Source organism: Pseudopodoces humilis, chromosome 2 (genome assembly GCF_049639895.1).
Source record: "Pseudopodoces humilis isolate 2021_Gansu_Grassland_sample_001 chromosome 2, ASM4963989v1, whole genome shotgun sequence".
Lineage (NCBI taxonomy): Eukaryota > Metazoa > Chordata > Aves > Passeriformes > Paridae > Pseudopodoces > Pseudopodoces humilis.
In genome coordinates this window covers 28968104-29039224 of record NC_142201.1, presented here as the reverse complement: position 1 = coordinate 29039224, position 71121 = coordinate 28968104, and the positions used below count along the sequence as shown (strand labels likewise).

The 71121-nt window shown below is 39.6% G+C and overlaps 3 protein-coding genes across 5 annotated transcripts in view; all 3 read left to right on the top strand.

The window, feature by feature from the left end:
• IL18R1 (interleukin 18 receptor 1) overlaps positions 1 to 2158 on the top strand; it is a 19924-nt gene extending 17766 nt beyond the window's left edge. Inside the window, exon 12 of the mRNA XM_088052143.1 lies at positions 1390 to 2158. Coding sequence (XP_087908269.1) covers positions 1390 to 1790 — 401 coding nt within the window. The 3' untranslated portion in view covers positions 1791 to 2158. The remainder of the gene's footprint in view (positions 1 to 1389) is intronic.
• A 13389-nt stretch (positions 2159 to 15547) lies between these two features.
• On the top strand, positions 15548 to 28345 carry IL18RAP (interleukin 18 receptor accessory protein). Its single transcript, XM_014248466.2, has 10 exons — positions 15548 to 15671; positions 16707 to 16974; positions 17109 to 17283; positions 18509 to 18683; positions 20245 to 20313; positions 20462 to 20582; positions 22336 to 22490; positions 23367 to 23504; positions 27054 to 27224; positions 27868 to 28345. Exons 1-10 carry the CDS (start codon positions 15548 to 15550, stop codon positions 28236 to 28238), a joined length of 1767 nt encoding a protein of 588 aa, XP_014103941.2. The 3' UTR covers positions 28239 to 28345.
• Positions 28346 to 30145: 1800 nt separating this feature from the next.
• Positions 30146 to 62807, top strand: SLC9A4 (solute carrier family 9 member A4). 3 transcript variants are annotated; one of them, XM_088051891.1, is made up of 13 exons: positions 30146 to 30385; positions 30523 to 31039; positions 33172 to 33635; positions 39685 to 39725; positions 43060 to 43277; positions 45265 to 45467; positions 46606 to 46692; positions 47899 to 47969; positions 50243 to 50404; positions 56010 to 56106; positions 57904 to 58035; positions 58768 to 58855; positions 60560 to 62807. In XM_088051891.1, exons 2-13 carry the CDS (start codon positions 30778 to 30780, stop codon positions 60856 to 60858), a joined length of 2124 nt encoding a protein of 707 aa, XP_087908017.1. In that variant the 5' UTR covers positions 30146 to 30385; positions 30523 to 30777; the 3' UTR covers positions 60859 to 62807. The 3 variants fall into 3 exon arrangements, with proteins under 3 accessions (XP_087908017.1, XP_087908014.1, XP_087908015.1); XM_088051888.1 differs by having other exon boundaries at positions 39685 to 39944; XM_088051889.1 differs by having other exon boundaries at positions 30499 to 31039; positions 39685 to 39944.
• Positions 62808 to 71121: the final 8314 nt, after the last annotated feature.

Below are 71121 nucleotides of genomic sequence, written 5' to 3'. Positions count from 1 at the left end.
CAAAGAACTAAGAAGAAAAGATCAAAGAGCACTGAGAAGTTTAAGGTGAGGACACAGAAGATATCAGATATTTCTCAGTAAAAGTGCTTTTGCTCTGCTTTTGCTGAGGACCAGTGAATGAAGTCACATTTACTGCACAGAGAAGCTGGTGACTCTGGCACTAATTATTCTTAGGTAACTTGTGTGTTTTCTATATCTTCAGTGTGGTGGTTGAAACCACTTTCTGAATGAAATAGGTGCCATAACAAAATAGAAATAAAGAATTTTGTTTGGCCCAGGGTGTATCTGGCATCAGCCTTTTGCTTGGATTAAAGGTACTATGAGTTTTCATTTAGTCCAAAGATCCAGCTGAGGAATAGAATTTCATTGTTCAAACCACAGAACAATAAGATCAGTCAGCCTCCCTCACTAAGCAGGATCTTGTCTCTTTATATCTATTCCTGATAAATTTTTTCTAACCAGAGAGGAGCCACAGCTCTTCCAAGCCCTTTTTTCTTACCTATTTTCTTTCTTTAAGTATTAAAAAATTGTTTACTGAAGTGTGCTGTCTGATTCTTTCAATAGTTTAGCTTATTTCCTTTTCTCTGGTCTTATCCATTTTGAACACATAAAATAGAATATTTCCTTCTTTGTACAGGAGCCTTTGTTGTAATACCCTTGTCAGCCTCTTTTTATCCACAGTTTTCTCTTCGTTTGGTTAATTCTGCAGTTTTCTTTGCCTTTCTCTACAAGTAATGTTTTCTAGATCTCTGGTTTATGTAGACTTTGTCCCATGGTGTTAAAACAAGCACTGGAAGCTGTGCATGAAAATTCAATTTGATATTTAAAGGGTATCACCATTCACTTTCATTCATCAGTTTTCATGCCAGAAGTCGTCAACCTAAAACACAGTTGAAACTCCTTCTGTCAGCACATGCTGGTCTTCTCAACACTGGATTACTGGAAATAGATTTGGGTGTTTGGTGTCATAAAGGAAGGTGTAACGCCAGGGTTACAGAATACTTGGAGAGAGGTTACTGTTTGTGCCTTTCTGTGGAATCACTCCAGTGGTATCTGTTAGGAAAGAGCAAAGAGATGTCTGGTTGGGGAAAGTTATTTTTGCTGTCACCTTTTGTCCATATGACTACTGCCATACAGCAGTCTAGGGTAGATGGAGATTATCAGTAGGTTTATGTCTGCTCTAGAAAACAAGCTTTGACCATAATGGAGTTAATTTTCAGAGACTCTTAATCTCTAATACATATTAATCTCTTCATAAAGACAGGATGCTTACATACTGTCACTTTATAAGAGGGACATTTTAGATCCATATGTGAATTTAAAAGATAAGTTGATTCGGTGCCTATCCTTTCAGTTTAATATAACAAAAGATTTATCTTTAATTTGCAGCATTTGTTGATGATATCCATTCATTCATTGATAAAAGCAGAAGATTAATCATTATACTGAGCCAGAACTATGTTTCTGACAGAGCCATATATGAACTTGAGAGTGGACTGCATAAAGCTCTAGTTGAAAGGAAAACTAAGATCATATTAATTGAATATATGCCTATAAGTGACTACAATTTCTTGCCAGAATCACTGTCACTTTTACCATCAAGGAGGGTGGTGAAGTGGAAAAAAGAGAAATCTCTTCCTGTGAATTCCAGATTTTGGAAGAACCTTCGGTACCTGATGCCAGCAAAGCCTATCAAGATAAAGACCAAAGGGCACTATAATAATCTTGACCTAGGCTCAGAAGCTGCCCAACCCTGGATTGAGGGCTGTGACTTTAATGCAATTGTATAACAATTCTGGAGAAAGAAGGTGTAGCAGAAAATGATATGTTTTGTTAATTAATAAAATTAAATAAATGAATATTTTGGGTAATAATGTTGATTAAGAGGCCAGCTCTGAGATCTGAGGAGAATGCAGAAGTTACTGCAGTGGGCAGGATGATGTTAACCCCAATTGCTAAATCCTATCTCAGAGAAGGTTTCCTCAGCAATCTGCGCAAGGAACAGAAGTTTCATTCCGCTTAGGACCTACAACATGGCGTGAAGCACAATGAAAAACATTTTTATTTCACAGTTTTCAGTGATGTAGAATGATACTATTTTTACTTGCATATACTTTTTAGGCCCTTCAATAAATAAATCAGTACTTGCAATCTCTTATTATTATTTAGATGTTCTTTGTTTTGTGTTTTGGTATTTTCTAAGGATTCTGATTGTAAGTAGACCCAAACAGCTCCTGCCTTAAAGAGCTTGGCATGCAGCTTTGGCAACATCAAGTAGAAAAAATCCCAAACCAACAGAGAAAAAGGAGGTTAGAAAAAGTAGGGCAGTTTTGGATGGTTTAACAGTATTTACTACTGAATTGTACATGGTCTGCAATGGGGAATCATTTGAAGAAATGGTAAAGACTGTTTATATCCTGTTTCACTGGAAAGATTGCAAATGCTCATTTTAACAGGGAGAAGAGGGGGATGGGATAGAAATAATGGCATGTTTTTCATGGATGCTGATACCACACTGGAACCAATTGCCCAGAGAGGTCGTGGAGTCTCCTTCGCTGGAGGTATTCAAGAACTGACTCATAATTCTGTGCAATGTGCTCTGGGATGGCTCTGCTTGAACAGGACGTCAGACCAGATGTCCTACTGTGGTGCTTTCCAGCCTGACCCATTCTGTAATTCTGTGATTCTGTTATACCCTGAGCTGCCTTCAGCTGTTCCATGTAGGGGACTTAGGTGAAAATGACATCTTTGGTGTGTATATACACTCCTAACCCTTTGGGACTCTTGTCTGAATATTATTTTTTAAAAGAAAGTTAGTAATGATATTCAAAACTATGCTAATCCACCCTTATTATTAGTTGCCTGACAGAAGATACCAATCTGACATAAATTCCCAGGTAAAATGGAACCATATTTCCTGCTAGAATCAGTGGGGAGAAGTCAAGGGAGAATCATTTTGGAGCATCTTTTGTCAGGTTGCAGGGAGATTATCAAGACTCTGCTCTGCTTTTGAGGAGGTATCTCTTTTACACTGACAATTCACACAGGTGGAGGAGCTCCATTACCTTCTCAGCACACTTGAAAACACTGTTTGAATGTTGGGTGTCATGACTATGTCTCAAGTTTCATGGGAATGAAAGATTGTTTGTCAAATATCCTTCAATCATGCATAGTTTCTGGAAGATGTTTAGGTAAAAGAAAAGGCTAAGTATAGATTTCCAAAATGGAGACAACACTATTGCCAGGTTAACAGGTAACAAAAAAAAATAAGGCTTTATTAAAATTTAATTAAATTTAATTAAAATTTAAAAAAAACCATCAGCAGTGACCTTCAGATCAGCTCTAGCAGGTCTCCTTTTTGTCTAACTAAAGAGCTATGTAAATGTGGTTCATAGGTAAAAGCCATCCTCTGGTGTAAGTTTTTACTGAAGAGGATTCTCCTCTGCAGATGTGTGCCTCTACGTTTCTAAATCTCAAATCTTTCACAATGTTTAGTTATTCTCTATCAGTGTTTCCCGTATTTTCTAGTCACAGATAATTTTTAACATTCTCTGTCAGCAGAGAAATGCAGTCAGACATACTAGGCACATCCATTTTCCAGCCAAACATCTTACCTGGTATTTAATTGAGGTATTAAACTTTCTCCTCAGCCATGTAGTTTTTCATATACTGTCATCAATGTATTGCCTAAAAATTTAAAGGTCAAATGTGTTCTACTACACATGTGCACTATGGATAGTGCACCTGGTTTGTTAATAGCTCTGGACCAAGCCTACCCTCTATGAGAATCAGCTACTATAAACTGAAATTGAATTTGCCATGGATGCTCCCCTCACCTCAGTTTGGAGAGACAATGTGACTGCATGTACGTGCTACAGCTCATGAAGATGTACCCTAAAGCCTGTGACACCACACAGAATTTGACTGCCCTGAGATTTTACAGAATTACAGAGGATTATACATAAGGAAGGTTGAAAGCTAAATGGCATTAACTCCCAAGTTGTTTGAATGCCAGCAAAGCAGACGTGTGTTGAATGACTCAACATCAGTAAAAAAGGAAGTATTTTTGCACAGAAAGGTATCACAACACAGGCACTTTATAGATGATCCTCACTGCCTATGATGCAGTGGTAAAGGGGGACAAGGGGAATTAAGGATACACATACTCATACTAATGCTAGATGTTGTTCTTACTGCTCTTATATCCTGAATTACTCACATTAATCAGACCTTGGAAATATCTGCTTTTTTTAATTTTATCAGTCCATAGACAAAAGGAACTGCTAATACTACTTTTATAGATTGTAGTTGTGATAATTTGCCTGATCATGTATATGTCAATGTATAAGTGAATTCACAGGATAGCTGGTTTGAGATAATGGGTCATTTGGTTTGAGGTAATAGATCATTTCAGTGATTTACACTGTTCACTTTTGAACTTATTTGCACTTTATATTTGTTCACTTTTGCACTTCATAAAACTATATTTCTCCTTCTCCACATTCCATTTTTGCTGCAGCTAGACAGAAGTAGTATGATTGTTTTGGGGTTGCTTATAGAATCACTGACATATGTATTGGTAAAAGCAGATTTAATATAAAAGTGAAAAGGAGAAAAAGTTAATTGGCAAGCTTCACTCTACTACTTACTAGATAGCTAAAGCACACAGGCAAAAATCAGACTAAAACCTAAAATGAATCAATCTAACCCCAAAGTCAACCCAAAAATTATCTATGAGGAGGCTGGAGGGGAAGCAGGGGGAAGAAAAGAGCTAGGGTAGGAAAAGAAAAGGATGAAAAGGAATAAGGAAGACCCTCCCATTTAGACACATGGTTCAGAGCTAAACTGAACCAGTCTTGACCAACAGTTTAGGCCTAAAGGTTTAACAGCACTTAATCAATAGCTTAAGTTACATAATTTAACGAAGGATTAATGAAGAATTTACTACAGCACAACAGTAACTCATTTACAGGCCTACATTACAAATTTAAGTCTTTTAGGAGAGTAACATTCATAGTATATTTGCCTTTTAGGAGAGTAACACTTGTGGTACATTTGCTACAGCATATTCACACTTGCATGCACGCAGACCTAGAGAAGTAAGTATCAGGTACACCTGTGAAAAATGCCCCTCGAATTCAGTGCTCCCATCAGATGATTTTGCATCTTCTCAGTGGACAATGCTGGAGTTTGAGATGCAGAGTGTGTGCCCTTGTTTCTGATACTTAGTTCTAAGATCCAGAAGAACACTGAATTTCATATAACATGAAATTCATGAGCATGTTTTCATAGTGATATATGAAAACAACTGTTAAAGTTAGATAGAATAGCTAAAAGTGTGTGTAGATTAGAGAATTTCTTAAGTCGTTGGGTGAAAAAGTAATTTAGAGTTTAAGTTAGTTTAGAAAGCAGAAAGCAAGATGGAGGATTTAGAATGTTGTTTCTTTTCCTCCTTCTTTCTTCCTAATGTTCTTCTTCTAGATGTTTTTGGGTAGTAGTGAGTGATTGGGCAGAAAATGCCGCAGTGCAGCACACAGGTGATGGGTCATTGGGTCATTAAGAAAAATAATATACATGTCTATTGTTAATTGGGTAAGAATAAGTATCAAGACAAAAGAACTGCGTAGTTTGGGGCCATTTTGTGCTTTCAAACACAGGGTGAGCCACAAGGCTTTCTGTTGTACCGTCAGAAAGAAATGTACCAGATTGCAGTGATTTAAACTTGTGCAGCCAGTCTGGAGAGACATGCCAAGTTTTGTAATGACCTTCTAATAAACACGAGAAACAAGATTCTCTTCCAACCTAGAGAACTGAGATAAGCAGGACTCCCCATGAGGGAGGATCCCAAAGGAGCTCAGCTCAGAGGAGACTGAGAAATCCAGGAGGAGAAGGAAAAATACAGAAGAAGTGCAGCAGAATCAGAGAAAGAGAAAAAAGAAACGAAAAAGAATTTTATAGAGAAAAGTTATAGACAAAGGGTTGTGCCTCGAGCAGTGGGGCTGTGAGCCCAGGATCTGCTGCTGTCTAGTGATCCTCCAAGTATAGCAAAGTTGAGATTTCACTGGCTCTGAGAGGAAGGTTGCTGGTTGCAACCCACTGTGGTCGTGGAGAGTTGAAAGGGTCATACTTAGGACTGCTGTTTATAGAGTTGCAAGAGTGTGGGCTTTAGTCATAGTAATTTTCCATCCTAGCCACAATTCGGGTTGGAAACTTCCTTCAAGAGAGCTCAGTCCAGGTGCTGTTCAAGGTCAAGGCTACTGAACATTTCTCAGCTCATTGTGCGACCTGAGGGATGGGAGGAGAGATGCACCACCACAATAAGTGTAAAAAAAATCAAGCTCAGGGTATGAAGAAAAAATGCAAGAAAAGCATGTGTGGTTAGACCACAAGCAATGAATGTCTCATTTATAATTTAGGAAGATTAAAACAAAGCCAAATCCAGAAAGCTACTGAAATATGTAATTTCCCTGAGGAAGACACAGATGGGATCTGTAAAGAGACAGCTGTTGGAAGCCACTGCTCTTGAAATTTGTTGTCTCTCTTGCTATGTACTATAACATAGTAACTGGCTGTGAGAACATGGTCTGTGTCTGCATTTTTTTAGTGTTCCTGGTTGACCACTTTCTACCAGATACAATACAAGCTGGAAGCAAAAGAGTATCAAAATCCCTTCTTGTCTATTGATAATTGTAATATAAATGTAGGAACAATTAGGACTACTGTATATAGTATCATTGCTGTAGGGCAGTACTGTATAAGGGCTGGTAACTGCATAAGGTTTGTCAGTTAGAGGGGTTTTTTTCTACTTTAAGTACTTCTGTTGCTTCATGACCGTCTGCATTTTTTAGAGACGCTGGAGAGGTAGAACTTGTGAAACAGGAGTAAAGCAGCTCCTGCTCCCCCTCCTAAGCAGCTGTTTCACTCCAAATCTGAGCATAAGGGCAAATCCTATCAATTCCACCACTCTCCAGATTGTAATTAAAACAGGAGATTTGCAGAAGGGCTGGACAGAGGGAGCCTTAAGATTTGCTGGTTCTGTTGCAGAGCGACTGATGATGCCTGCAGAAGCAAGTTGTTACCAGTGTGTTTCCTGAACTGGAACCCAGCAGTTGCAGCCAGCAGTTACAAAACATGAGAGCACCAATAAGGACACTCCAACAGATTCTGGGAACACAACTCCTGTGTGTGTAGGGCAAGGTTAGTGTTCATTGGACATCTCAGACCTTAAGGGGAGTACATAGTTGATTTATGCAAAATGGTCCAGAATTTTATGTGTCACATCTAGAATTTGGTAGATTGATTCCTCGGGTAATTAAAAATGGTTAGAAAATAGAGATTAACATGAAGATAGATGTATGTGTCTGGCCTGGAAGGTTACTCTAGAACTGTGGTTATATATTGAAGTCCTTTTCTATCTTGATTTCTCAGAGAAAGTACACAAAAAAATTGCTTTCTTCTTAGACACATTTTAGACCTTTTTTTTGGTCTGGCTCGCAGACTTTAAGAATGTTTGAGATGTTGCCTTTCCTAATGAGATGCTTGTGATGTACTTGAAAAGCATTCAGTATTTTGAAAAAGAAAATGTGATTGCATTTTTGGGAAATAATTTTCTGAACTGGAATTAGATTGGGTGTCTGGGTGAAGCAGCAGTTACCAGGCTTTCTGCAGTATCCACAACTTACAGCTTCCTGTAGTGCAGCAATCCAAATTTTCTGAATTTCAGTGAAAACAGCTGCAAATAGGCCAAAATAGTAGTTTTTTCTGCTTGTTTTGTCAGCTAAATATATAAAAAAAGTCATCACAATGTTTATCTCTTATTGTTGGATCTCCCATCTGGCCTCTATGGGTGAGAAACAGTGTGTACATCAGCAAGACAGTCCAGTGTCATGTATTTGTTGTTTGTAACCTATGGAATACAAAAATAACAGAGTTCAGTACATTGATGCCTTAAGGTATTTCTGAAAGATAATCAAATAGATTTATGAGTTATTGCTTTATTGCTTTTGACCACTACCAGACCTAAGCCAATTTCAGTGGTGTGCTGGAGACCTCATTCTACTATATGGCTACAAAACTCTTTTCTATTCACTGCAGGAAAATTGTAGCTGTTTTAGGGGTTTTGGCTATGGTGAAGGAATGCTGTTCCATAAGAGGTTCCAAAACTACTTGTAATGCTGTACAAATCTGACTTTTTAGAAACAGTTGGGCAAATTCAGAAGTGACTGTGTCTAGTCCTGAAGAGCTGGCAATATATACTAGGAATTATCTGAATATCACTAGCAAAAAGATCTCTTGAGGACTTCATTACAAGACCTCATTTATGGATTCAGGCTTTTCTGGAGGCTTGAAAGTAAATATTTACCTCTCAGCTGTGATAGCCATGTCTCTATTTGTGCATATTGGCTTGATAAGCAGTACATTAAACGTATTTATTTATGTAATACACAAGGAAGATACTGCCTTTGTGGACTAGCAACAAAAATTCATCTACAAGGAAGGAACTCACACACTGGAAATGAAAACTTGTGACAATCTCAGGAGTGTCTCCAGCTTTCAGCATGATGAAGGAAAGACAAATACCAATGAATTGCTTCCAGTGAAATGAGACCTTGAGACCTGTGAGGCAGAGCCATGAGTATCAGCAGGGCAACCATGAAAAGGGATCCTGGAAGAGTTTAATTGCCTAGGTTGGTAAAATGACCAGGGAAAGGATTCAGGAAAAGAAAAGCACTAGAAAGAAGAGCTGTTCAAGCTAAGGAATTATATGCATACAAGGATGTGTCCTTGAATAAATGTATAATGGGCATTAAATTCATTATAAGAGTAATGTCTCCTGTGAGAGTAAAGGAGAAGCTACTCTGACCTACTTTTAAGCTGGAGTACAGTAAGTTTCTGAAAGAAAACCAAAAATTCAGCAGTGGTCATCCCTGTCAAGTTTATGTTTCTTGGCTTGCAGTAAGCAGGCTGGACTATCAAGGAAAACAAGAAGGAATTGTCATGGAATTTGAGGTGCTAGACAATATTTTCTAATTAACTGCTAAGAATTGTCAGGGCTAAAAGTTTTGAAAGGTTTGCATGGTGAGAATTTGCTTTGGTCTCTGCTGGCATGTGGCTATTCAGTTATTAGTATATTCAAAGTATTTCTGTGGCTCTAGGCTCTGATGCCCAAGGCAGAATTCACTGTAGTGCAGCAAATTGATGGTAAAGTAACACCATCTTCCTTTATTTCACAGAGAATCACAGTCTCCAGAAGCCATCCATGATTGTATATCATTTCACTGAGTGCATTAGCTAGTACAAAATGGACAGAGGTTCATGTTTTGATATTGTTCAGACACTCCTGCAACAGCAGAACCAGCACCGCTGACTCAGTGTAGAAGATAATCGGAGTGGAAAATTTCTTACCCACTGGGTGTTAACCATAGCTGGGCAGAGGATGAGGTGATGCATAAATGTGTTAAGCCAGAATAGTACCAGAACAGTAAAAAAACTTAATCCTCTCAGCATTGTAAGACTGCACTGCTTACACACTGGTACATTTTCCGCGCTAGAGAAGTGAGATGGACAAGGTAAGATAAAGCCCCCAAACTTGACTTTCCACAGGGGTGGGGAGGTACAATTTTCTGGAGATATAACATAAAATAAAAAAGCTACATTTTAGCTGAGTGGGAGGGTGAGTGAGTAAAGGGGAGGAGAGTGTGGGGAGAGAGAGGAAGCAGGGATGATATTCTGGGCTGGTCCTTTACCCTCTTCTTTATGCACTTTGCACTTTGCATGGCAGTCAAAGATAAATATGAACCTTGGAAGTGCAAGTGTATGGGGCTGCTTTTTTAGTGTCTATATTACTTTCACAGAAGACAAAGGGGCGAATTGGAGCAGAAGCTTAGCCAAATATTTGGTACTATACACAAGATTTTCATACAATGTGGTAGCCAGTATGACATACCACTCAGACTTCTGTTAGCATGGCTTTCAAAACTCTGTGTGACTGGTGCTTCTGTTGTATTTCTAAAATGTATTTCTGATATAATAGTTGGACTGTTATGCTTATTTTTTGATTGTGGTAAGTCTTATTACTTGGACACTGTGTCAATTTATACTTAAAATGAAATAAGTATATTTTATGTCTTTAAGATGCATCTTTGTGAAAGAACCATTTTTCTTTTTTTCTGATAATCTGAGTTTGAAAGAAGAAGGGCTTTGACTTCAGCTGTGCTCCACTCTGTAATTTCTTTAGGTGAAGAGGGAACAAAAGACAAAAGTGCTTTTTTTTCTCTAGGCAGACAGGGCACCTTCAAACGCTTAATTCTTTATACTGAAATTTCTAGAGATAAATTGGAGCCTTTTGTGGTTTATAAATCAAACATGTATTTTGCAATGGGGCAAAATATTGAATATAGTTTAGGAGTCAGTCACCAAGGTTGATCATCAATGGGATCAGCTCTGGAATAAGCAGAGAGCTAAAAATGTGGAAGCTGAGAATACAAATTATCTCAAATTGCTCAGAAACCAACAGAATTAAGCATTAATAATGATCATTACATGAAGGAATGTGTGCATAAACAGAGGCAACATTGAAATCCCCTGTTACACAACAAATAGCCTTTTTTACCTTCTTGTGGAAATAGAGTGATTGACACAATATGCAGTAAAGATACAGAACTTCACAAGAAAAGACAAACAAGTCCTACTGTTCTTGAAATAAGTCTGCTTCAACCTGATGGACAAATATTTACATATCCTCTGTTGGAACAAGGATCATTTGGATCTGAATTGATGGTGGCAAAGTGCTCCCAGATGCTTTTAAGTAGTTTGGGTCACTGTGCAGCCTGTATTTTATGGGTTTTGCATCCCAGCAGGAAGCCTGAAAGAGGGGCTGGACTGTGCGGCACTATGTATGCTGAAGTGCTCTGCCTTCCTAGCACGTCCAAGGGAGGCAAGTCACAGATGGCTCAGATTCATCAGGGCTTCTGTTCCCTCTCTGCTAAGGCTGTGTTTGGGAAACTAGTGAGGCTGAACTCAGAGGACACAGATAGGAAGTAACAGTTCCCACTTACAGCACCCACTTAGAGTGCGTGTGGAAGGTAGCTGGGAACATTAATGGTAAGGAGAACTCGATTCTTGAATGTTATTCTGTATTGGAATAATCTTGTCAATTTCAGATATTACAGATTTTGGTGAACCTTCTAAAAGCAGCATATGGAAAAAGAAAAGAAAAGGAAACATTACCCTTCTTAAATGAAGCAAACTTAAAAATCCAGCATATTTTTGCACACAGTGCAAATAGAAGATTTTAGAACCCAAGAGGCTTTGATCTCTTACTAGGAGGTGTTTCCCCTGTTCTTTTTACAAGAAAGCGACCCGGAAATTTTCAGCTTATTGTAACTAAACTGAGAAAGGAAGGGATGATGACAATGAGGTAGAATAAATTCCTGTAAAGGAAACAGACTCAGTGCACGGCTAGAACTAGCCACAATTCTTATGACGTTATGTAGGATGTGCAAGTAAGATTTTGAGATAATTTCTGTTTAATTATATGGTTTAGCTCCGAATTTTAGCTGTCCCTACCCTGTCTGCTTGAAGGTGAGTTCATTTTATTGCCTTTGAGTGTGCATTTTAAAGTAAATTTGCTTTAACTGCTTGGTCAGACAAACAGTAGTGTCATTGTAAGTAGTTTCATTAAATATCCTTTTCCATTTTGCAGACATGGTAAAGCTTTTTTTCATCTCCTGTGTGGCTATTACTAATCTTAGTCCTAGAATCAGATTATGCTTGCCTTTCCATTGATATGAGTTGAATACAAGACAGAGAAATTGATAGCTTTAATGGTGAATCAGAATTGTATGATGGTATGATTGTAGTATGCCACACTTTACTAGACCTCAGAGGCATCATGAAGCATGGCACAGTTCTCAAGAAACTGACTTTGACTTTTTGGCTTATATTTTATATAAAAAGCTGAAGAAGAAGAGGCTGAAAGGAGACCTCATCACAGTGTACAACTGATGTCTTCACTCTGGTGACCAGTGACAAGACCCAGGGGAATGGCCTGAAGTTGTGTCAGGGGTGGTTTGGGCAGGATCTCAGTAAAAGGTTCTTCACCCAGAGGGTGGCTGGGCACTGAAATGGGCTCCCCAGTGAAGTGGTCACAGCACCAAACATGACAGAGTTCAAAAAAGGCTGGGCGTTGGACTCGATGATCCTTACAGGTCCCTTCCAACTCAGCTTACTCTGTGATACTGTGAAAACTCTATGAAATAGAAATGTACTCTTTTCTTCTAACAATCCTTTAGGAGTTGAAACACAGGCAATATAATACAATTCCTATTTTTCACTTGCATTTTTTTAGCACAGGAAATTATGTGAAGACTGCTTTAATTTCCTTTGTATATACGATACTTTCCAATTAAGTGGCACCCTAAATCCCTAGACTAAGGATATGATAATATGGCTGTGTACATGGCAGGAGAAGGTAGAGAGACTTTTGATAATAAGTTGCCTGGAGTAGAGTCCTTTCTTTCTCTGGTAGATACTGATAAAGAGAAATGAGTCCTTGAGTAAACCAAGTCACCAAATCACCTGAGTCCACCTGCAGTGCAAATACACCTGAATGGTGATTGTTGTCTGCTTCTGCTGTGAATGTCCCTGTTCCTGTCAAGCACACTTGCAAGATGACAACTATTAATTTCACATTCTACCATACTTTTTAAATATAACAAAAATGCAAAGATTACAAGATTCTCTAATAAAAATTATTAGTTAGCAAAAAAACCCAAACCAAACCAAAAACTGGCAGTGGTGTGTTTTTCCATGCCTAGCTAAAGACAGTAGAAAAATTAGAAAGATTGCTAATCAAAGCTGTAACGTTCACTAGTCAACCTTCCCTTTGGCACTTCTTTCCCATTTGGGATGACCTTTGGGAGCTCAAAGATGCATCATTAGTATGGCAGTAAATTGCAGAACAAAGAGTTTATCCATCACTGGTACAATTTAATGCTTTGTGAACAGTCACTTCTTTAGTTTCACTACATGTGGCCTGTATGTCCCCAGTTACACACAAATGGAAGCTGGGAAGTAAATGCTTCCACTGCTTATCTTGTGCCAGGTCAGGCACTCTTCAAATAGCTTCTGGTGGTTTAACAGCTTAATGAGACACCAGGAAGGACCAGAGCTGTCACAGGAGCGAGACTGGACCATTTACTGGGAGTCAAGGGAGAGTGGAGTGCAGAGGACAAAGAAATAGATCATAAAATCATAGAGTAAGCTGAGTTGGAAGGGACCCATCAGGATCATTGAGTCCAACTCCTGGTCCACACAGGACACCCCAAGAATCACACCTTGTGCCTGAGAGTGTTGTCTGAACACTTCTTGCTCTGTCAGGCTTGGTGCTGTGACCAATTCCCTGGGGAGCCTGTTCCAGTGCCCAGCCACTCTCTGGGTAAAGAACAGTTTCCTGATATCCAGCCTGAACTTCCCCTGACACAGCTTCCTGCTGTGTTCCCAAGTGATGTTTTCATTCATGAGGATGAAAAGATCAGTGCTTGCTCCTCTGCTTTTGGCAGCAGCAACACCTGCTCAGGGGACTGACTACAGGACTGAACCACACAAAAGGCCCTTGGGTTTGGATTGCTACTGGCACCAGCATGCCTTTGCCATGTGGGCTATTGGATGACATGACTCAAAGCACCATTCTTGGTTTTATACAGAATTAACATGGCTAGAGATGTAGCCTCAATGAAAGACTTGAGCAAGGTCTTCACAGGTGTCATAAACCCAGATTCAAGAGTCAGGATCCATTGATCTTTTTGCAGTGGATAAGAAAGTTAGATAAACTTATGGAGTGTTTTTGCCAGTGCTGGTAGCACACTCACTTTATTTAGACATACATAGAGGCTTGGAGTTTCAGAATGATTTTAAAAGATATGTGGGGTGATGACAGTTGGCAGCCAACCTGTAACAAAGCACCAGGATGGGGTCAGATAAATTAGTTAACTTACTTCCTGTGACCTCTGAGCATAAAAATAGATCATTCCATTCACTTGCAAGGAATAGAGACATTCTGAAGAGAATGGTGACTAGAAGTGCTCTCCTCTGCACAAAACAGCTGCCTGGAAAAGTGCAGCGTGGGAGTTCTCATTGCCTCTCTCTCTAGCTCAGCGTGCACTGGTTTCTCTGTTGATGCTAACCAGTATGACTGGTGTCTGATTTGCATGAGGTGCCAACAGACAAGGGACTAGCCTTTGCCCAAACTCTTTGCTTTTCCCTTGGGCTGACTCAGTGCCTCTCTGACAGCATTGCAAATGCAGAGTCACTCTGTGGCCAACGGGAAGAAAAAAAACCCTTTGAGGGCTCTGTTGCACAATGAACTGCTGCACAAATTGAACAGCAGCAAAGTATATGCCCTTTACACCTGAACCAGGCACTCCAGACATGCATTGGATATGTCCTTACTAAATACCAAATTAAGCCATGCACACTGGGCAGCCTGTGGCTGAGAAAGCTGTGGGATGCAAATCAGACTTCTTAGTAGAAGAGGGAAAATATAACAATATGGTTTGGGGTTTACACCTTGTACAGAGTCCTGTCATATAGGGGTCTGGATGCATCTGAGTGCTTTGTGGACCTGCTCCAAATCCCCAGAGTGTTTCCAGTCTCAGTTTACAAGGGCAGCACACAGAGCTGGTCCCTCATGGTGGTGTGGGTGTTACCCTGCCCAGCAGGGCTCTGCCACGGTTCTTCAAGCAGTGGAGCACAGCACTGTAATGCAAAAGTGACACCTGATGCTGCACACCCAGGTACACCATGGAGGAGGAAAAGGGGTTTTAGATTGCTCTGCTGGCCCTACTAGACATCCTAAATATGCCCATTTTGTCTGGTAACAAAGCCTGCTAGGAGCAGGTCTCTTGGGTGAGAGAGAACCAAACATGTGCCCACACAGGACATGCTTTAAGAGCTTCACTTCTGCATGGTTTCCAGTCTCATGGGCTCAGTGTTGCTTGCAGCTGCAGCACATCTTCAGATTTGGTTTAATCCCAAAGGAATCAAATCAACTCACCCTGGGCCTGTTGGTCTTCAAGCTACAACAGTGCTCCATAGATTTTTGGTGTCATTTATGCCTGTCTCAGACTGTTGTGATGCCTGCTAATGATAGGCCTCATTAACTGAAGGCTGATGATAGTTGGTTTCTTACCTCTCATCTTAGAGAACATGCTCCAATCAAAAGAGGTAGGATCTGCATTTCCACTCCAGAGGTGGAGTTCTGCATTGCTGTAGATATGACTTGGAAATCCATCTGTAAGCAATTCTATTCAAGATGTATTTAGAGAGACCGTTGCATATTCTTGAGTATTATCCATCCTGTATTACTCTGAAATAGTGTGACCAGCAAAAGTGCTGCAAACCCCATTAAAAAAAAAAACAAAAACACAATATGCAGGAAATAGTGTTTGCAAAGTTTTATAGAGGTACACAATGGAATATGCAATGATCTATTTTATTGGACTCTGATTTACAAAAAAAACCTGTTTTTCTCTTTTACAGGAAGGAAATGATTCTTAAAGAAAATGTCTCAGAATATCAACCAAAACTGATAAAGAAAATAATGCTCATTTTGTGCTGGATACTAACATTTTTTGTCAGTGGGGTAGAAGTTAGAGAGATTAACTTGCCAGGTAAGAATCTGCTCCAGTGATGTTTGGTGTTTGTGGTACTTTCTGAAAACTTAGAAAAGGAGATCTTCATTTTTCCTTGCTTTTGTGAGTTTTTCCTGCACATGTTCAAGCTTCTGAAGTATTGGTAATACAACACACCCTAAATTTGACTCAAAAGTCAGTTCCCCAATGAAAAGAATAAATGTAAAGGAGAATCTCTGAGGTCCAAATAGAACAAATTTATTTCTTCTGTGACTTAGGTCTCCAGAATCTGGTCTAGTGAGGCAGGGACTGGGGAGAAGGGACGCAAAAGCAGAAAGAGACTGATTTATCAAATTCTTTCCACACACATGATATATCTGGAGGAGCTTGATCCAATTTAGTGTGCAGAGAGAAAATGAAACAGTAAAGAGTTTCCCAGGTGGACAGGTGAGGAACAGATTTCATGACCTCCCTTCTGCTGGACTGAAATCCTGCCATACTTTCAAAGGTCACAACAGCCTGACTGGCAGGTGGGGAGTTAGGATGGCTGACCATAGCTTTCAGAATAAAAAAAAAAATATATATAATTTTAGACACAATTACTGAAACATAGGAGGATAAATATTTAAAATCAGTGAGACAATAATTGTCAATTTTACCTTAAATAGGGCATGTTGTGGCCAGATTCTGCTTCCTCAGGCTTATGTCAGCCCCTTCTCCATTAGTACAAGGAGATCGATAAGAGGTGTGTCTGCTTTTCTACGGAGTTGAGGTTTAACAGGTTAGCACTCATGCAAAAGTCTGCACATCACAAAAACTCTTCACATTAAGCTTTTGAAAAAGGCCTAATAAACATTTGGACACTGTTGAATAAATTTTCAAGAACATTGGCAAATTACATATTTAAGAAAACCCATTTTTTATTAGTGCATCTTCTGATCACATAAATAAATATTCAGCACAAGAAAGGTAAGGTTCTATTTTTATAGTGTCCCTGATTTTTATTTTTAATTTTTTCATCATGACTCTGCGTTCTTTCAGATGGTACTGATGTCTTACTGTCCTGCTTTTCAGGATGTTCCCATGTTGAACCTCAAATATGGTACCGTGCAATTAATGATGAGGAGTTTGTTCTACAATGTGCTTTGCCAGATAGAGATGCTACCAACATTTATAACAACTCACTTCTAAATCAGCATAAGGTGAAGTGGTTCTGGCACCAGAAAGATAAAGAGACACTGAAGGCTATCAAGGAAAGTTCAGATTTGGCTTTCCAAGGGGATGCACTTTGGTTTAAACCAATTAGAGACAGTGCTTCTGGAGTGTACATCTGTAGGATATGGTAAGTAATGGAGCAAAAGAGTAAGTAATGGAGTAAAGGAGCAAAGGTTTCCATTTCTATAGGAGAATTACTGTTTTGTATTGGTTTGTGTATTAAATGTTAAACTTTCTTCAAATTTTTTTAATATCATTCAGGGGAAAAATCCCATGTCTCAAAATTGTTTTGGATGTTCAAACAAAGAAGGCAGCAAAATGTTCAGGTTATGACACAAATACGGTATATCTTCTTGCTGGCAGTGGAAATTCAATAACCTGTCCTGGGACAAAATGTTACAGCCACATAAAAAAGCCAGATGTGAAATGGTACAAGGTAAGAGTCGGTCTACTGAGTATTGAAAACAGCTGAGTGTAGGTGGAGTTTCAGATCTAGTTAATGTCCATGTGCCATAGTTATTGAACTCTTCTGTGGCAGGCAATGCAGCCTGAGAAATTAAACTCAAAACTAGAATCTTGAACTGGTACATATCAAGTATTTAAGGAAAAGTATTGAAGAAATCTGCCACACCCAAAATATTCTTAGGTGAAACAGAAGCCAAGAAATGCTTTCTCTTCAGCTAAGAAATTGAAGTAATTGAGAATTAAAATGTTTTTAACAAAACTGACATGATTTAAATGTAACATTTTTTGTTTTGACATTTCAAATTTTGAGGATATCCAATATACCAAAGAAAACCTGGCTTTGTTTGACCCAAAATTAGCTTAAGAATAATTGTTCTTTCCAGACTCCTGTTTTTAATGAAACACTATTCCACTGAACCACTACTGACTCAGTGTTTGTAAGGATGGTAATATAGCATCCAAATGAGCAAAGGAAAATTACTAAAATTTGCTACTGTGCATTTTCCTGCCTGGTATTATTTACATTATTTTATTTTATCAAGTAGAATTATGATCTAGTCAAAGTTAATCTGCATTTGCTTAAAACATTTAAATGAGGTTTATCTTTACCTACATCTTGATCTGAAGCCCACTGAAGTTAATGAGCTTCTTCACATTTGTGTTTCTGGATTTTTCCGGAACTCAATTTAAGGAAAGTTCTTGCTGGTCTCAGTGGAATATTAAGCTGAAAAATAGGGGTGCTTTTCAAAAAAGAGAACATTCTCATACTTCTAAAAGTAGGTTCTCAACCTCAGACAATCCAAACTTTTTTTTACTCCTAATAAAATAATTGAAAATGTTTTCAAAATTATTTCTTTACAAAATAAAAATACCTAGTCCATCAAAAAAGTGATCCTTATTGTTGCTCTTTAGTAATAGGAGATTTAGATTAGCTTAATGATTTAATATTTTTGCACCAACTCTAAATTTTAAATAATTTTTAAAAGGTCAAGGTTATTCACATATTTTTATATGTATAACTGAAAAATGTCCTCAGACTCCTAATACATCCCTTTTTGGGCTTCAGTGTAAAGATCTTGGTTTAGCCCTTTTGCCATGAAAATTCTGTCCAAATATATTCAAATATCATTTAATAACAGCAACAACAGCAAGAAAAAACCCCAACTTTAATTCTTTGATTTTTTTTTTTTCATTAGGATGGTCATCAGATAAAATACAGGAAAAGCAGACCAAGCCTAAAGCTTAAGCAGAATGAAATCTACTTGAATCCAACCTATGACAAAGATGCTGGAATATATGTGTGTGATTACACTCTGTCTGAAAACATTACCAAGTGGACAGTGAGAACAGCAGTAACAGTAGAAGTCATTGGTGAGTAATATAATAACTCAGAATAAAATACCTGAAGTATGTTTTCTTTATTATGTTTGTCTTCTGTTCAGGCTCTTATTCTGAAAAATCCATAAACTTAATTAGCTACAGGATCATTAAAATCCTCTTCCAAGTACTCTAAGGACATCTTGGGACACCAACTAGAACATCCAATTGTAATAGCAGTGGGTCCTGTAGGAAAGTGTAAATCTATTCTATATCCTGCACTGTATGGATTCAGTACAGCTGCTTCTGTATGAAAACAGCACAGGACTATTCTTCAGCATCCTGGTAGATGGTAGGTCACTATGGGGAAGGGAGAACAAGATTTAGGGAGCAAAAGAAATGTGTCAAGTGAGGCAACCTGGTTCTATGATCTAGTGAGGAAACACTCCTTTGAAATTCCATGGTCCAATGAGGATAGCACTTCTCTGAAACAGGTGATCCTTTTCCCCCCAGGTATTTTAAGCATTTGGTTCTAGGAATTCAAGGGAAAAATGTATCCATTCCATCAAGACAGGAAACCATGTCTTACCAACCTGTGAGAGCTCTGGGTGGTGGCCTAAAATACCTCTTGCTCTTCCGCTCTTCCTTCTGGCTTTATTCCCATAATATTCTCCAGGCAGCCTTGGACTAGTTCTGCTTTTATTCTGATCTGTCTGTATTTGAGGACACATTGTCCTTCTCAGTTCTTTTCCCTCACTCCCTGGTGCAGTCAGGAAAACACTTAAAAGGTGCCATATGGATCTATACTGCCCCAGAACCTTCCAGATGGAGGGGAGACCTCCTTGAAGTTACAGCTTCCATGTGAGGGGAAGAGAAGAGGCAGGCACTCATCTCTTCACTGTGATGACCAGGAACCTGAGGAAATGGCCTGAAATTGTGTCAGGGGAGGTTTAAGTTGGATATTAAAAAATAGTTTTACACCCAGAGGGTGGCCAGACACTGGCATAGGCTCCCCATGGAGCTTAGGGTCCCTTCCAACTCAGCTTGTTCTGTGAGACATTTCTCTGCTGTGGCTTGGTAAAAAGAAAAAAAAAAAAAAGAAAAGGTGTTTTATGGTACCATTTCCTGCAGTACGGGACTTTCCTAGAATATCAGAGCTGTGGGTTTTATTGTACATCCCGTGGGTGTCATTATCTGTGCCCCTTGGCAGCCTGAGTTTCAAAAACAACTTGGCTATTTTGGTACAAGTGTCTGTGCTCGTGAATGGGGTGTGCATGTGCTCTGTTTGTGCTTACTGGGCATGAAAAGAGGGTTGACAGGGAATTGGTATGAGGATTTCACCCTTCAGGGGGTTTTTCAAGGGAGGTTCCTAGTTTTTTAATCCTTAATTTAAAGTGCAGGCTAGTTGCTGAACTTCTCAGCTCATGTAAGAGGACAGTGCCTCAGAGTAAATGACATAGCAGGTTTTTGAGTAGCTACGCAAGTTTTGTTGTCATCCTCTTGGACCTAGGTGTCTAAATTCCACCTAAAACTTGAAAAATTAAATGTTAAGCTATTTTCTTTGGTCTTCTGCACTGAAAATAACTTCGTTATTGTTATAATTTGTTAATTGCAGCAAAAAACACTATTCATCCACCAAACCTTTTGTATCCCAATGGTGTTGTCATCCTCGAAGTAGAAGTTGGTAAGTTTAAATTCCTTCCCTAAAAGCAAATGAAAGTATTTAAATGAGGTATTGATAAATAATGATAAAGCAAATCAGCTCTGCTTTCTAGGCTATTTAAGAGAATAATATTCTGCAGGCATTGTTTCTCTGCGTTCATTTGTTCCAGGCAAGCCACTTGAATTGGAATGCCGTGTACAGTTTGGGTTTGAAACAATTTCTCCAATGAGGGTAACATGGAAACGAAACAACGAAGAGAATGTAAGTGAGAAATTGAATCAGAAAACAAGGTGAGAACCTCCTCCCCATCCCCCCCAGTAGTCCTGTTACTACCACCACAAGCAACTGCAAAAAGCCTTCTACAACACCTTTACTGAATAAGTTTTATTGAAAAAACTTTAGGAGGCTCTTTTCTTTCACCTAATAATGTATCTGTCCACGGGCAAGTGACCGGCATGTGACCTCCACATACAGAAGCACATATTGATGGCCATAAAATCAAGAACTCAAACTCTGCATAATCTTAGCTCTTAAAACTTTAGCTCATAGACAGCTTCAACATGAAGGGTTCTTGGATGCCTGTCCCCTGCATCAGTTGCTTTCAAGCGCTCTTGTTCCGAAGTGTTCTTGAAAGCACGGTCTCTGTTGTGCCTTGCTAGCAATTCACACAATCTGTCTTGGGAAGCTGTCTCTGAGTGGGGAATGAATCAGAGCAGCAAACCAGCACTGTGGACATTGAAAGGAGTTTGTGTGTCTCAAACATCAGACTGGGTCTGAGGATTAGCAGCACTGAATTTCAGGACACTGAGTTCTGGGACTCCTCTCTGGTAAGAATTAACCAGACCCTGCTGAGAAGAAACATGTAGGGGAAAGATTTCCTGTGACCTGGGGACAACCCCTGTAGTCATCATGCTTCCCTTTCCTTCCTGTTTTCATTCACTTATGCAGGGTTCTACTTGGGCAAGCAACAGAGTAGAGGCAACATAGTGTGTCTTTCACCACACAGCCCTGAGGCAACTTTATGGGTAAACTTTCTGTACACTGGAGGAAGCAAAAGCCCTGCTGTCACTGCTAAAATCAAGCTCATAGTAGGAGTCATATGGGAAAAAAAAAAGAATTATGGTATCACACACATACTCATGAGGTAGACTGGAAATTGCATTTTCCTAACTTTAGAATGTTTAGATTTGGAATATTCTAGTTAACAAGATTTTAGCTTTTTTAATGGGTGGAGTTTTTTAATGGGTAGAGTTTCTGTTTAATTTTTAAAATACAAAATTAAACATCCCCAACAGACTTTGGCTGAATCCTTGCCTATGTTCACTCCTACTCTATCTTGAGGTAGCAGAGGTAGAGCCATGGGATACTGCCATTTTACAGCAGCATGATGTGAGATGCCTTTTGGGATGACTCAGAGATGCTTATACTTGTGGATTTCAATGGGGAATGCAAAAACTCAGAAGCCCTGGGTATTCTGGAATGGTTGCAGACACAGATCTGTTTCCCATATCCTTCACTCAGTCCTGAAGGGATTCCTCAGTTACCTCTTCATTTCCTATACTTCTGTCCCTTATATCTATCTTGTTTGCCTATCATGTCCTTGGGCTTTTTACCCCTATGCAAGAGGCTGAGCTGCTCTGTCTTTTCCCCAGCTAGTTCTCTCTTGGGGTTCCTTTTTGAAATTTCATTTATCTGCATTTCTTTCAGGCAAATATTTTACATCTTAGAAAACCATATGTAATCTTACAGAAGTAAAGGGGACTATACATTGAAAACTAGGCAATTGGTAAATATTTTGCTGAGTAGATGAACTAAGGATAAACCTTCCAGTCTTCAGGCCTATCAAAGTATTTTCTTACAATGTTAGTATTTTCTTACCATGTATAAACCAAGTGGAGGTTCCAAACCAGGATATTGCATTTAAAGTTCAAGATGAATATTAAGAAGTTGCAAGCTCTTCTGTTCTTTGGTGTAAGACATTGGGAAATTGTGTGAATGAACAGCAAAGATATCATGCATTTATACACATTTTCCTCTCTCTAGTGTCTATCCAAAAGGTTTGAAGGGACACACGCTTCTTCATGTTGCAACACTGAAGGAAGTTACTGAAAAGGACCTCAGAAGCAACTTTACATGCTTTGCTGAGAATTCAGTGGGGAGTGCCACTGCTGTGATCCAACTGAAAAGAAAGCAGAGAGGTAAAGCAATCAACTGGTGACTATTTGCCCCTGAAGACACATTTAGGTTTACTCTACTGCTACTAATTAATTCCCCATTGACACTGGCTTTTAGCCAACAGCAGAAGTTTCTGGAACCTGGGTGGGAAAAGTCTGACTTGTCAGATGTCTTGTAAGCCACAGTGTTTTGAGGATTACTCAGAAGGACGGGGCTATCTGGGGACTTAGTGCAGACAGGTGAGCCAAGTGCAAGTTAGAGAGTAGCTGGAAGGAAGGAGGGTGTCATCTCTGAACATTAATAGGCAATCTACTAAACTGAAGCAGAGAGGCTGCTGAAAGCAGCAGTATTCCCTGATTTTCATAGGTTATTTCTGTTTATTTTCCCAGTTATTAGCATGCATGTTTCTGAGAAGTTACCATATCTGATATGAATGTGGCACCCCTCCAAGTCTTTCATGGCCCAAACCAGAATCAGTGTGGAAATTAAAGCGTTAAACCACAGTTCACAGTGGAGGTTTATCGCTGGAATGCAACAGGAAGCTGCCAGAAGGGCACTGTGTGCAGCTACATCTGTTCTGATGTAGCTTTTCCATCTCAAGTGATGACTGTTTTCAGCATTGCTGAGAGTACCAGAAACTCTTTTCTCTGTGCTTTCTGTCATAGGTTGGCTTTTCATGCCTCCAAAGAGGTGCCATGCAAAAAAGGTCACTGATGATAGACTGAAATTCTATGTTAAGGTTTGTGGCTACAGGAAATCTTGACTTCCCTAAATTTTGCCAGTGGGATAAGAAAAAAGATTGTAAGATGGTTTGTCCCCATTTATGGACTGATTTTCTTATCTAAGTGTCAATATTATTTTGGAAACTTGAGTTACAGTAGACTCTTTTCTTTCTGCAGTGTTGTTCTTATATGTACTATGCAGTGCCATTTCTACTCTATTTGCATTTGTTTTGTGCACTGCCTTTATTTACCAGCACTGGATTGAAATAGTGTTGATGTATCGAAGTTATCTGGTCCACAACAAAAGTACAGAAGGTAAGAAACCTTGTATAATATTAATTTGCTCCAGTTTTTCTACTGCCTTTTGCCATGTGGGATAATCTGGTATGAATTACTCATTTAATTAAATTCTTTAATGACCGTGTTCTCTTTGAGCCAATACAAAGACTCTTAAACCTTGCAAGATGCTCAGTGAATGCAGATGGAAAAAAAAGTCAGATAGTGTGAAAGAAATATCTAACACCAACAGAAATGTCAGTTAGACTTTTATCCTAACTTACCCACAGAAGATTAGAGTAGGAAGTTGAATTTTGGCCACCCATTTGTAGGGAATAATTTAGCATCTCCAAAATTTCAAAATCATTCTCTGAAAAAGTTCAACAAAACCTTTGAAGAAGAATAAAATGACCTTACATAACAAAGTGAAGGACACCAGGATCTATTGTATTTTTCAATTAAGTCAAAAAGTTTCTCAGAAGAATAAACAAAAGAGAGAAGATTATAAACGGCACCAATTGTCAAATAAATGTTTGGGAAATATTCATATTTCCTTTCTAAAATCTTTGGAAACAACTTGACATTTGCACCCGAGTAATTAGCTTTTGATTTTTCAAGTCTCTGTAGAAGCATTGCCCCATCATTTCAGCTAAAACAGGCCCCTGAAATAGACAGTGTAAAAATGTATGAGGAATCACTATGAGTACTTCCAAGAACTTAATGTATTATTTTCTTACATGTGTTGAAAGAATTCTAGTTTGTGCCTGAGAAAATTTCTCAAAAAATTCTTGTGTCTTGATGCAGTGCAAGATAGAGGTGTCTGAGTCTGTTTTTGTGTTTGTAAATGTATCTTATATGTGAGTGTGAAACAACTGGGTCTAAATACCTGTAAGTACATGCACAATTAGAAAATTAACTGCCCTTTTGGAAAATATTTTTGCAAGCACTGAAACATTTGGCAAAAGCAATTTGGGAAACCACTCAAAATTTCCCCTCTGGTAACAAGGTGATTTAAGGACCTGTGGAAAGTCCCTTGAGAGCTCACCCTGCGTGTCAGTGGGACAGAGACAGACCTGCCAAGGCCCGTGCACTAAAGTTGAAGACACAGTTGGGTTCCACCTTGGCAGTCCCTGTCCCCTCCCTGTCCCCTGCCTCTCATGTACCTTGTGCACACAGCAGAGTGGGAGTAGGGGGGATGTGCAGACCAGCTGTGCGTATCCAGGGAGTTTTCTGCCCAAGGAAAATGTGCTCTCACCTGCAGGATTATGTCCTTCTCACTTTGTGTGCATGCATATCAAGTCTCCTGAGGTCTGAAGACTCTCCTGAGTCTCCTTAGAGCAGCAAAGCAGCAGTTATGACTTGATTTTGCTGTTTCTTCCTTTCTATCATTTATTCTCTCGTGTTCCTCTCAGTACAGAATCAGACAATTGAAGAATTCTGCAAGATTGGAAAGTACCCTGGGCACCTGCTCAGAGCAGAGCCAACTTAGGTTGTGCAGGACCTTGTGGGCAGAGGAACCACAACCCCTCTGGGATTAATTTGCCTCCCTGTCCAATTCAGATATATCTCTTAAAATTCCTGCCTTCTTCCAGAAAGAAATACTGCAAGAGGTTTGATACTAACATTTATAGAACATGGATGCCATCACTTTGCTTAAGTCAGGCATTCTTCACTTCCTACAAATTCAGCATCTTAAATACAGTATCAAAAGTTCATTAGCTTGTAATTTTCCTGTACTATTATGTAAAAAAATGGCTTAATGGTGCTTATTTTGTATTTATTTTGAACTTTCTATTGTAATAGTAGAAGTATAAAGGGGTTTGTTTGTTAGTGTCTTTTGTCTAATAAGATTGCAGTGACCTCTGTGGGTGAAATGAGGAATATCTGGCTTGCAATGCAATTTATTGTCATTTAAAATCTGTGTTCAATGGAGCTTCAATTCAGGATATAGAAGAATTTAAGTTCAGCTAAAACCGAACTAGTGATCCTCTGGCCCACCTTTAATTCCCACATTAGTCCTGTGTGCCTACTGCTGGTGATTCACTCTTGTGGGCCTCAACTGGCTCAACTTGGCAGAAAAATAACTCAGTAAAAGACAGTGTGTAGCCAGCAAAAAGAATCATCTTCCTTTAATATCACAAGAGCTTCAGCACCAGTAGAAGGATGTGACTGAAAGTGTGTGTCCAGGAGCAGAGGGGAGGACAGAGATGCAATGTGTTCTGTCTGATCACATTCTTGGCCTCCAAACCTAATCTGCACACCTCTGTTCTGTTTTGATGACATAGTTTCTGCTATGTGCTGGTTCTGAATTTAAGTGTTCAGCCCCAGCTCATCCATGTTAGTTTTCTGAATCTGCCTTACATACAGGCTCTTCTAGATCCTGTGGGAACTTGGTGACTCCAGCTTGTGTCTGTGATCATAATTTTACATCTAGGGATAGAAATCAGGAGGTTAACACCAAGGCATGTGGGTCATGACACTCAGCAGTTAGGTGTCTGTGCTGGATGCAGGGGAATTTCTCTGGTTTCTATTCATTATATTGTCGTGTGATACAATTCAGCTAATTGAACAAAGTTGTCTGATGTAATTTAGGCTGCCTGAGGATGTCCTGCCATGCCAAAATGTTTGAGTCTCCAATATTTCCTCTGTCAAATCTGGTAGTCTTAGGATACCTTAAATGGCCTCGAGTAACTGGGAAACTGATCTGGGTCCACTGTGCCTTTTGATTTCACCAGAGATTGTTTTGTGTTCCTTCTCCTTCAGGTGTAGTTTAAAGTTTATTCAGCAAATAGATACAATTTGCTTTTTCCTCGTAGTTAAGAATGGGTGTTACTCAGGACATTGGTACAAGGGTGATCAAAGCTAAGAAAAATTCCTTATCTATGTTTTATCTGCACTGTACAAATGTTCTTTTAAGGAGACTTAAAGTTCAATAACTGGTCAGTACATGGTGTCTAATTGATATTTTGATCAAACTTAGCCTTTGTTCCTTACACAAGTCTCTCTGTTTACAAGCATAACAGTGTATGAAAACAGCACATCTTTTGCAAACATCTAATATTCAAGAACTTTGTTCTTTTAAGCTTCATTATATTTTGAAAGAAGATTGTCCATTGACAAAATATTTTTTTTTTTTTGAATCAGCATTTGGCAAATGAGAGAAAAGACTGGAAATCATTCCCTACCACATGGCTTTTGCCTGGAAGGGGCCAAACCTTTAAACTACCTTGCAGTAAACATCTCTAGCTTCCTTGTTTACTTTGGTAGCCTATGTCTACAAAATTTGCAAGACAGGGAGGAGAAAGGTTGTCTTTGGTGACTGGATAGCTGTAATCCATAAACAGGTCATAATTTTAGGTTTGTGTTGTGCCTACTTAAACAGATATAAATGGAAAGAGAGCATCAAGAAAGAAGCTGAATGTTTCAGCCTGACTTGTTAATGTATATAAAGTATATATATACTTTAGTATATATAAATATATAAATATTTATAATATATAAAGTATATATTTTATATAAAATGTATTTATATAAAATATAAATGTATATATTATCTTATTAATTCATTAATTTATTAATTTATTTTAGATGGCAAAGAATTTGATGCATTTGTGTCCTATGCAAAACTAAACTCTTCTGAAAGTGACTCTGCTTTAATTAGTGAGGAAAAATTTGCCCTCGAGCTTCTTCCAGATACGCTAGAAAATAAATATGGATACAAGTTATGTATTCTTGAAAGAGATATTCTTCCAGGAGGAGGTAAGGTCCTTGGGCATGGTAGAAAATCTTCAGTTTTTATAAAGTTTTGTTTCGCTTTCAAAAAAAAAAAAAATTATGAGCCAAAGCAACAAATTGTATAATTAGGTAATGGAATTTATGTTCAATTCTAATAATGTTTTGATCTTTGTGTCTGGTCCCTGCACCTGATGCATACATACTTTGGAGTGAAGTCACTGTGAGCTACTAGGGTGAGACAAAGCTTCTTGTGCAAGAATTTCTTTGCAAACAGACTCCATTCCCCAGGAAGAAGACTTCAAATATTTCAGTAGCTACTTTCTGAGCAACTTTAGCCAGTGCTACCTCAGTAATTAGAAAACCTGTGTATCTGTTCCTGGGAGAGATAAAGACAAGTCCAAGTGTCCCCTGAGACCCTGTTGAAGTGTGTTGAGGTTTCAGTTCACTGAGAGTGCCCTTTTTGTCTTGAGCAGAAGGTTGTGTTCTTCAGTTGTATAAGAGCAGCCATGGTACCCTCTGATAGCAAACACATTTCTATGTGTTATGTGATTACTCAGCATTCCTGTTCTTCACTTTCATTATTTCTGGGTGTTAGCTGTTGATAGAGGAACTGATAAGATGAAAACTCCTTTGCAGAATGCAATAACTCTCACTGTTTCCTCTCCAGCGTACACAGATGAAGTTGTAACAGCTATTAAACAAAGCAGACGGGTAATAATTATTTTAAGCCCAGCCTATGTCAGTGGACCAAGCATCTTTGAATTGCAGGCAGCAGTGAACTGTGCATTGGAAGATAAAGGGATCAAACTGGTATTAATAAAGTTCCAGGATTTCCAAGAGCCAGACACTTTGCCTCCAGAAGTGAAGAAAGCACTTCGGATTTTACCAGTTGTTACTTGGAAGTCTTCCATTTCTGCTGCTCCACACAAGAAGTTCTGGAAATACATGTGTTACCACATGCCAGTGAAAACTACTAAGAGGCTGGAAAATTGCAGCCTCAAGGGCTTATGCCAAAGGTTATTCAGACTGGTATACTGATAGGAGAAATTTCCCAGTGGGATGACATCAGGCTCAGGAGTGGTAACATGATTGTCAAAGACCTTTTCTGTGTCATCTGACCTCTGTCAACTGACACTACAGCCAGCAATAGCTCACTCCGAAACAGTCAGAAAGACTGAAGTGTGACAGTGCACAGCAAAACACTGCTGCTGCACACAACTGTAACTGTCTTTCATAAATTATTATTTTGTTAACATTTTTATTATATTTATTACATAATTTTGCTCTAGTTTTGAGACATACAATGTTCTTTGCTCTGTATTTCTTCCTGGAATATTTTTACACTTGTGTTCTAGAAAAAGATCAAAAAAAGGGAACCCCAGAGGAAGCTTGCAGTTTAATTTTCTGATGCAGTCCAGTGGGACATATTCAAATTCTTCAAATGAGTTACCTCCTCCAGTGGGAACACCAAGAAAATATAATGAGAGACTGCTGGGCATGCTAAAGGGATTCAGAAAAGAAGGACCTCTCTGTGGGCTTATCCCAGGCACCTCCATCCTTCAATGAGGGGAAGAATTCTACCAGTTGTGAAACATTTCACACTCAGGGACACCTGCACCTGATTGATCACTGCTGATCCTGTCTTGTGCTGCTCATTCAATGCCCACTGAACCTGTTGGCATTATGGGTGTGTTGCAGGTGTAAATCAAAGCCCTGATTGTCACAGCTAGTAGACTTCCAGAGACTCTAAATTCTTTCCCTTGCTGTCCTCTGGCTGCCAGCTCTCCAGAGCTCATACCACCTGTTCTCAAACCATCTTGCAGTCTGTGTGTGTATGTCTATAGCTGAATGAAATGCAATGGTCAGTATTAAGCAATCTGAATAGTATAGCCTCAGCTCTATTGTTCTGCTCACTTCATTTGGCCTTCCAGTTAACAAATCATTGATTTATAATGCTAATTGAATATCTCATCTGCCAGATTCCTTGTTGGAAAGGGATTCCAAGAAATGCTGCTGTTAACAGGATCAGTATACTGGAAAAAAGAACTCTTTTGCAAGCAGGCTGAGCTGCCTAGCTCATAGATATAGCATTATCTACCTAATACTATATTGGGGTCAAAGCTTTTGTGGGAGGACTGATGGTGCAGTGAGGCTGATAGAAGATAGTGCTTCATGTAGGAGCAGAGCATCAAAGGGCATCACTGGCTGTACCACAGAAAATTTTGACATTGCAGTTGAACCTGTATTGGAGATTTGGTTCAGATCATTATAATTTTGATGCAAATTTACCAGCTGTCAACATTTTTTTCCTTTTGGTTTTCATTATATACCATTGTATTTGCACACACTGGATGCCTTCCACAGAAAGTCAAGTGGAAGATATTCTCCATCCATGAAAGGACATTCAGTCTGTGAGGCCAGTTGGTTTGGAGGAATCCCCTCCCAAGCACACACAGTGTGGTTTCAGGGTCCTCAGGACTAGTTGTTTTGGGATATCACATCTGTTCTCACCATCTGCACTATCTTCTAACACAATCAAATCACTGATGAATTTGAATAATTTGTCAGTAAATTAAATGCACTTAGTTTTAAGATAAGTAACACAGGTTTTAGAAGCTTCTAATCAACAGTGCTGTGTTTGCACACCCTGTTATCCTTACACTAAACATGGTAGTCTTTGTGAAGTAGAAAATAGGCCAGCATTTAAAAAAAAATTATCCATAAAAGCAGTTGGAGGAGGATCATGTGTTTGCCCAGAAAGTGCCTTGCTGGTGTGAGTAAAACAAATGCCAAATACAAGACAACTCAAGATCCAGTCTCAGGCGGGTGATGTGGCTGAGACCTTCCTCTTTATGTTGCTATTACCTGCTAAATTCCCTACACGTGTTTAAGAGAGGGAGGCCCTTTCCAAAGGAGACTGTAATTTGCGCGGCGCCCCACCAGATGTCCCTGCAGTGAGCCCTGCACAATCCCTTTATTTGCACACCGAGTGGTTTTGTTACCAGGTGTGACAGCACCAGTGGGGAGTGCCAAGTGTGGTGCCCGAGGTGCCACTTGCGCTGGGGAGGCAGCCGGGGAGCGAGGGCAAGAGAGGAAGGCACGAAGCAGGCTCTCCTGCCTGCCCAGGCTGCCACCACCTCTCCCAGCTGATGGTATTCCTTCGTGCTGCGCTTGCTGCCTGAATGGTGAGCACCGAAAGATTTTTGTTTGGTTTGGGCTTTTTTATTTATTTATTTTTATTTATCTTTTTTGACAGTGTAAAAATCAGGGTGGCTGCATAAATAATGTAGTTGGAAAGGTCTTTCTTTTTATTCCTCAATAGGGTGATGCTGTGGCCAAGGTTTTTCTGGGTCAGAGGAACCTGCACAACCGGTATCTTCATACAAGCTCCATGTCTGTCTGCAGCACAAGGAACAGGACGGGCACATAAGGACTATAAAATGACCTCTAACAGGCAAATGAAAGAGCCCTGAGGAAGAAGTGGCTGTGGGCAGCGTGAATCAGCAGGAGTGACTGTGCACACCTTCATGCACCCACTATGTGCTAAATCTGTAATAAAATCGTCACTGCCCCAGACATGGGCTTTGCCAGGCTTGCACATGAGAAGCTTTCCAACCTGCTGCTGGTGCTGTTGAGTGTGGTATCCTGCTCTGCTGCTGCTGCTGGGGATGAGCCCAGCCTGGGCAAGAGGTCCTTGCCTCACTATGAACACGATTCCAGTGGTGCTGTTGACTCTTCTCAAGACACGAGGCTACATGTTTTCACACTGGACTATGACTATGTGCAAATTCCCTGTGAAGTTACCCTTTGGATACTCCTTGCCTCTTTTGCAAAAATAGGTAAGTAGAAAATGGGATCTCAGGTTCCCCCTAACTTGGAAAGAAGGTAAAAAAGTACAATGTAACCGAGTAACTTTCGTTCATTTCGAAGCTGGAATTGATTTTACAGCATCTGTCCTCAAAAGAACAGGTGTGTTCATTACCACAGCAATGCCAATATTCCACTTTAGGATGATTCCATCTTACTTAAGTTAACATATGACCTCTAACCTTCACGTCTCTTGGGCTGTGCGTAGCAAGTAGCAACAGAGCTCCCTGACACAGTGCTGTCCATTCATTTTTCTAGTCCTTGTAGATCACAAGATACTGGAATTTTCAACCTGACACAGCTGTAGAAATCAGTTACACCAGACTGAGACTTCAAGAGTATTGAATTTTAGGGAGAAAGTGTAAAGCTCTCTTCCTTTGTATGAGGAAACATTTCCCTCTGAGTCCTTGTTTTACATATTTGCTCCTTAAAGCTGGTGTGAAAAGTAATACCAGGAGAGAAAGAATGAGAGTCTCCGAGGGTGTGGATCATCAGAGATGCAGGCTAAGTATCTTTTGAATACACAGCAATGCATCTAGCCTCTATTAGAGCTCCATGTGGGTATCTGAAAGGGTAAAGGCAACTCAGGGAACAGTAATTGCAGTAGGAACTGTAATTAACATATCAGAAAAGGCTCATCATGCCTTACACATTTTCATGGCTGGGCTGAAATTATTTTGACCATTTAGCATTAATGCAGCAATATCAAATAAATGAAGAAGATGGTAATAATGTGAAGAGCTACACACACAAAATCTCCCTTTTCTTTCTGTAAGATTTTCAAACATTTCCTTAGAACAAGCTGGTAGGTAAGACTGATGTTTTTCTGGAGGTGGCCTGAAGATAAACATTTTTCCTATCATAGTTACCCAGCTGACAAAAATCATTACCACTATCCATAATTTGCCAGTTCCATTATGGCTGATGCCCTCAATCTGATTTCTACAAATGTCTTCACTGGTAACATAATCAAAATTTTCACAAATAAAATTCATTACAGCATTAGTGGAGTGTGTTAATAGTGAATATATTGACCAAATTGTTTTTTTATCATCCATAAAAGCACAGGACTTGACATATGGCACATCTACACAATATTCTTTTTTTGAATATGAAATATATACTTTAGAAGAAGTGTGTGATGCCAGCCAGGTGGACCTGTTACTTTTACTGGGAGTTTTCAAACAATATTATTTTTGATGAAAAGTGTGGAGCTGTTAATTTTAAATACATTTGGAAGAAAGAGTTAGTCAGAATAATCTGGTTTCACAGGGAAGAAGATTTCCAAGATGTTAAAGTCTTCAGTGTTTTGTTCAGGTATTATCTTCTTTCTGGATTTCAAGATTTAAGAGTGGGAAACTGTAAGACTGACAGAAGACTTGAAAATTATTTTTTAAATTAAAAACCAAATGAGTAGATTGATGATATTAACATACCTCTTAGTAAAAAAATAAAATAGTGTCCAAAAATTATTGAAACTTTCATAAAAATATTTTTATATTCCTTTGCTTTTGAAGACTGATAATTCAAGGGTCACAGAAATACTCTCATGGCAGAACCTTCTAGAGTTTCAAGATGAAGGCTGACCTAGCTTCAAGCATGGAGTAACAGACACTTGACTTAAAGGTTTCTTAGTCTGCCTCATTCTCATTCTTGTAAATGTAAAAAAAGTCCTGACATTTTTAGTACAGGCACATCTCATTCACAGTGTGATCGCACAGTTCCTTGCATTGCTACTAGACGAGCCTGTAGCAGGTGGGCAGTAAGGATTCTTGAAGAATATTGTCTTTCCAAATTGTGGAGGATCATTTCAAATAGGTTTCTGCCTTCCCAGAAGTGCAGCTTAAACTCAGACATGCTTGTTCAGAAATCAGGAGCTGGGCATCAGGAAGAGAAAACATTGATGGCCAAACTCTTTCCCTGCTTTTGTGATACAAGCGTGGGAATGTTTAGTTTTGAAGGGAACAGTACTGCCTGCTTTTACCTTCATAATCCTTGGAGCAGAAGCTGGCTGTCTGAAGACAAAGTGTCCAAACACAGACAAGACAATTGTCTGACATCAGGTTAATTTAAACTTAAATAATTCCCTAATGTTTTATTCAAGGTTTCCATATCTTTCACCGATTACCAAGACTTATGCCGGAAAGCTGCATCCTGATTGCCATTGGAGCACTAGTAGGAGCAATCATCTTTGCTTCCCATCACAAATCTCCACCAGTGATGAACAGCAGTATTTACTTCTTGTATCTCCTTCCACCCATTATTCTGGAGGAGGGTTATTTCATGCCAACTCGACCATTTTTTGAAAACTTTGGATCCATTCTGTGGTGGTCTGTTCTGGGAGCTCTGCTAAACTCATTTGGGATTGGCCTCTCCCTCTATGGAGTCTGCCAGATCGAAGCCTTCGGCCTGACTGACCTGAACCTGCTGCAGAACTTGCTCTTTGGCAGCATGATTTCAGCAGTGGACCCCGTGGCAGCTCTGGTAGTTTTTGAAGAAGCCTCTGTTAATGAGCAGCTTTACATGATGATCTTTGGAGAGTCATTGCTGAACGATGGCATAACTGTGGTGAGTTTCTTTCGGCTCCTCATCTTCCCCTCTTTGGACTCTTGTGGGTCATTGGGTTACTGGGCACAGGACAAGAACAGCTCAAAGGAGATCCTAATACATTATTTATTTTATGAATACTCCACTCAATTACGCTCAAGGGATTTTAATGTATGCAGAAATTACATCTTGTATTCCCTCTTTCCAAAGCATGTATTTTAGAGCTGCTGGGAGAGGAGAACATACACATATATGTGAGATGTCTTCTTGCATTGACTGAAGTGAGCAGATAAGCTACAGCTGATTTTCCTGGTCAGATCAGTGCAGGACCTTGGAATGTTCTTGACATTGTGCAAGCAGAAAATTGTACTGCTTAAAGACTGAAGGCAAGCAAGGGTAGGAATACATGAGACACTGCTTTGTCATATACCTGAGGAGGTACTCTGGAAAAAAAAAATAGGCAAACCAGATGTGGATAACCTCTGGAGGCCACGCTCTGTCCTCCAGCCCCTTTCCTCCAGAAATTTCTTCAGAGATCTTAGACAGAAATTCCAAATGCCACTAAGAACTTTGCATAACTCAGTTTCTACCAGTAAAAGTATCGACATCTGACAAACATTTTCCCTTTTTGGCTGCCCTATCATAAATATCCAGAAACAATGTTTCCTGAATAAGAGAGATTTGTTTGGTTGGTTGTGTTTTTGTTGTTGCTGTTGTTTGTTATTGGTTTTTTATAGAAGAGTTTTTTTACAAAGCTCCTTTTGCTAATATTTTTCCCCTTATCTCATTAGTTCTGCTAAAATTGGAGCAACCTAAAATTCTAGCTGTAAGCAGAAGTGACAAGAACATTTAAAACACATGTTTTTTCAAGGAAGAAATTTCAAGCAGGAAGTTTATTGCTCAGAAACCAACAGGACTGCTCATGTGGTGCAAATTAAGGGCAGGTTAAGGAGTTTCACTAGATAAGATCTTTACAGAATTTAAATCACAGGAATCTAAGCCACATAACAACTATTCAGATACTGCTATACATAAGGTACAGCCCAACTCAGACTTTTAAAATCTGTACAAAGTTCACTGCGGAAAGGCTTCATGGGAGAAGTGCAGTTTATGAGTACCGAGAAAAGAAACAGGAACAAAGTGACTTCTTACATCCTCTGGCTCATAAATCCTTTCACTTGGTGATCAGAGATAAAGGGCTGATTTAGAACTAAGGGACAAGTGTTATTTAATTTACGTTCAAATTACTTGGGTGCTGCAGTTGTAACAGAAAAACCCTCCATGTGTCTAGCTCTTACATTTGTCTTTTTGGTTCCTTCAAATATTGACCTCAAAAATGCAATGTCTCTTTTTCACACTGGAAGAGCTTGTTTCATGCTTTTTTTGATTTGAGCTATTTATCATGCGGATCCAAGCCCTGATGGCATTTTTTTACCTGAGCTTTCAGTCAGGTAAATATGTTACAGTATAAATGTGCAGGGACAGAAAGCCTTCTAAGACAGTGGACTTAGGCACTCCTCAGCAGCACAGGGTGTGTTAGTAAATGAGATGTAAGAGCTGTTTGTGGGGTATGTTGGGTGCACCACTGAGAGGTCCCCACACACTCTCATCTCTGGGGCTCATCTCAGAGCAGCGGTGTTGCCATCAGTTTGTCAGCTCCTGCTATTGCATCTCTGCATCAACCACCATTTCCCATCTTTCTGGGATTAGAATGCCCTCTTTCTGGGCATTAGAGCTTTCAAAATCTCTACCTGACTTCATGCTTAAGAAGACTGAGGTATTTGTCACTTGAATGGAGTCCAGTAGGTGACTTTCTCCTCTCTGATATCCCATTTACTTTTTTCCAAGACTTCACAACTATTTATCCCAGGTATATTCTCTTTCCACTTCCTTCTCTTTCTTTCTTAACAGTTTCATTTGAGTTAACTCTAAGTGTTTAAAAAAGATCATATCACCAAGTTATATTAAGCATACATATATTTTATTTTTTTTTTATTGTTTAAATACAAATAACCCCTGCTTCTCTCCAGCCTGCTTATCAGCTTGGTCATTTTTTTCCTCAGCAGGAAAAACTGGTATGAGTTTTGTTGAACTTATGTATTACATTTGGGGCAACATAGAGCTCTGTCTCCTATATTTAGTTCAATATCTTGGTATATAAAAAATGACAAAATGACAGACTGTAGAATTACAATTATAATTGTAATTCTATACAAATATATATATATGTATATATATATATACACATATTTTATATATATATATAATTCTAAATACAAATATAATAGAATTATGACTTTGCCATAAGGGGGCGGGAGAAAAATGGATTATTTACTCCTTTTACCCATTGGTACTTTTTCTTATTTTTCTGAGTAGGGCCGTGTCTGTGGGTGGAAAAAGAAGGCTCCAAGTCCTGTTAATTGCTTCTTTCCCCAGTTATTTCCGAGTGGGCTGTTAGCATCAGAATAGTTCAGTCAGCAACAGGTCTGGACCTAGGATACATCATGCATTAGTGGAATTTTAAAGCTCTGTTTGAAAAAAGTGTTATAAAACTAGTGCAGGTCTTATTCAAGCCTGAACTCAGGTGGAATACCCTGATGCTGCTGTGAAGTGTTTCAGGCATCTGAAATTCTGTTCCCAGGTACGCAGGTAATTTTGTTTCTAAACAGGAGCTCAGCACCTGTATGCATCAGGAAATGGAATATTCCTTAACTGCTTCATCTCTGAGGCTTGATTTTAGAAATACTGAGAACACCTATATATCATGCTGTACTCAAAATGAGTGGCACCACTGGCTGTATTCTCTAATGGAACTCTCTCTTCTTTGTACGTGGTAGAACAGTTAAATCTAATATGTGTTGAAGGCCCAAGTAAAATTTTTTTTTTTTTTTGGATATTTGAAATTGCCTCTTTGGTGTCACTGAGAAAGACTTTGACCACTGGTTTAGATGCTAGAAAGGAGGATAGAGATATTCTCTGCTCCTGCTGTAAATGTTGTTCCACTGTGCTTAGAGTAAAACCAGCTACAGTGGCCAAAAAGAATTACCTGAGTGGTAAGAAAGAATTATCAAGATGTCTATGTTGGTGGTTAAGGCAGTCACTTGAAAATCTCTTCTTCCAGTGCTTCTGATGTGGATTGTACGTGCAGTAATTGTACATAGACACCTGGAGCATGGAGCAGCCCCTGGGGAGTTCCCTGTGGCAATAGTGACATGCTCTCTCTTCCTCTCCCTGGTTCTAAAAGCTGCCCAGTGGTACCAAATCCTCTCTAAACAACCCAAAGCATGACATTCTCAGAGCTGCTACATGAGATCACTATCAATCCATCCCTCTTTTTGTGTGAACAAAAACCTCCTAATCTGATTCAGCTTTCCTAATCGATAAAGAATTCCGGTTATCTATTTACTGGCATAAACACTGCAATGTAACTTAGCTGAGCCTTACTTACACAACACAGTGCAGGTTCTGCTACAGAACAGTTTACTCTCACAAAAGCATGTTACAAAATAAAAATAGAAATTATGTCATATTTCCATGACTTTTATTTTTATGCCAAATCAGTTAAATCATACAGGTACTTTAGGAACTAGAAAAGTGAAAAAAAAGTTCTTAAGTCATTTGCTGAGAATCTTTCTTCATAAGTCAGCACAGAATCATGCTGTGGTATCATTTATAAAGAATCACAAGTCTTAGGAAGCGGTCAAAGGCTACAAGGGAAAGAGAGAAAACAGGCTCTGAAATTAAAAGCTATAAGGTAGGTAGGGTGAGATTTGCTTACTGTGAAGACATGAACCCTCTTTTCCTCATCTGCCACTGAAGAGACGAATTTCATACACTAGCATTAGGAAAAAGAAGTTCTGGGTATTTTCTTAGATTAAATATTTTGTTTGGCTTTGTCTGTCTCCCAGAATCATTAGCAGTGAGCCTTCTGGAGAACAGACTGTGTGACAACTCAAGGTTATATGTCCCCAGCAGCAATTTAAGATTAGACAATTATCCTAATGAGCTTGACTCTTCTACCTGCAAATACCTGCTTTAGTCTTCTTAATAACATTCTGGAATTAGCTAGATGAAGAAGAAATACCAAAGAAAACCATAAAATGCAAATGACTTTGGTCTATTTATTGTTTTTGAACGAATGTTTTGGTGCAACAGCTTCGGAAAGCTGGTGTCTTTAGTTGTTTCCCAAATTCTCTTCAAAACTGAAAGGTGACTTTCATGTGTTACACACTCACTAAACAGATCTGACAGGACTTAATATTAACTGATTGTCAGCAAACTCTAAGGCCTTTTTATTACTGCAACACTCTGGAAATTTTCTGCTTGTTTCTAAAAGATGATTGAAAGTGGAATATTCTGAAAATTTTTCATTAACAGTTTCTGCAGAATAGATATTATTGATTATAGAAGTTTAGTAAAGTTTTCTGCTCTAAGATACTGTCTTTACAGACCAATTTATATAATACATTGTATAAAATTATAATTTTCACTAAATTGAATCTTTCTTCTAATATATATTCTTTTAATTTTTTTAATTTTGAGCTTTCTAGTCAAAACGTGTATATGTGCAGGGTCTTCAGAACATTTACAGTCTCACAATATTTGGTTCATACTTTGAGATTGTTGTCTGGGAAGGTGGTTAAATGGCATCAAACTCCATTGTCTAGCTACAGACAATATGAAAGTGAGGCTACTTATTCCCCTTCCCTTCCCCCTTCCCTTCCCCCTGATTTTTACATGTCAGGTACTATTGAAAAACACATGTCCCATGTCCATCTAATGAAGTTTGTCTAGTCTACTGACTGACCCTATAGACAAACTAAATGGGATTTGAATCAAATATGTGATTCTCAGTCCCTGCCCTGTCCCAGCCCGAGTCAGAAGAACATGGAGGGTAGAGTCTGGGGTTTTAAAGGTGCTCGGCTGGGCTTTTAACCTCTGCTACAAAGACCAAAAATTAAATTAACTGTCAAACAAACAAAAATAAGAGTATTTTTGTTTATTATTCAATGGTGTGTGGTCCCCCAGAAATTTACTTCTATTTCACAGCTATTTACCCTTTTTTTTATTTTTATTTTTTTTCTCTTTTTCAGGACACTTAACAGACTCTTATTTCTGTGACTTGTTAAGAACCAGTTGAGATTTCACTTGTTACTTTTCTGGTTTCTCTAAAGTAATATCTGGCATACACAGATACTTAAACACACAGACATTGTTTCACCTATGAAATGAGTGTTATAAATGCAAAGGCAGATTTGGGTTAAATAAAAAACAATTTATTATAAAACAATTTCTATAAAAAAATAAACAATGAGGAAAAACCACAATAAAACAAACAGCGCAGCGCTGGGTGGACAGGGGTCTATACCCAAAGGTATAGGTGTTCCCAAATCCACGAAGGAGGGTAGACTGTCCGGGGTTTTTATAGGGATTTTTAGCCTTGAGGCCAAATTCCAGGCAGGCACCATTCACCAAGGGTCCTTGATTGTTGTATGAATTGATTTCCTGGCGTTGGAGAATAGAGTCAAATGGACGTCCGGACAGAGTCTCCTCATATGTAAAGAAGTTCTGGGTGTTTCTTGATTTCATTGTGGTTCAGGCCATCTGGATGGGATGGTTGGATCCGGGTTGGAGCTGATGGATATCTCGGCTGGACTTTTTCCCTTTGTCTACCTGATGGCTTCCCCCAACGGTGGCCTGCAAGGCGGGGTGTTCAGGTCCGGTGATGAGTATCTCGTCGGAGCCTTTCCCTGTTAGCCTGATGATTCATGTCCTGTCCATTCTTTTCCGTTGATGGGCACCGAGCCTGTCCCTGTCAGCCTGATGATCCATGTCCTGTCTATTCTTTTTCGTTGATGGGCGCCGGCTAGGATCGTTATCCTTTGAGTGGGAATTCGCGACTAGATCTGGGAAGGGCTTGTGGGCCACACTGTACTTTATATTTTATATTATTATTGCTACATACATTTATTTAGATTTCTACGAATTTTTACAAGTTCATTTCTCACATGAGTAAACCTACCAGGTTCAGAAAGATGCCTAACTGCTGTCTTCTTATTTTCACATGTAGGTTTTATATAACATCTTCATCGCCTTCACCCAGATGCACAGGTATGAAGAAATTGAATCCATTGATATCTTTGCTGGCTTTGCTCGCTTCTTCGTGGTGGGGCTGGGAGGAGTCTTGTTTGGTGTTGTATTTGGATTTGTCTCAGCGTTCATGACTCGTTTCACCCACAACGTCTCTTCAATCGAACCCCTGCTGGTCTTCATGTTCAGCTACCTCTCATACTTGTCTGCTGAAACCCTTTACATCTCTGGCATTTTGGCGTGAGTATTACTTACTGCTTTTTGGATGACCACTTTGAGGAACTGGGGTTTTTTTTTTGGTGGTTTGCTCAAGATTGGTACAACACCAGCATTCATTCTCTGGCTTAGAGAGGCATTGCACAGCTTCTCAGAGATGTGTAAAATGCAGTGGTAACTAGGAAAAGCAAACCCACAGAAAGTGTACCGACAGGTATGCTACTGAGGAGTCTTGTCAAAAGTACTGCAAGTACTGGTAAAGTGGCCAGTGCTGCCACCATCTGTCTGCTGTCTCTGATAAGATCAGCAACAGGAGAGAATGATTTGAAAATGCACCAGTTTATCTGCATTTATTTCTAAGCAGCTTCACTATCAGATTGTAAGAGAGATATAAAGCGATGGGTATGGAAAACATAAGAATGCACATCTGAGTTCTTGGTGAACATCAGCCCTAACACAATCTACTGGAATTATATTACATTTGAACAGCATCACTGGGATTGAAACTGGGAAAAACCAGGCAGAAGAGGACCTCACCTACACATGCATACTTATGTTCATGTATGTGAATATTGACAGTTAGATTTTTTTGTGGTAAGGATAGCTTGATACAGCTGTAATGCTGGGTACATCTTCCTCAAAGTATGATGGCAGGAGTGACTGCTGTGGAGAGAATAGCTGATAGGTTTTTGACCGGAGTAAATGCAGAAAGGATGAGGATTGTGGGAAGGAAGGAGAATGGCAGCAGGAAAGGAGCTGGAAGAGAAAGGAAGGAATAGGGATGAAAGTGAGAGACTTAAGGAGAAAGTTGCTGGCAAATTACTTGCAAGGATAGCACACCAAACAACCCATCTGAGGGGTAAAGCATAAAGAGATGGAGACCTCACTTTTCTAAATGCTCCAGCTGGTGCTGCTGGCTGCTGTAGGCTCAGTGCACAGCTGGTGGGTAGCATCAGTTTTGCACAGCCCCTACTGGCTCTGAGTTTTCATGATGGGTCTTGGAGGTCCTTGTGTTACAGAAAATGCTTCCCTCTATAGGGGACAAACCAGTGTAAACTTAGCAAATACAAGCATATGGCTGCTGATGTCCAGACAGGTGCATTTACACACCTCAGCTTGTAAAGCTCTGAGTTCATAGAATCACAGAATGGTTTGTGTTGGAAAGGACATTTATAGGGCATCTAGTCCAATTCCCTGGTAATGAGAAGGGAGATCTTCAGCTAGAGCATGTTGCTCAGAGCCCCATCCAAACTGGCCTTGAAAGTTTTCACAGGGTGGACATCTGTCACCATCCTGGGCAACCTGTTCCAGTGCTGCACCATTGTAAAAAAAAGCTTTTCTTTAAATCTAGTCTAAATCTACCTAAATATTTTAGTTCAAACTATTATCCCCTGTTGTATTGCAATAGGTGCTACTAAAAGGTTTGTTCTTATCTTTCTAATAGGCTTCTTTTAAATGTGTGACACACTCAAATACAATCAAAAGATTGAAGTAAGGTTCTCCTGAAACCTACTCTTCTCCAGGCTGAAGATTCCTGTGTTGTTCAGCTTCAGAGCAGAATTACCTTTGTAAAAACAACCTTTGTAGGATGGCCCTGGGAAGTAGTATTTGCATATTTAAACATATTGAACAAGTAGTTAGACAGGATATAGATTATTTTGAGCAATTAGACAAAGCAGATGAGTCTTGTACTATGTTTTGTATACCTGACACATATGCTCAGATTGAGGTAACTGGCAACTTTCATTGAGCAGGATTAAATCTACTGTGCAGTGAACAGTAATACCATGTGGACCCTTGCCTACCTGCACTGCCCAAAATACTGCTTCCTCACCTATTCCTTGCACTAGACTACATAGCTCTTTATCTCTTTCATTTCTTATTTTCATTAGAGTTCTGAAATTATTAGTGATAAAAGAATGTTAATATAATTTGGATTTATTATTCTTACTGCTTCATTAAGAAAATTACTGCTTGTTTTAGAGATGGGAACTTATTGTCACCTTTCTGAATTATTGAGGATTCATTCATTTTTCACTTGGCTCATGAAAGTCTATTATGTATGTGTATCTGAAAGTCAACAGTATTAATCATTAATGCCTAATGGCCTTGTCTTGGAGTGTCCTTGGACATGCTAAATGACTCAGCTCTACCAGGATACCCTTGAGATTTCTTCAGTGGAAATTAAATGAACTGAAACTAGAGGAAGGTTATTTAATGAACAGTCATCATTCTCCGAATTCACAAGTTTGGGAAAATATCATTACAAGAAGCCCCCAGAGACTAAAATCACATCAGTAGAAGCTAGATAGGTGCTGGGATATGTTACTAGCATAGCATTCAATCTGTGTATTACCTATGGAAAATGCTGAGGGGAAAAGGGAATCCCTTTCAGTAGGGCTGATGAAAGACTGCTGCTCCATGTGATTGTCACCAGCATCTGTGCTGGGTGGCTGCTGATGCCTCTGACACTGACTCAAGTCTTCACTAACTGTGAAGAAGTGGAAAACATCCCTTTGCTTCATCAGGCACATTTCCTACACGCTAGGTAACTAAAGGGAGAAGGACACCTCTGGAATTGCATTTTCTCCTGGTGTGCCACAATGGGCTGCTGTGGTGGGAGAGTCCTGAAGCTTGCCCTGGCACTGCTGATCTGCCAGCCAGCCATGGAGCCATGGGAGCTACGGCCCTGGCGTGGGACTACGTGACCTGCCACTGTCACCTCAAGGGACAATACCACTGAGAGGCAGGTTATATCTCTCTACCTGATCCACCTGTAGGCTGGTACAAAACCAACCTTCCTGCTGTTTGGGACAAATATTCGGTGGTTGGTAGCTTCATGTTAGGCATTCAGGATAACAATGGACTTTGAACTGGAATGTGATACCCTCATTTCCTTGTAAGAAAAGCTGACTAGTTTGCTTCCTTTATCCTGTATGTAAAACAGATTTGTAAACTTGAATGAAGATGCTTTTTTTATCTAATGAAATAGCTGACATTACTGCAGAAATAAAATGCTTCTTGTTATGATGAAGGTTGGAATCTGGTGATGGAGAACAGAGGTAATAATAGCTGATGTTGTGCTTAACTGAAAAGAAGAACAGGTTGTGGCTGATCTCTGATGTTTTGCTTGATACAGGATGACAGCTTGTGCAGTGACAATGAAAAAATACGTGGAGGAGAATGTTTCCCAGAATTCTTATACCACAATAAAATATTTCATGAAGATGTTAAGCAGTATCAGTGAGACCCTGATTTTTGTGTTCATGGGAGTGTCTACAGTGGGGAAAAACCATGAGTGGAACTGGGCCTTCATTTGCTTCACTCTGCTCTTCTGCCTCATTTGGCGAACACTGAGTAAGTCAGCTTTTGCAGAAAACCTTCTGTGCACCTCTGAGAAAAACTCTTTGGTACAAAGTTGTGTTAGAAAAGTCTGTGGGGACTGGCACAACTGGTTTAACAACAAATTTACTAGGGTTATATTAGTGACAAGCAAATTTCAGAAATCTACGTGCAGAGAAAAAGGGGAAGAAAGCCCTCACAAGTCTGAATGCCAGTCTCTAATCACAGACCTTATGTTTAGGTGCAAATGGAATTTTTTAAAGCAAAATTAAAATATTATCATGATTACAGTTATAAAGATGTTTATATCTTAATTTGTTGTATGCCCCTTGGGTAAGTGGGCCTCATAATGATTTCACCACACACCGTCATTAACTTACAAATTAGATAATATATATTGTCCCACTTGCAGTTCTATAACACCACAGGTCCTGGGCCAGGAGTGCTGGAGGCATGGGAAAAGAGGGAAGGTGAAAATTAGCACTGATAGATAACTGAACAGGGACTTATACCACATGTGGGCTGGCAGCACTATGCTACTACTCCTCACAAGTCTAAAGTTTTAAACAGCTAAAAAGTAGTGACCATATGAAATTACTCCACTTTTGCACATGATATGTCCCATTCCTGCAAAGGTCTCCTACTGCCTGACTAGTGAGACTGGGATTCCTCTAGCATGGGCAGGGCACTTTGTAGATAATGTCAGATGAGTTGTGGGACACAGTTCCTCATCCTCTCCTAATCTCCAGGATGGGGTGAAAATAATGCTGAAAAGAGAGAAGGATTAAGAAGGCAGGTGGTTGGTGTTCTGGAGGTGGTGGCAAAAACAAAGTAATTACATATTTTCTTGTTATATCTGGACCAAGCACGGCCTCTAAATTTTTAAAGGTTTGCTATCCGTTTTGAAATATCCTTCCAATTAAGACAGAAATCAGGAGTGCTCTCCTGATATAAAAGCTGTTTTCCAGCCACATGTCCATTCTTCTCTCAGACACCAAGGGGAGTGCTAGAGCTTTCCAGAGGAAAGCCAAAATATTTTCTGCTAAATTTGTGTGTTAAAATGATTTCATAATTTTCTCTGAATCTTGAATAAAGTGAAGAGAAGTGGCCTGAGGGTGATACCTCACATAGGCTGTTTCAGTCTGAGTACCTGATGTCTAGCATAGCTATAAGTAGCCAAAAAAGCTCTTGCCTGAAGTGGTATCTGACAACCTAGATAAAAGGATACTGCTACTGGCTTTGCCTCTAATAATCTGAGTGCATCAGTGACAGCTGTGTAAAATAACACAGTAATTATCAGCATTTGTCCACTTTCATGCCAGTAATTTAAGTTTCCACATAAAACGGAGGATATGTATTTCTTATGGAAGATGAAGAAGATTGAGTGAATCGAACAAATTGCTGAAAGTACACTATAAAGACAAGTTACAGTCCTTACACAGCCACAGATTGTCTTATTAATTTTAAATTTTATTAAAAGTAAAATGAAATTTGAGAAATAAACAAAGAATAGAGACACAGTAAGCCAAGGATTAAAAATTAAAATGCTATTACTCTTTGTCTTTCAGTGAACCTGTCCACAGGACTTGTTGGTAAAGGATTGTTCAAACACTTTAGGCAGATATTGTGCAGAAAGCAGGGAACATTGCAAGGAACACAGGGAAAGCTCTCATCCAGTTGTTTTTCTTTTCTCCAGAACACTTTGGAGAAAACTATGCAATGTAAATGTAGGAAGTAAATATTTTCACCTAATCTCCCTTCTAAACTGGGCTAATGAATTTAAATCCTGTTAGGAAACTATTAGGAACCACAGTATTTTATAGGAGATATTTCACACAAGCCAAGTTTAGCAATTGGTCAAAGAGAAGCTACAAGAAACCAAAATTGAAAAAAAACATGGGCTGTCAACAGTTCCCCAAGACATTGTTTTGCTTTTAATATTTAATATTTTCTTTTTTCTCCTTGATTAATAATAGCTGTGATTTTTTTTTCCCCTTCCTAGGTGTATTTGCTCTCTTCTACATCAGTAACAAGTTCCGAACATATCCTTTCACCTTCAAAGACCAGCTCATTATTTCTTACAGTGGCCTCCGAGGTGCCAGCAGCTTTTCTCTTGCATTCTTGCTTCCAGTGAATCTTTTCCCCAGAAAAAATCTATTCATCACTGCAACTCTTGTGGTTATATATTTCACTGTCTTCATCCAAGTACGTGTATTTCTTAATGGATAACTTTCATGTAAAAGAAGCCTTTTGTATGAAAGCTTCATAGTGAAAATTGCATTGAATTCACTCTTAGGCTAGGACATGTTATTGCACTTCAGGGCCAGATTTTAGCACTGCACTGTGTAATTAGCATTTTTAGGGCTTTTAGGTAATACAAAAATTTTGTATTGAAAACATGTATCTTCTAAAATATTCAGGGGAGAGGGCACTTGCTGTCCAAAATTACTTATGTTCATTCCACATGCATTTCCTGGTGCTTTCAATTTAAGTATTTTGACTTTATATTTCAGCACTGATTCATTCTTTATTAGTGATGTATCTCAAAATGACCAGAAAACAATATGTCTGTTCTGTGACAGATTTTTAATTTTATACTTTTATCCTTGTCTGTCTTGAAGACTAAATACAAATATTTTGAAATCCTTTGTAAAAGAATATTAAAAAAAAATAAATAAAGTGAATAAGTCACATTTGTAAGTACATGTGTCTACTTTAGATATTTGGGTTATTTCACCTGGCTTACTGCTGTACCTGGAAGAACTGAAACTTGTAGAGAAATTGCAGCCCATATTTTGTATTTTCCAATACCAAGGTCTCAGATCCTCTTGGGTGCCAATGGGGCACTATGCACTTGTGATAAGTAAGGCCCTTTGGTTCCACCAGAACATTTCAGAAAAAAAAATGTGCTTATTTTCCCCCTTTTAAAATGGTTTTCTGTAGCAGTGCCGTAAAAAAATGGGAAAACCTGAAAACTCTTTCTAAGTGAAAACCCCCTGGAATGTTTAAGTCTGAAAATGTTGAAATAAATGATCTCAAGATTTCAAGACCATGCAAAGATAATATTTTCTTTCAAATGAGTCCTCTTTTGAAGACGATTGCCAATGAGTCAGTTGCTTTATATAATTAGAATATGCCAATAAATAGAATCTCACTTAAAAAACCCTCTTAAAAAAAGTTTTTGATTTTTAATTCTCTTCTGTAGCTCTCAACACACATAATGGTTAATTTCTGTGCTAAGACACAGCTTTCCTAACTGATTAAAATTATCCCTGTTATTTTTCTTTATTTCTATTTTTGCCTAAAAGATAATTAACAATTCAACTCATTATTCCAAATGCAGGGAATCACAATTGGACCATTGGTCAGATATCTGGATGTTAAAAAGACGAACAAAAAGGAATCTATCAATGAAGAAATTCACGTGCGAGTAAGTTTTTATATCGGTAACTGGAATCCCAAAAAAGAAAAGAACAGGTATTCTAAAAGAGCTGGAAAGAGGGAGGCCCTTGCAAACCTGGCATTCAGTGGATTAGGACACCCAGTGCTTTTAAGAATATATGGAGGTAACCCTAAGCATAATTTTCTAAAATATTGCATCTCGTGTATATTCATATTTATTGTCATATTATATTATCATTCCACAAGTGTCACGGTGCAGTACGTCCATTATTTATTGGTACTGTGACCATGGGAAGACAGAAAAAGAAATCAAATTTTTATAAAATGCATTCACCATCCTTCTCAGCTGGATTAGCCAGATACCTTTGTTGCCATTTTTTGAATGGTTCTAGACATGCTGAAACCTTAAAACTCTTTAATCCAGATTTATTGAACTGAGTTGGACCATTGGACTATAAACTTAGTTCCAAGTTTTTCTGAGTAATGATCTTTTCTCCTCTCAAATATTTACTTTAGTTCTCAAACTGCTATTAAATAAAATAACAGAAAGTTGCTCAATCTGACTTAATAATGTTCTAGTAAAGGTATGCAAATTCTTTCATTTCACAATAGGGAATAGGTTTGAAATTAACAGCAACACTGGTTCTTGAAATGAAGCACACACAGAGACATTAGCAAAATTAGAGCATCACAACTGCTTTTGATTTTAAAGTGAATTTAATTCTTAATTTGAACCTTTATGCTTAACCTTGGAGAGAATTTGCATTTAAAACCACCCCTTATGACAAGATATCTGTAAGAATTGGCCTTTTTTAGTCTCTATAATGCTAGAAATGCACAAAAAAATGACTGCAAGCAATAGTAGTTAGCAGTGACCACTCTCATGTCATTCTGCAAAACCTCAGAGATCTTACCAGCCAAGGTGAAGGTCCCAGGAAGGTCTCACATGAGGAGGGGAAACTTGCTTGACAGAACCAAGAATTTATATTTTGGATTTGGTAGACAAAAAGGACCAGACAATTTTTTTGCCTCCATCAAAATACTGCCACTGCAGCCAAGCTCCCACAGTGGCATCTTTGCCTTGATTTTTAGAGACATGTAAGTGCTTCCAGAGTTAACTTACATGCTCCAATAAAAAAAACGAGTCTCAAAATCCTGTTAGTAAGTGCATATTTGTGATAAGATTATTTTTTCATAATGACCACTTAAAATGTTTCCATATTTTTTTCTATAGTTGATGGATCATTTGAAGGCTGGTATTGAAGACATATGTGGACATTGGAGTCATTATCAGCTGAGAGATAAGTAAGTATCTCTTATTGCAGTCTAATATAATAAAATAATCTATCCATTGTGTAAAATATAGTAAGTTAATAAAACAGGAAATCAAAATGCTGGGGTCATGTGCTGTATCTCTTTTACAAGCTGAACTCCTGAGTAACCATTGACTCTTGAGAGTGTGATGCTCATACATTGCCTGCTAAATTGGATCTGCACAAACAGAAAATAAGCCTTCAGAAAGAAAAACATAGCATGGGAACTCTTACTGTGGACATCAGCCTGTGCATACCCTTGGTATAAATTCAAGATCCTGGGAAATGCTTCTTTAACTCTGGATTTAGAACATAAGCTACACATGGCGTCAGTGCTGCACTGACTTTTGCTGTGAGCCTCCACAGCAAATAGGATCCCTTGCTGGTAGTAGAGAATCTGTAATAATTAGTCACCTGTCCTTACAGGTTTTTGCATTCAGTAAAGTCTAAAATAAGAATGCTGAAGGGAATGTTTGAATTTAAATAGGCAGTAGCATAAGCAGATACTGTCAAGCCAGTCTTTAGTCAGAAATGCAGGGCCTGCATTGCCTCTTCTGTAAGCAGGAAGAGGTGGTTTTGTGAAGTTTTTTGGCTCTTCCAAGCTCTGCCCAGAAGAGATGGGTCTGCTGTTCCCTATGCCTTTTCCCTAAGGGAGTCCTGTGGACATGTTGGCCACAATCACAGCGTGTGAAGGGAAGTAGGGAAAAGACCAATTTTTCTTTCCCCCAAACACCTTATGATGCCGTGGGCTAAAAGTTATCCCTAGTTATGCCTGTACAGGCTTCTGTGCTGGAAACATGTCTGACCTTTCAGTATTGGACCTCAATAATCCAGCCAAGGGTGTCTCCTGGGACTTATGGCAAGTCCTTCCATGACTGGGTTTCTCCCTATGGGAATTGGGAATTAAAAGTGGGAAGAAGGTGACTAGTTTGCATCCAATTCTTGTCACAATGGGGAATAATGATATAATGTAGTAGGGAACATCCAAAAACTAAAATGTCTTATTGGCTCTGACAATAAAGAGACAGCTTTAGGACATCCATCTTCCAGGACCACACCACTTTCTGTGCAGTCAATAAACTGAACATGGATTTACTGCTCTGTTGGAGCAGTAAATTCATTGAAATAGCTGCATTTACACAAATATGTGATCAAATGCTATCCCTTTGTCTCACACCTACCTGATAGCTCCGAAAAGAGAATTTTGCCCAAACTAGCCATAAATGCAGTGTTTTGGTTCACAGACAGATTCAAAAACACACTGTGTCTGAAGACATTTAATGTAAGAGGATTGTATTAAAAAGTATTCCCTGAACTTGTGTTTGCAAGTCTAAAGTTGTGTATCAGAATTAATTACCTAAGCAGTGACAATCCAGGAGGCTTTCTGTTACACAGGAAAACATAAAGAGCTCTAATCCCAGTGCAAACATTTGTGTACCTACCTCTGCTGTTAATGAATAAGAAATGGCCTTTGCAAAAGAAAAAAGACACAAATCCTGTAGTGCTTTTCCCAGCATCATGGAGGACCTTACCTTGCTGTGGTAAACTGCTCCTTTGAAAGAAACAGGACTGTTGCTCTGCTGAAGATCTGCTGTTGTTCTGCTAAATGTCTGCCTGAAAGCATGTACCTGTTCCAAGGCACCCACACACATTCACATTCAAATTATGCCACACATTAGCGATATTTTACAATCTGCAGCACGCAAGCACATAGTATTTTGGGGTCCTTTCAATTTGTCTGTTATTCAGAATACAAAGAAATGTATTTTCTCTGCTCTAATTGTTAGGATTCAAAATTATCAGCAGTGTAATGGGCCCTAACTACTGTAACTGCTGGGCCACTTAGAGCCTCATTGGTGGCTGGCTGAATAGGCCAGGATTACAGTAAGAGCAGCTGCTGCTGTTATGCCCTACTATAATGCAACATTTGTACAAAAGCACGGAGACTGGCCGTATTCTTTTCTGACAAATGTGGCAGTGTAATATGCAAACATACACGCAGCCCTCTTTTTTGCTTTGATTGCAGCTTGTTTCTTTCTTTTGTCTAGCGGGCCCTGCAATCTCTGTGGACCCGTAGACTATGCCAAATATCCGCCTAAAGGTCTCTGCTCACCAGGCCTTCAGGAGTCCACAGGTGCCTCTAATTTGTATTCAGTTTCCACCACTGAATTGCAAATATATATATTTGAATAAAGATCAGCTTGTACTACAGAAATGAAAGCATATTTCCCTTTCTACTCTTTGATTTGGGTATCTCTTTTGCAGGTTTAAGAAGTTTGACAATAAGTATTTGAAGAAGATTTTAATTCGGGAGCACCAGCCCAAGTCCAGCCTTGTGTCATTGTACAAAAAGATGGAGATAAAACTGGCCATTGAGATGGCTGAGAGTGGCATGAAAATTTCAAAATCGTCCACTACTTCTTTACAGTGAGTATCAACCTCCTGACTCTTTGCAGAGTAGGGACAGGAAGACAGGGACAAAAAAGAGGAAGTACCCAAGGTATTCCATGACTTAATTGAAATCTAAGAAAAAAGAAAGAGCAGGTGCAATTTGGTATTCATCATATTTGTGCTTTTCTCTGAGAGCTGAAAATTAAAATTATGGACATTTCTTGTTTGTATTCCATGATAGGGAGTCCTGAAGAGGAATAATGAGTCAGGTACAGAAGTCACTCTGGTTGCCTTAAATCACACTAATGGCTCAAGACAGATGTACTTATCACTTGCCTGGCCAGTGAGTTTTTTATGGCTTGGCATACAGGTCCTGACTCCATTATCCCAATCATGAAATTTTACTGAGAGCAGATTTCTTTGTAGCATTTGCAATTTTTACTGCTCCTGTTTGCAATCCCTCAAGCCACCTTGCCATATTTTGTTATTTCCAAAACAACAAAACAAACAACAAAAAAGACCAATTAATCCTGCCGAGAAGGACTTGAGGATACTTGTGGTGGAAATGTTGGACATGAACCATCAGTGTGCCCTCAGAGGCCAGAGAGACAACCATATCCTGTGTCAGAAGTAGCAGGGTGAGGGAGGGGATTCTCCCCTGCTCCTCTGCCCTTGTGAGACCCTACAGTGCTGTGTGCAGCACTGTAGTACAGTTCCTCAGTACAGGAAAGACATGGACCTGTTAGAGTGGGTCCAGGGGAGTGCCACAGAGTTGATCAGAGGGCTGAAGCACCTCTCCTAGGACACAGAGAAGGCTCTGGGAGCACTTGTTTGCAGCTTTTCAGTAAAGAGGGCTTACAAGAAAGATGGAGATGGACTTTTTAGTAGGCTTGTAGCAGTAGGACTAGGAGAAGGTAGATTCAGACTAGGTACAAGAACTTTTTTATGAGGGGCGTGGTGAAACTCTGGAATAGATTGCTCTGAGAGGTGGCAGATATCTCATCCCAGGAAACATTTAAGGTCAGGTGTGATGGAGCTCTGAGCAACCTGACAGTGTTGAGGATGTCCCTTGCTCATTGATGGGGGGGTTTGGAGCCAGGTGTGTGCCATTCTATGATTCTGTCAAACAGTAATGCAACTTGGCATCAGAGAGACCAGGGGACAAAACTTGAGATCTCCAGAGGGAACTGGGGCTCTAGGAGAAAAGTTGCACAAGTCTTCTGTCCTGCATACTATAATTGACATGCATGTATTTATCCTTGCCTTGCAACACACTGTCCAGAGCACAGGTGTTGCTGCAGGCACTTGCCTCCATAATTTCTTTCCTGAGTTCTTGCTGACCACTGTTACTGCTATTGCCTGCTCTTTCCTGTTGCATCCTTTTTACAGCTCTCTCCATTGTGCAGCAGCCTCAGCATATTACCTTCTTTTGAATGATGATCTCTACCAATAACAGAAAATCCAAATATCAATTGGATATTAAATTAACATCTTTCTTGAAGCTCTGGCTTAATCATGTCAAGATCAATCTGCTTTCTTGTACTGATGTCAGCATGCAGTGTAAGACCTAGACCTTTTCTCTCTAAATTATTCTTTGCTGAATAGATGATATTAAAAAAGACTGCATGTACAGTCAAGAGAAAATGTGCAAGGTTGTTAGACAATCCATGGCAATCAAACCACTTCCCTCTTCTTTTCCTGAGGGAATGAGAAAATAAGACAAATTGCTCCAGTGTAATGCAGAAATTTTCTTCTGAGCTGAGAATTTAAATTGAAAAATATTCTTTAATAAACAGCTGATATAATGGACTAATTTTTGCCATCTCTACTCTGGCTGTAATTGAATTTTACTGTGCATCATCCTCTGATGAGAAAGCATTTTTAAAAATGAAATGTCAACTTCAGAAAAACAGCCTGTGGTTCAAAGCCATTCTGATCTTGCAGGCTGTGAGAGTGTTCTAGGAAAAGACACGTTTTCCCACCTCTGTTCATTGATAAGAGTCTGCTGTTGAGCACTGCAGGAGACAGGATATTGAGCTAGTTGGTGGATCTTTGGTCTGAGTCAATACAGCAGTTCTTGTTGTCTTTCCCCATAGCAACTAAATGAACCTTTGTAAAAGGTTTCAAACTGTATTTATAAATTATCTGATTGCTGTCAGTGATTCAGTGTGTACCTAAAGTCCTTGCCTTCAGTGAAGACACAAAACTCTGGCCATGAACAAGAGGAGATTTGAAATACAATTCCAATATATGGCATGTAAATCATTATTAGCAGTGTCAGAGTAGTGAGAAAACTTTCACTCGCACTTCTGATCAGTTTTGCAGCCTTTATGCACACAAGGAAACTTACTTGATAAGAATCAAAGCAGATCTCCAATACTGTGAATTAGAGAACCGTATTCATGCTGGTGTGATTCCTGCAGGTGGAGTGGGTGTCCAATTTACAGTATTTCCAGTGTGGAGTGAAAAAAATTGCCCATGGATTGTGCAACAAAGAATCCACATTGGAATAAAAGCAGAGCTTTTAGTTATGATATTTTGGAGGGTACAAGCCTTATAAATAAGGATGGAAGTGGCAAAAGTGGAGTCTAGGAGATATTATCAAAACTGTGGGTTTATGTCTGGTTTTTGTAGAAAATATGACCATTAGAGAGAAAGATTGTTTGATACTGAGTTTTCTTAATACTGGCTTCATATTGCTGCAATATTGACTTTGGTAAATCTTAGGATATATCAATACAGTACAGATCAGAACCAACTGTTGTGCTGTCATTTGTGGTGGTCCATTTATGAGAAAGTTGTGCCCAATAATGTTCTTCCTTCACAAGATGAGTGAAGATTAATGGAGGGTTTACAAAGTTCAAAATTTTAGATATAATGTAAAAAAATAATAGTATACAGATTGTGCAAGTATCAACGTTTTGAGTATCAATATATCAAGTATCAACTATCTCAATATCTAAGGAAGAAAGAAATAATGTCATGGCAGTCATTACAGAGAGACAGTGTTCATGGCATATTATAACTTTTTTCTTCACAAATATATACCCTGTTCTGTTCTTTGTTGTGACATGTTGGACGATTCAGTAAGAACAAAGAAGTAAGGATTACTTTATGGGTTTGGTAACATACCGAACATGTTTGGGGTTTTTTGAAAGCCCTTTCTTAATGTACTGCAAAATGTAAAAGCAATCTGTTCCTTACATTCATATATACATGCATTGCTATCAGTTGGGTAGGTTCATTTCCAATCCCATGAAAAGAATTATGGTTTTTTATTTGTGCTCCAGAACAATATAGATTATCTTCATGCTATTTTTTCTCTTGCTATCCCAGCTCAGCTGTGACTCAAGGAGTTTTATTTATTCTATTTAATTCACTTTAAGAGCCAAATAATAAGATTTGAAATGACTTAAACCTGGCTACTTCTGTGCTGGCATGTGGAGAAAATCACATATGCAGCTGGAAAAGTAAAGAGATAATCTGATAATCTCCCCAGTGGAGTCAAGCTTTTTCCTGTTTAGATGCTTTCCCCTATTTATTGCCAACTGTAAGATATGAAGACCCTGTGAACATATTCAGTGAAGCACAAAGCAGGGGGGAAGTTGTTCCCTGTGATGCCAAAGCCACCTGCAGCAGCTATTCCAGTTCCATTTGCATTACACAAATGAGCCAAGCCTGTATTTTAGAGACCAATGCTTCTTGACAGTGCTCAGGGCTTGTGTGTATTTCCCCAAGTGTTCCTAGGGTCTCCCAATTGTCCAAAGGGACATCAGACAGGGGCTGCAGACAGCAAGGAGTCTGGTTTCCCTGCTGTGGAGGGCAGCATCCACAGGCTGTGCCCCAGTCTGAGACACACCATACCCAGTAGGGAGTAAAGGTGCAAGGCACCCAAGCCTGGGAAATTGGTGCATTCCCAGATCTTCTCAGTGTATCTCTGAGAACCAAAAGCAAGTGAAAAAGGAGCCAAGCAACCAATGCAGCCGCCCACTCAGCCTGGAATTGGGTGATGGTGAAGGTCTTTTTTTTCCCTAATGGTAGATAACTAACTTTGTTGTTATTGCAGTTGTTGAGAATTGATGAATGTCAATTAAACACTTGTTTGGAAGGATTTATCAGGGACAAGATAAGATTTCTGGTCAAATCCAGAAAGGCAGTCCTTTTTTGTCTCACTGACTTGCCAGCAGCTCAGTGGCAGACTCATGGGTTGCTCATGCTTAGTGAGGCCCTTAACCTGTTAATTATCCCAGTCCTAGGTCTAATTCTACACCTTAACCTGCTGTTAATTTCTCTCTTTGTTTTTATTTCACAGAAAAAGGTAATATCTCTGTTTTAGTTTGATGGCAGAATCAAAACACATTCTGAAATCTTGAAATATATCGGGAATTAATTCTTATATTCCAGGGGCTTTGGGCAGGGGCCAGAGCACCAGGGATCACTGTCTATCTGATGGTAAGAGGCAGTAAAATATAGAATCCAGGCAGTTCATATTGGTCCTACAAGTTTTCAAGATGTTTGTGGTAAATTGTAGAACAATATAGTGGTAATATTGTTAAACTAGATGTAATTGCAAATTCTAACATTTTTCCTGTGTTTACATCATAATCACAGTTTAGCTTGAATCCATCTTCCTTTAAAATTGCCATATCTGGCATTAAAATTTTAAATTTTTTTCAGAGGAAGTGTGAGATAGGTGCGCATAAAACTTTTGTAACACTGTACGTTGACCATCATAGATTTTTTTAATTACACAATTTACAGACAAAACTTTAAGGACATCACTTAGCTGAAAAACAACACTTGCAATCACTTTTTTTTTTTTTCTTTTTCCAAGAGGCAAGAAAGCTAAATGAAGAAAGGAAAAAATCAGAAACTACAAGATGAGCTCAGACCGATTCATCCTGGATGATCGCTATCTATTTCCCTTTCTTTTCCTGGGAATTCATCTGAACACTAACTCTCACAATGATTGACTGATTTAGTGAAACCAGATAACATTTCACAGCAGCCCTCCTCCACTGTTTTGCTATTGAAAAAGCCAGACAGCTACAGGTGACTGTGGGCTTGTCAAAGTTTTTTAAAGACATGAAGATAACTATCTTTTAGGTGGTTCTTTCATTTCAAATGGAGAAACAGGTTCAGTAGCAATGAAACTCTGTATGTTCTCCTTACCACAGGACAGGTCTGTCAGACTACAAAATTTACATACTCTTTAGCTCTTAAGGATTTTCTTCACTTTCTCAAAGAACTAAAACCAGTAAGATGACAAGGCCCAGACTTCTATGTTGAAGACTTTACTCAGACAGAGCAAACTTGCAGTGCTTTCCTGAGCTGGTTACGGCCTAATCTAATCCTTAAATAGAAACTTCCTTATGGAACTTTAAGAAAGAAGAGTTTCTGCTGCCGGCTGCATGAGGGTTTAGGGCTCAATTTGACTACCCACTATATGGATAAAATCAGTGAAAGAGCAAAATGTAACCTTTTTTTATTTATCTTTGGATGATTTCCCGGTGTTGCTGGTCACCGAAAGGTTCTACATAGCCTTCTGTTCTAGCACTAAAAACAGACCATGCATTATTTCATGGGATTAGTATTTAATCAGCTCATTAATATCACATTTAATTTTTTCTTTTATCTATAGGAGCGGCAGGACCCAGCGTGCGGCCAGGCTGTCCCGGGCAGAGGTGGAGTCCATGAGAGATGTCCTGGCACACAACCTGTACCAAGTGCGACAGAGGGTGTGTGAGCACGGCTGCCGCGCTCTGTTTGCAGACCCGCAGCCCTTGTTTGCCCTCCCCGTGCGGCGGCCCCGGGGCACCCGCTGGGAGCCCGCAGCCGCCCGGGGAGGGCAAGCGGGGAGAACCCCGGCCTTAGGCACTGATCGGGATGGAATAAAGGAAAGCTGCGGGGTTTTTTTTTTGTTTTTTTTGTTTGGTTTTTTTTTTTTTTCCCAGCAGCTTTTCACCCTGACGGCAGCGCGAAAAGCCAGGAAAATCTGTGTCTGAGCTGTAGAGGTCAGGCTTCCCTCGCGGCACGGCAGTGTGGATGTGGATGGGAAGCCGCCTTCCCGAGGCTGCCCGGGCTCCCGGGAGGGCCGGGGCTGGCGCGGCTCCGGCAGCAGCGGGGGCGGCCCGGGCAAACACCGCGCTGCCCTGCGTGGGAGCGGCGGGTGCCCGCACCGCAGCAGGGAAAAAACACAAGGGAAAAATTCTCCACCTCGTCCGAGATTAATTTTACACATTTTGTTTTTTTTTTTTTTTTTTTCCCCTGTGAAAATGGTGTGATCATACGTCAGCGGAGATTTGTTTTGCAGAAATTCGGAGTGACCCTGATGCAGCCCAGGGTGTGGTATCTGTTTAATTCACTCTCGGGCACTGAACAGAAAATTGAGAGCTTGCCCACAGCAATGAGTGGTAGAGGATACATAACAATAATACAATAACCTTGAAATTTTGCTGATAAACAAGGCTAAGTCATGTAACACACGTGTACTAGAAAATGCTAAGGCCTGCTCATTTAAATTTGGCATTATTAATATGTTATTCATTCCTAACTTTGTTTGATTTGCCATGGCTAATTATCCTTATGATATTAATTTCTTATCTTACCAGCAACAATTTGCATATATAGTTATCTCTCAGCTTACTGAAATGAATTCTCTCTCTTCAAAAATCAATTACAGTAATGACTATTTGTGCCAGTCATTTCCTATGTAGTATTGAGAATGGTGTGCTTTTGGAAATGAAAGATTGGAAAGAAAATAATGCCACTTCTAATACTTCTTTTCAGCTCTGAAATGCTTTTGCTTGCCAGACCAACTTTAAAAGGAGCCTTGCAAATGAAACTGAGATCAGATCCTACTTTTTAAGGGGGGCTTATAAACTTCAGTGAATTTTTCTCTTTAAGGCAGACAGTTATTTCCTTCATTTCACTAGATGTATATGATAAACTTAAAAGTTTGTCTTAAATGATGGTCAGTTTTAGGGTAATATTAATTTGTAGTTTGTCCAAGTATGGAAAGGAAACTCAGCTGTGCATCTCATTCTGGAGATATATTCTTTCTTCCTGAGTGCATCTGAAACTTGCTTCAGGGTCAGTGAAATTAGTACCAAAGTTCAGAGCTGAGTTAACCAGTTATCTCTTTCTTGGGACCTGCCTCATATCTGTAGCTCCCAGCTACAGTCGATGAGATGAGAAAAAAGATGACAAAGACAGGCCAAGCCCAGAGATGATAGCAGCCTCCTTAGGTAGGTATAGTTTATATACCTGCACTTTGAGCAGGCAAGAGTCGATCAAAAATGGCATCAAAATGCAGCCCCTGAAGTCTGAGACTTTCAGCTGTGTTCATGCTTCCTCCCATCTTGCTCTGCAGCAGTGAGACTTGTGCATGGCAGCATTTTGCCATGTGATACCAATGAGATCTGTGTTGGGTCCATGACCGAGCGGAGGCAGATGTCCCCTTGACCCTGTGATTGATCAGACTAATTAACATTGCAAATGCAACAAAAATAAGCTGGCTGCATTTTCTGTTTCAGGCACCAGCATACAACCGGCACAATCTTCCTACTAGCACAAGTGAGAAACAAGCACAGGAAATCCTCATCCGTCGGGAACACAGCCTGAGGCAAAGTTGCAGGAAGGGAAACAGCTTGCCGTGGGGTAGACCGGTACCTGTTATCCATCTACTTTTTATGTAAAAATGCCTCTGCTTCTCTGTGAATATGGAAATACACTAGTTTTAATGTGCTCTTTGATGTAATTAAAATGGGTATCTTCCTGGTGTGCTCATGCAGCACCTAAGAAGAAAGAGCTTCACTTAACATGTGAGCAGCAAAGTTTTCATGTCCAATCTCTATTCATTGGTCAGAAATCAGCTACTCTGGCTGGATGTAGTAAAATAATGTAATGTGCATGGATTTTGCATATGCAAAGTATAGTGTAATCAAAAAAAGCCTGATGCAAAGCCTGGCACATTGATGATTTGGGCTCTCAATCAAAATCAGAATCAAAATCAAATCAAAGTAAGAGATCTGTCTGCCCTAAGGTAGGCATTGAACAGCACAGACGTTTATTGCTGAGATAATCATGGTTAAGGAAGAAAAGTAAGTTCTTGTTGGATAGATTAGTTGTATTAAAAATTTTCACCTGAAAGAAGAAAGATAGCTCTTAGAAGAACATCTGGTGATGGTAAAAAACCCTTTGGCTATTATATCAGACAGATATTCTCACTAGAGCTGACATTGAGTTCAACCATCCAAACCAAGCATTGATCAATACCTCTCAAAATTTAGCTGTAAAGGTGCAGCATATTGCCATACTTCTTTCCTGTTTCACCAAGTAAGTGCCAGTGGAGGCAGTCACAAGCACTGGACACACTTCTCCTCCTTTAATCCTCACAGGTTAACACCACGGAAGTACGCTACCTCTCCTTGCCTCAGGGTCCATGCCAGCCCACTAGGAGAAAGGCCAGGCATGTTACTTTTACAGGTAATGAACATGCTTTACTCTGTGTCCTACTATGTATCCTACTCCAGCAGCTAAAGAAACTTGGCCAGTTGCTGGATGGATTTAAGAGTACTACATGCACAGCCCCATGGCAGTCCATGGCCTCTTTAAATGAGCTACACCCTTCTCTCCTTTCTGTTTTATCTGTGTTGTTTATATGATCATTACTGCAGCAGTTTCTGTTTTGTTCCAGCACCTCCTGCTTTTCTCTTTTTCCTCTTGAACAAATATTCCTGTGATCCCTGCAGTTCCACCTGGCCAAGCTCAAGAACACAAATTATCTGTTCCCTGGAGCCCCACAGACACAGCTGTAAGCAAAAATATTATGACCCACTGAACCTGTAGCCCAGTCCAGGTGAGACTGATGGAGCTCCATGCCCCCAGGTCCTGCAGGTACCAGGACTGAGCAGGCATTCTCAACAGGCAGCCCCACACCAAAATTCAGTTCAGACACAGAGAGCAGCACACACATGGCACAGGGCTCACACAAATACAAATAGCACTGATGGCCTCATCCTTATCCCCTCTCTGACTGATGAGGCTGACAGACTGTTAGTGAAAAATTATCCATACATACATGCTATCTGAATCTTCAGTAGCTGGCCTGAGATACCTGCTCTGCTCTGTAGCTGGCCCTGGACCTTCCATCTGCACATTTGGCAGCACTTGGACACGTAAGTCCCAGGGGACAAAGCCCCATAGCAGCTGCTGGCACACAGACCTGTGCACATGTACACAGAGACATGGTCTTACACTCCACCTCACATATTGTAGGACCCTCCAGTAGCTATCACTATTAAGCTATTGCTTCATAATTTAATAGTTATTACTTTTGTTAATTTTTGACACTGTGACCATAGCCAATATATGTGTACTTTAATTGTAGCAGGATTTGGACTAGTTTTACTGTTCATAGACCTTTGTGCTTTTGTCCCAGAACCTCTTAGCTTAGATTGTTCTGAGTTGTTTCTTACATTAACTACTTTGCTACTGTGTAGTTAGACTACAAGTAGCCTTAAGAAAAGTGAAAAAGCATGTTCTATAAACTCAGCAGGATGAGAATACCACTTCTTGGCCCATTGCAGGCAAATTTTTACAATGTACTTGTGGCAACGCAAGATGGTAGGAGCAGATCTGACACACCCAAAGTAATCAAAGCACCCCTGGTTTCAGATGAAACTGTTCTCTTCCCACTTGTTAGTCACAGGTCACTGGCAAACTTGATTTTTGATGGACCAGAATTTTCTCCTTTGTCACATTTTTGTTTTGTGCTGTGGGTTTAAAGCTGCTTTTTAGCCATGGTACTAGGTACACATGTGAAATTTGAAGAAAATTCAAATTACATAAAAGAATATTCTTGCGTTTTACTCTTGCCCTTCACTTTTGCAGTGAAGGCACTGGGCGGGTCTGTGAGACACCAAAAGCCAGGTGAATGTGCTTATCTTCTGGGGTTTCGGAGCTGACATAAAGTAAATAAAATCTTTTAAGCATCAGCTTTAAGATGAAAATTAAAAATTAGGGCTATTTTTAGTTCTTGACTGCTCCTTATTCTATAGTAATTATTTTAAATGCTTCAGTTCGAGGGTATTTTATTGTATTGAATCCTCTTTATCTCTTCTTTCCATTACCATGGCATTTCTCCTTTCTCTTCTTAAATAAATGAATTATTTGTCTACTTTTCTTTAGATCATCATAGAAATGGCTCTGATGCTGCGTTCCCATTAACATCGAGACCCCAGCCCCGACTACGGCCGCTCGAAGCAAAGCGCCACCAAGAACTGATTCCAATGGCACGCTTGGAGAGACGGGCAGGCCCATACAATCTGTCAGGTCCAAGAGGAAATTCAATCAGCCGTCATCGTTTCACCAGAGCAGACAATCTAGCTCCGAAGCCAAAGGCTCGGTTCACTGTCAGAGAAGTAGAGGAGTATGAGTCAGAAGAAGAGACAGAAGCAATGGCACCAGCCAGGCCATTAGTTATATGAGGAGCAGAGAAGATCAGTGTTTGCATCTCTAGGCGCCCTGGTGCGCTGCTTCGAAAGAAACAACAGAGCTTTTATATGAACCAAACTGTGATTTTCCTCTGGGGACCAGTGTACTTGTATCACTTTCAAGAGTTGTGTTAATGTACTTAGTGGCTCAGAGAAGACTCGAATTCTTATGTGCTTATATCAAGCTTTCTTTCCAACAAAGCACTGCAGGAAAGAGGAGAACATGATATTTGTAGGGGTTTGGGTGTGGGTTTAAACAGCAGTAGTTGGGTGCATGCAATGCGATGGGTGGAAGCTGATGCTGCCCTTGTTTCATATTGTGGTCTTCATCCAGAGGATAGAAATGTATAAAGGCATCCCTGAAGTGTGAATGCACAGATTGATTACCTCAGCTTTTGATTTCAGAGTAGCTGCATTCTGGAAAAGAGTTAAAAACAAAAAGGCATTTTTTTAGGAAATGTAAGTGTCACTGAAGATGCCTAAGCAAGACCTTAAATCAAAAGGAGATTTTCAGCACTTGGGAACCTCTTGGTAACTCAGGTTTTGGCTCTGCAGAAATGCATAAAGTCATCTACTGTGATGATCCATGACTCCAGCTACTTAAATCCATTTCAGTGTGTAGGCTCCTATCACTCTCCTACAGTTGTTTTGGATGAATAAAGGATGTATCCATGTATGTACAAATTTAGGGGAGTTTTCAGGCAGGAGTGCTGTCAGGATTTTATTTGTAAGCATGGAATGGCAGGAACATAAACTATATTTTTGTGATTCAGCAAGGGGGAGGCTTCCTTGTAAAGTATCTGACTTCTCCCTTCCCCACTCCCACCTTGTGTGCCCAAATGCATGCACCATTTTTCACACTATAACTGGACCAGCAATGCAGTTAGGATGCAAGAAACTGGGATTAAAGGTAGAGAGAGCCTAACCGTGTAACCACCTGGCTAGCAGGAGAGACCCTGTGTTTGTCTCACAGCTTTTAGTAGTGTGTCTTCCTATATGTTGTACAGAGCAGCTTTTCCTTAAAAAAAGACAGAAATAACCAGAGAGATGTGCACTACAGCACTTGAGCACTTGACCTCCTAACCTTTCCAAGTGTCTCTGTGTGCCTATGCTCCACTCTCAATGGTGGATCTCCCTAGCAGCAGGAGAAGCAACAGTATGGTCTTTAGTAATTTTAGCTAAGTCCCAGACACCTACTTTCTCTGAATAAGTTTCTTTCTGCAGAATGGAGGCAGGACTGCCACTGTTTTCTGTGTCTTGGGGCTGTAGTTGAGCTGATTTTATCCAAAGGGGTGAATTGAGTCCAAAATCCATAAACCCACCCTTACAGCTGCAGTAAAATCAAACCTATGGTTAAGAAATGCACCAAGTTCAGTCATGTTTTGTCAAGTTTCCTTTCCTGTCTCCTCCACTCAGACCTTGCTTAGTTGCCCAACTCAAGGCCTGTAAATGCTATCTCAGTCAGAGAGAGATTCAAGAGTTAGAGAGAGCAGTGCTACCTGCATGTTTCTCTTTTTTATATTGCTGGTATTGCTTGTATGTCCTGGTCCATAAAAGAATTTATTTCTGTAGGTTATGATTTCCCATTTCTGACAAAGGGTTTCTGATTCAGGACAGGTAGAATCTAAACTAACAAACTTTAAAAGCACCACCAGAGGAAGCAAACCCTACAAGCCCTTTCCCCCATTTTCTTATGTTTGCAGCTTTTATGCTTTTTAGCAGGTTATATTGAATCATCTGTACAGAAATTGTCCAAAGCTTTATAAGACTTGAGTTCTGTTTGTATTTCCTTATTATGCCAGAGAAATTATCTGACTTCCTTCTATGAAAACAGTGGTGCATTATTAAAACAGGGTAGGATTTTTCTTCTGTACCGATACTGAATTAGCAATGAAATATAGTTCTGTACCTGAAAATCAACAAATAAACCCAGCTCCACCAAAGGAGGAAGTGCTCCACAGAGTTTCTAAACAAAAGCCTTGTGCCAGATCTCAGTCCTACAGCAAGTTATATTGACATATCATAAATCTAAATTAAAACACGATATTAAGGGAAAGACTTATCACACAAACTCAGGTCTTAAATTGCACTGTGAGCCACATGGCTGCCACATGATATTTAATTGAAGGCAAAATTAGCACCCATATGATGTGGTCTTAGGCCACAGAGGTGCATGGAGTAGGGCAACAGAGGTGTGAAACCTGCTTGTGCAGGGTTGTGGGGGATTAGGATCTCTGAAACTGGCTGGTGGGTGATATGAGCTGCTGGCAACCCTTGGGGACAGAGAGAATGTGGAAATCTGAAAGGAAGGTGAAGGAGGGATAGTGCCTCATCTTCCAAGGGAGGCTCATGAGAGACAGCTTTAATGGAGGAATTACTGTGAGCTGCAAATTCAGCATTTCATCTTTAAGAAGATTTAATCAATGAATTGTCTGGGGGAACTGGACAAACTCTGTGAGACAAGGATTAATGGGATATCAGGAATGGCATGGGAAGGGACTAGACATGCATCATGAAAAACAGGAGTCTCTGCATTTTGGCCAGTCTATGTTTGACAGATATGCTCAAAAATGACTCCTAAACTCCTTAAATATTGTAGAAGTTGTAGAGCATTGTATAATTACCTATTAGAAGTAGAGAGCAAAACATTCAGTTTCCAATTATGGGTTTATATTAGGACTAGAGAAAAATAATAAAATACTAAAAGAATTAGTGCATAGATGGAGTCAAATTTCCCTCCTTTGCTTCATTCCTATTCTTATTGATGAAATCAGTGACCCAGAACTTCGGAGAGTGCAAAGCTGTAGAGCAGCTATAAGTTAATAGAGTGCTCTCAGATTTTGCAGTCTTGCTCCTAAACCTGTGAAGTCTATTTTTAGTTTTCTTTCCTAGCAATTACTAAATAGTACTGGAAGAAAATTTCCTTCTGTGCCATTAGTTGCTGTTAATGGCTTTGCTGGCCATCAGCCAAGAAGCAATGCTGCAGATGCCTATATAAAATATGTTCCAAAATACAATGTTGCACGTTTTTTTTTTTATAATTATTTCTTACTTTTGGATAAAAAAAGTTCCCCTGAAAGAAGCACATTACTTATATTTTACATAGAAATAACTACAGCAATATCTTATTACAAGTAACTTAATCCATATCTATAGGGTTTCAGGCCTCACCATAAAGAAAGCTAGAAGGGTTTAGGGCATGAATTTAAATCCAGTGTGTGGGCATTCTTAAACTCTTTAACCTGGGTCACATCCAGGAACCTTGTGCTGATAATTTACAAAGGTAAGTTAATTCAAGACCTTTTTTTTTTTTTTTTGGCTGGTACAGTGCTATTTACACAGGAATTTAAATTCCATGCTGATTTAAGGTGAACTGGCCTAGGAAAGTCATGCCCAGAAGGTGAAGACTATTATTCAAAATCGATAGAGGAAATAAGAGCAGGAGGATAGAGCAGGACAGGTGAGTTTTGGGAAGGAATAATAATGAATAGCCTTTATCTTTCACAGTAGAGAAAATAGGAGATACACCATGGTGCGGTTTAAGCCCAGCTTGCAACTCAGCCCCATGCAGTCACTCATCCACTCCCCCGCAGTGGGATGGGGGAGAGAACTGGAGGAAAACCTTGTGGGTTGAGATAAAGACAGTTTAATAAGTAAACAAAAGTCGCACACACTAGCAAAACGAAACAAGAAATTTATTCACCACTTCCAACGGACAGGCAGGGGTTCAGACATCTCCAGGAAAACCAGGCTCCCATACACATAACAGTGAGTTGTGAAGGCAAACTCCATCACTCTGACTGTTCTCCCCTTCCTTCCTATTTCCCCAACTTTTACTGCCGAGCATGACACAGCACAGTGTGGGATATCCCTTTAGTCAGTTGGTCAGCAGTCCTGTCTTGGCATCCCCAGCCTCTTCATTGGTGGGGTGAGAGGCAGAACAGGTCTGTGTTCTGTGTACACAGAACTCTGTGCAAGCACAGCTCAGCAATAACAAAAACATCCTGGTATCAACCCTGTTTCCAGCACAAATTCAAAATAGAGACCCCTATGATCTACTATGAGGAAAATTATCCCAGCTTAAACCAGCTTGCACCTGAACAGAACTTGTTAATCAGTGAGAAAAATAAGACAAGTACAGTCATAATGAGAACATATTTTAGTTGTAAAAGCTACAACGGTCAAAGATTATTGCAGAAAAAGGGAGGGATTTATTGAGGTCAGTAATAAGTTGTGAGCAGCTGGCATTACTTTCATATTTATTGCACAGTGTAATTGAGTGTTAGATCTTGTTGCTCTTGCTGCAGCTCTTGCTTTTCAATTAATACCCCTGATGAGTAAGAATGTGTAGTAAAAGAAGAATCTCTCCCTTAGAGAACTTAACAAGAAGGATGCAGCAGCAAGGGGAGTGGCAGCAATCAGGACAAGAAGGCAGCCTGTGCAGGGAGCATCCAAGTTGTGACCTTCAGAAATGCAAGTTCACAGTGTGCACAGAAGGAGGCATTGCTGTGGTCTCTCCTCAAGGGACAACGGTGCCCATCCCTGAACAGTCAGGGCTGCTGCCATCTGTACAGCAGCCACGGGGAAAGCTGCTGGTTACAGGATAATGCCAGCAAGCAGGATAGGAAGGACCTGTGAAAGACCCAAAAGAGTTTCTGGGTCACACTAGGGAAAGACACTGGCAAAGGATGCAGAACCAGGGGCTGGGGGAGGCAACTCCCCTTGTAAAACTCCAGTGAATGGAACTGGCACGTGTCTATGGAAGGCAGAGAGGAGAAGCTGCAACAGATGGAAAAGAGCAAATGTCCCGGTGGGAGTTCTGGGCAGACTGATTTAGTGCTGTGCCTGCCCCAAGGAAGCACACCGGCTCAAGTGACAAAAGTTCAGATGCGTTCAGAGCAGGAAAGGGAAGTTACATGAGGTTCAGGAAAGTAGGTCAGAGTTTCAGGCGATCATGTTTAATGTGAGAAGGATAATATTTATGAGAGAGGTAGTCAGAGAAAGAGGACCAGTGGTATCTGTATGGGAACAATCAAATTGCTGTGGATGCAAAACACAACCTAAAAGTAACAGAAGATGAAAAAAATTGTGAAATGTTCCTTATTTTCTTGCTGGTGAGTCAGTTTTGAGAACTAACACTTTCAAGGTTTTTTTTCTGCAGCCGAAAAACATAGATCTCCAAACCTCACTGAGGTTCCACTCACTGAGTGGAAACTACTACTTAAAATCCTGTGCATGACTGGAAAATAGCAAATATTTTCAAGTTTCCTTTTCCCATATTTTCATTCTTTTAAAAATTTTCTATTTACATATATGCTTAAAACACAAACACTGAGAGTGGAAAAGCAGATTACCTTATCTTTATATTTTGTTTGCTTTTTAGGTAGGGCAATTATATTTATTGTTTTGTCAAACTCACTGTACTTAAGAGCATTAAAATTAGAGGTGTTAGGTTATATGAGTAATATTCTGAACCAGTTAAAATGACTGGAAGTCTATTGAGCTAAGTTGCCTAGTTAATTTCATTTTGAGAATCTTTCTCAGTGTTAATTGCAGGTGAAACTCCTTTTTCTTTCCTTCTTTGGTTTCACAGGTATAAAATTTCAAAAGTTAGTATTGATTCATTTCTAGTCCACCCATCCTTATGGAAAAATCTGACTACTTTTCAATCATCAGAAAAGTGACATGGACTGGAGAAAACAGTTGAACTGTGTGAGTCAGTTGAGCTGTGAGTGTCAAGTTCTGATTTTCAGTTTTCTTTGTCAGGGCAGATTGCAGCCACACCAACAGCGAACAGCTGGTCAGGAGTAGACACCCAAACTGAGCATCATACCTTACTTATTTTTCTACCATCCTTGTGGGAGTAATGTAGAAAAAAAGAAGAAGCTGTCAAGAATAGCCACAGGGAGCTGTGGGCACAGGTATTAGACATCTGCAACATTTTTTTACGTATGCAAACACAGGTCAGATTATCAGACATCTACTCAATGTTTTCTCATCAGTAACCTATTCTGTTAAATATAAAATTATCATAAAATGTGCTTGAAGTTAAGGTGCTGGCACCTGTGCCAGGTATTAATTTAGATTCATTATTTGGTACTAAGCCTAGCACCATTTGCTCCTTGCACTAATGAATCATCAGCAATGATAAGGGGTGAAAATAATGAGTTATGCACGAATGTCAAAATGAAAGGGCTCTTAGTTCTTTTGGGATATCTTGGAATAAACTCTATAACCCTTTAGATAGTTATAATCATACCTTTACTTATGGGTAAATATCCTGGGGTGACTTTATGATGCTGAATTGTATCCCAAATCATCTGCTTATGCTGGATATTGAGTTCTGTGCTTTTAAAACTACATCTGAGAGCAAAGCAGGGGAGAAGGAAAAGCAGTAAAGCAGTGGAATTTTTTCATGGCTGTGTTCAGAACATAGGGATAAGAGCTTCAGCTTGTTCTCATGTGCTGTGCTGTCTGCAGCACAGACAGTGGGAGAGAGCTCTCCTTTGGTTCTACTTGGTTTTTAGTTAGGTGAGGTAGAGAAGTACCCCAGACTGTGGCTTTTATTTATTTTTTTGGACCTGTTCAGCCCTGCTCTGGACTGAAAACCCAGAAAAACACTGGGAGCTCACACCTGTGGTCCACCAGGGCCTGGGAAGTGGCATTCCAGTGCCAGAGGGACTGGGAGACACTCAGTGAGCTGAGAAACAGCCACGGAGAACTCTCTCTGAACTACAGAGGAACTTTCTGAATTTGCCATCTCTTCAGAACAGTGAAGGTTTTATCATTTATTATTAATTTTTTATACTTGTGAATACTTTCCTTGTTAAATAAGTTTTTTCCACTTTTCTAGAAGGAGGCTTATCTTCCAAACAGCTGTGGAGAAGGGCTGCTCAATTTTGCCCTTTAGGGAATCATCCCTTTGGAAGCTATCTTCCAAATTTGTCCCAAATCAGGACAGTAAATTTCCTATCACAGAAACTTGGACTGGTGAGAAAACAATATATAAATGTAAGTCAGCTTCCCACATATATTCAGCTTCAATGTTACATGATGATGAATATTGATAATATTTGCTGTGGTGCACAGTGTCTTCCATGTGCTGCAGGAAGGCAAAGCACAGACAGTTTAGTTCCAGGGCATCCTGAGATTTATGCCAGTGTTAAAATCCTTTGTGTGAGGTAGAGAAACTTGCACATAAAATGAGCCATGTGTACATATAACACAAGAACAGTGCCAGGAACAAGAGACATTGGTTCCTTGACTCCAAGTTTACCTTTACTTCCCTTTAGCTTTCAGGTTCTGACTGAAACCTACAGAAAGGAACAAAAGAACAGGCCTGAAACTTTTCATGCATCTCACAGCACAAAAAAGGAAACAATTCACACAGAAATTGTTTGTGCTCTGCTTCAAACCTGACATCAGGACTTGCTGCTTACCAACACTCACTGTCCTAAAACATGCCATAAAATTTTGCCATACTTAAGATAATTAGGATAATTTTTTTCCCTGTACATTCACTGTTGTTCCTTTCAGAAAAACTATATATGTTCTGTATATTTTGCTTAGTTCCAAAAGCTGGTGTGTCCTGGGGTGACTTTATGATACTGGTATCCCCAATCGTCTGGTTTATGTTATATATTAAGTTCTGCACCTTTAAGACTGCCTTTGAGAGCAAGAGAGGGGGAAGAAGAAGCGCGCAGTTTGTGTTAAGGAAAAACATCACTCCCCCACATCCCGCTCCTGGACTGTGGTGTCTGCAACACGGACAGACAGCGGGATAGAGCTTCTCTCTGGCTTTTAGTTAGTTCTAGCTAGCTGAGGCAGAGGAGTTCCCTGGACCTTTGTTTGTTTTTTTTTTTCCCAATTTTCTTGGATCTGTGCAAGCCTGCTCTGGACTGAACACCCAGCCAAACCCCAGGAGCTCACGCCTATGGCCCACCGGGGCCTGGGCCTCGGCACTTTCCAGCGCCAGAGGGACTGATAAGAACCTGAGCGAGCCGAGCTACACCACATGAAAAGGACTTTTTTCTTCCTAGATTTGCCATCCCATGGAACAGCAAGAGGTTTTATTATTTAATATTACTCAATTTCTGTTAAATAAACAGCTTTTTCCACTTCTCTCCAAGGAATTTTTTTTTTTTTCTTTTCCCAAACCAGTTGGTGGGGAGGGGCATTTCCCTGGGGAAATCCCCATTTGGAGTTTTCCTTCCTAATTTGCCCTAAACTAGGACACTGGTGACACGGAAATGAATATAATATGGCAAATACACTTTTTTCTTGGAAAATAGAAACTCTTGGAAGCTGCTCTTCTTCCATTTTGGTCTGATGGGGATGGGAAGCTGGAGATGTTTAGCAGAGGTGTTAGAACTAGGACAAATTTCTTAGGGCTAAAGACACTCAGGACTAAGGCATACACAGATGCCACATTTGGCAGAGGAACCACAGAAGCACTTTGCTCCCTGGATCAGAGCTTAGAGAGGCCCCTCAGGTCACCTTTAGGGCCGCTGGACAGAACTCCTGGGGCTGAAATTGTTGGAGACCTGCTCAAGGCAGCCAATGGCACTTAGCGCATAAACCCTATGAACATGTGGATGGCAACCTTGCAGTGACCTGAGAAACAGCTCTGCCTCCACTGACTCCAGTGATTCCTTAGACACATCCCCCATGTGCAGACACCTTTGTGGTGAGCATATGGATGCAGCTTACTGTGCCTGAGCTAGTATTCCACTGACCTGATCCTTTTGGCACTTATGAAAGAAAAGTGTCCTTTCAAAGAAAGGCATTATGACTGCTTTGTCTTTGAGACAAATCTTCTTTTTCTCTTCAATAAATTAAGCTATTTCTACATGTACACATAAAGCACATATACACAGATATAAATATAAATATATATATATATATATATATATTTAACAGTGTCTCACTGTGTGACTGTGTGCAACTCCCACATTCTCTCCATTTCTAAGACTCTCTGTCTGCAAATGTATTTGGCTCTGTCAGCTGTAATGGCTTTAGTGATAGAAAATTGCAAAGTTCACATTACTGCAGCCTCAGATGGACCCTTTGGCTTGAGTTCTGCCTAATGATAAATAGTCCAAAATCATTCCTCATCGTTTTCATAAGCAGGCAAACATAGATTCAAATGAAAGTGATGATGCTGACAAAAGTCTTAGCAATTTGAAGGAGCTTTTTCAGGAGGTTTTTTCTTATTTTTCCATAGTGTAGAAATGCCTGATACCAATTTACCAAGAACTGCAGAACAGATAGAACTGATAGAATAGCTCAAGATCAGATGTGCATGTCTCGTTCCTAGGTAATGTAAAGAAAGATAGATGTAGTGACCAAGCTCAAAACTTCATATAAGCAAGTTTGCGTGAATTAGGTTAAGTTCCAAAGCTCAAACGAGCTCATTTGATTATTATTGTTGTTGTTATTGGTGGGGTTTTGTTTTAGTTTGTTTTGATTTGTTCGGTTTTAACTTTCTACTATGTGCAAATTTTCCTGTACTAATTTTTCTGTCTCTAAAATAATGGATAAACTAAACTTCTGATAGACTATATCATTAATTATGCTTTATCTGCTGGAAGAGGAATGCTTTCACCAAAGAGGAAAGGAGCTGCAGTGACCTCTGTTGATGGAATTAAGCAATGTGTTTAAAGAGACAAAAAGGAAAGGTGACATATTCAAATCCTCTGCTGTAAATCAATAGAACAAAATGTAAGCGTTGCTAAGAAGAAACAACTTTCAAACTGAATATGAAAAAGACTGACCACCCACACCTAACACCCACTGAAGTCAGAAACCATATCAGGGTAGTTGCTTTTTTTAAATTATTTTTAGAAAATTTGATAAGGTTTTTTTGTTTCTTTTTTTTTTTTTTTTTTTCTTCTGTGTGGGATTAAAACCCATTGGCATAAAGACAGAGGACATAACACAGAAGAGAGATGTGGAGTTTTTGCAGTGCTATAGTGCATTCCAGGAGTTTATATCGCCAAAAGAAAACATCGAGCCTCTATGTATTACGTGATCTGAATTTAGTGACCTGTTCCCCATGCCAGACTGACACATGGTATTCTTGAAGTTTTGAGGCAAAGAAGCTTTCCAGTTGGCAGGCTGCCTGTGGAAGAAAGAAATATCTAGGAACTGTCATGCCTTTATGACCAAGAATTTGGAACCTGTCTTTATTTGCTAGTTCTGATACAGGAAAATAATTAAACATGTAATACCCACAAGGATCTGGACCTTAATGCTTAA

What these genes read in the sequence shown, in the direction of transcription:
- IL18RAP (XM_014248466.2), top strand. Translation starts at nt 15,548, where the DNA reads ATGATTCTTAAAGAAAATGTCTCAGAATATCAACCAAAACTGATAAAG. An exon ending in CAGATGTGAAATGGTACAAG is followed by an intron (nt 17,284 to 18,508) that starts GTAAGAGTCGGT and finishes TTTTTTCATTAG; the next exon opens with GATGGTCATCAGATAAAATA. An exon ending in AGATATTCTTCCAGGAGGAG is followed by an intron (nt 27,225 to 27,867) that starts GTAAGGTCCTTG and finishes TTTCCTCTCCAG; the next exon opens with CGTACACAGATGAAGTTGTA.
- SLC9A4 (XM_088051888.1), top strand. Translation starts at nt 30,778, where the DNA reads ATGGGCTTTGCCAGGCTTGCACATGAGAAGCTTTCCAACCTGCTGCTG. An exon ending in TGCCTCTTTTGCAAAAATAG is followed by an intron (nt 31,040 to 33,171) that starts GTAAGTAGAAAA and finishes GTTTTATTCAAG; the next exon opens with GTTTCCATATCTTTCACCGA. An exon ending in TGAACGATGGCATAACTGTG is followed by an intron (nt 33,636 to 39,684) that starts GTGAGTTTCTTT and finishes TTTCACATGTAG; the next exon opens with GTTTTATATAACATCTTCAT.